This window comes from Aethalodelphis obliquidens, unplaced genomic scaffold (genome assembly GCF_003676395.1).
Source record: "Aethalodelphis obliquidens isolate GAN/ISIS:26980383/991018 unplaced genomic scaffold, ASM367639v1 scaffold38, whole genome shotgun sequence".
Lineage (NCBI taxonomy): Eukaryota > Metazoa > Chordata > Mammalia > Artiodactyla > Delphinidae > Aethalodelphis > Aethalodelphis obliquidens.
Window position 1 is genome coordinate 16,304,590 of NW_020837982.1, and position 71,410 is coordinate 16,375,999.

The 71,410-nt window shown below is 48.0% G+C and overlaps 2 protein-coding genes across 5 annotated transcripts in view; both read right to left on the minus strand.

The window, feature by feature from the left end:
* Nucleotides 1-9,948: 9,948 nt before the first annotated feature.
* Nucleotides 9,949-38,768, minus strand: PMP22 (peripheral myelin protein 22). 2 transcript variants are annotated; one of them, XM_027131098.1, is made up of 5 exons: nt 38,545-38,768; nt 34,328-34,439; nt 32,998-33,097; nt 19,190-19,330; nt 9,949-11,252 (listed from the first exon to the last, which is right to left on the minus strand). In XM_027131098.1, the coding sequence occupies exons 2-5, from the start codon at nt 34,403-34,405 to the stop codon at nt 11,089-11,091; spliced, it is 483 nt and encodes a 160-aa protein (XP_026986899.1). In that variant the 5' UTR covers nt 34,406-34,439; nt 38,545-38,768; the 3' UTR covers nt 9,949-11,088. The 2 variants fall into 2 exon arrangements, with proteins under 2 accessions (XP_026986899.1, XP_026986898.1); XM_027131097.1 differs by lacking the exon at nt 38,545-38,768 and adding an exon at nt 35,978-36,640.
* Nucleotides 38,769-70,077: 31,309 nt separating this feature from the next.
* Nucleotides 70,078-71,410, minus strand: part of TEKT3 (tektin 3) — a 33,804-nt gene continuing 32,471 nt past the window's right edge. For 2 of the 3 annotated variants that reach the window (XM_027130283.1, XM_027130281.1), the window contains one exon: nt 70,086-70,423. In XM_027130283.1, coding sequence (XP_026986084.1) covers nt 70,207-70,423 — 217 coding nt within the window. In that variant the 3' untranslated portion in view covers nt 70,086-70,206. Of the gene's footprint in view, nt 70,424-71,410 lie in introns of all 3 variants that reach the window. The other variant, XM_027130280.1, reaches the window with a different exon arrangement.

The following is a 71,410-nucleotide window of genomic DNA, read 5'->3' on the forward strand; positions in this document are numbered from 1 at the left end:
TACCCTCTCACTCTTCCTTTCTTGCCGATGGTTGAGATCTCTCCTTGTCCTGGCAGGGGAGAGCGTCTTACTTCAGCTCCAATTCTTCTCGTGCTCCGAGAGATGATATATACTTCACGTCTGATTCTTCCGCTTAGAGCCAAGTTTCTGAAAAATCAAAGCTTTATTCTCTCTACTCACAGAAGAGCGGTGGCTTTTAATTCTCTATTTGGGCTACAGATTTCTGAAGGTCTGCTTCAGAGCTCAAAAGGCAATGAATTTTTTTTGTTGCTCTCTCTGATTCTTCCCTGCTCAGAGGGCGATTTATAGAGAGTCCCACTGGCTATACGACTGCTTGGTGGTGATGACAGAGCAGTGTCTACAGAAAGAAGGATTAGAGGTAAATGGTGTTGGCATTTTTTTTTTAACTTTTTTTTAACTTTTGTAACTGAGCTATAATCGACACATAGCATTGTGTAAGTCTGATGCATTTATATTTTGTCAGCAACATTAGCTAACACTCTTATCGTGTCTTGTAACTACCATTTCTTTTCTGTGTTGAGAACAGTTCAGATCTAGTCTCTTAGCAACTTTGAAGTTTATAATGCAGTATTTTTCACTATCATCGCTATGTTGTGCATTAAATCTCCAAAACTTATTTCTCTACCAGTTGCAATTTGTACCCTTAAATAACATCTCCCCAAATCCTCCACCCCCAGCCCCTGGGGACCACCAATCCAGTCTCTTGTTACAAGTTCACGGTTTTTTTTTTAAGTTTCCACATATAAGTGAGATCATATAGTATTTGCTTAAAGACTCGTCTCACTGAGCATAATGCCTTCAAGGTCCATCCATGTTGTTGCAAACGGCAGGATTTCCTTCTTTCTCGTGGCTCAATACTATTCCATTTCATGTATACAGACCACATCTTATATATGCATTCATCAGTTGACAGACCTTAGCTTGTTTCCATGTCTTCACTGTTTTGACTGATGCTGCAATGAACGTGGGTCTGCAGATATCTCTTCAAGATAATGATTTCGTTTCCTTGAGATATACACTCAGAAGTGGGAATGCTGGATCATATGGTAGTTCAATTTTTAATGTTTTAAGGAACCTCCATACTGTTTTCTATCATGGCTGCACAAACTTCCATTCCCGTCAACAGTGTAGGAGGAGGGTTCCCTTTTCTCCACACCCTTGACGTTAGCACTTTTTAAAGGCCAGTAAATTAACACTGTTCATTCTCCTCCAAAGTGCAGAATGAATAAAAAGATAGAGGAATCAGATGGAGATAAATGTTAGCTTGATTACTGATAAAAACTGGATTGGATGACACGGTCTAGATGCACAGCTAAATGGTCTTGCTAATTTTTTGCCCTTGAATTCAGTAAATTTCCCCCCTGGTCACTGGCCCAGCTTAAAGCCCAGAGGTCTTCCCTGTAATGCTACTCCATGGAGAAGCAGAGGAGGCTTACATTCCATGGAGAAACTCATTCCAAAACAGACCCATCAGGCCCCGTGTCCTCTTCAACACTCATCAATTAAGTAAGTCATTTCTCCTCCCTTGGGAAGGAGAGAATAAGGAAGGAAAGAGTGGGGATTTTCCTTGAAACATGAAGAATCAAAAACAAAGTGTTCTAAAAATATACATATATGAAATTAGAATAACAGCCAACCCAACTCTAAAGCATTATTTGCTAATAGTATCATTATAAAGTTCTGAATTCAATTTGCTTGTATTTCATTTCAATATTTTTGCATCTCTATTTAGAGGCTAGGTTGTTCTCCACTTGTGTTCTTTGTGCAGTGCTTTTCAGGTTGCCCTCAAGGTATTGCAGTACTATGGTGTGTGACAGGACTTCCGTTGGCCCCTCTAGGGCCACCTCCACCTTCCTCCACCTGCTGTCTGCCCTAGGAGGCTGACCCACAGGGACCACATCGATGGACTCCATTGACCTATGGCTTCCAGTTGGGTTTGGCCAATGAGGAACCAGGAAGGAAATCGGAGGGTGGGAGAAGAAGGGGGTGAGGGCATCTATTCTCCCAGGCCTTCCCTGCAAGTTCATGGGAGGCTGACTGGGTCCAAGGAGCAAAGATCACAACTGCTGCCAGGCCCTCCTGGGAGGTTCTGATAAGACCCTCTCCCCGCCCCTTCAAGCCAAGGGTGGTGAACAGGACTGCACTACCATCTGGTACTTCTGCATCCTTCCCACACCTTAACTGAGCTCTCTTCAAATTAGTCAATGTGAGTGTGAGATCTGTTTCCTGCTGGGAAGCTGATTGATACGTGTGGTTAGGCTCACTTAGTAAAACGAACTGGAAACCCTTCTATTTTTATCTATGCTCTGGAACACATTAAATAGTGCAAGAATTTTCTAGCCTTTGAAGGTCAAAAAGCTGCTTTTTAGTGCCCTCTTGGCCTCGTATTTTTGGGATGGGATAGTCCTTTAACAAATGTTTAAACATTTTCTCACGGTGATTGCTTTATTTAGGTCTCTTCCTTGTGTCAAGTTTTGAATTTCCTAGAAAAGCATCCATTTCCGTAACAATTTGAAATGTATTCACATGGAATTGTTTCCAGAATCATCTTTTTATTGTTTTAATCCACCTAGAATCTGTGGTCACCTTCCCCGTCTCGCTTCTACTGTGCTGTATTTGTTTTCCCTTATTTGGGTTAAGTTTATCTGGTTGTGTGTGTGTGTGTGATTTGCCCCAGGTCACACTGGGCATCAAAAGCAGAATCCGTTTTCTGGTATCAAGCCAAAATATTTTGCCTGCAAATGAGAGTTTTTCCTGAGCCTCTGCCTGCCAGTCGTCCGGGCAAAGAATCAAAAGGAGCCCCAGATCAACCAGGGTCAATCCCAAAGTGAGAATTTCAGGAATCGAAGGAAGAAGCAAGTGAGTTCTTTCACAGTTCTGCGTCCTTAAAGCCGATTCGTACCTTGATAGAGCCTGTGCCGTAGGTGTTGACTCTCAGCCAGATCAGCAGGCACATAAGAGAGAGGGCAGGAGAACTCCCCACTCTGATCTTCTGGGTGATAATACTTTTAATTTTCGTCAGCGCAAGACACTGTCCGAAACCAGAAGGGGTTTGCCTAATTCATCATGGTCCCTGGCCACACAATGGGACCCCTGACAAGCAGAACATTGGAGAGTGAGAGAAATGGACATCACGAACGCTCATGAATTGCAAATGTGTCTTCATTAGAGGATGCTCTCCTACTTGGGACCATCTGCTTGATGTAACGGGGCCCAGGTCCTCAGGCTAGAAACATCTGTCACTTTAATCATTTTACCTCTTAATTAAAGCGCAACCAAAAGGAGGCCAAACATCGCTATGACCCTGAACAGGTCAGACCTTAGCCATACAGACTGGAGAACGCATCTGCCTGGATAAAGCATGAGTGAGAGCACATAGGTGTGCGGTTCACCCGATGTATGTGCTCCCCACTGAGATCAAACAAATTTGGGCAAATGAATCCCCTTTCCCCATTAACTTCGCGTATCATTTCAAAGACACTCTGTCTTCAAATTGAATTGATCTTCCACCGGTAAGGCCACCTGACCAGTTGTCTGTGAGCTGCTCTGCCCTGCGGCATCTCTGTCAGTTAATGATCTATAAATAAACACGTTAATACGCAGGGGAGATGCTATTTAAAGGAACCCCATGCTAATACTTTTGTACCACAAAGAATTCTTTTATAATGCAAATAGTCACCCTTTAATTGAGCTATCTTGTAAGTTCAGATTTTCATATGCATTTTCCATGAGTGATCAAAGAAACAATGCGTGGAAACACTCCAGTTCATGCCCAGTAAAGCACTTCATAAGTGGTAGGTGACACCATTATTTCTCACTTTGGGATGTACCCATATTGTTTTGAGCTTAGGTCAAATTGTAAGCACGCCACCGAGATTCTGGGTATACATGTATCTAACCCGCCTCACTAGTCTGTAGTCTCTCTAAGATTCTAGACGTTTATATTTCTTTTATTTTGTTTCTCATAGAGCTGTCTTGTGCTGAGTTCTGTACCAGTGAAATGTTGATATCAGTTGATACCAGCAAAAAAGTCATATATGCATCTTTTAATACTAAAAATCCTTCCAAAATGCTAAAAAAAATACCTATATATATAGTTTTTGGATATATAGTCAAAAACACTGGAAACAACCTAAGTGTCCATCATCGGATGAATGGATAAAGAAGATGTGGCACATATATACAGTGGAATATTACTCAGCCATAAAAAGAAACGAAATTGAGTTATTTGTAGTGAGGTGGATGGACCTAGAGTCTGTCATACAGAGTGAAGTAAGTCAGAAAGAGAAAGACAAATACCGTATGCTAACACATATATATGGAATCTAAGAAAAAAAAATGTCATGAAGAACCTAGGGGTAAGATGGGAATAAAGACACAGACCTACTGGAGAACAGACTTGAGGATATGGGGAGGGGGAAGGGTAAGCTGTGACAAAGTGAGAGAGTGACATGGACATACATACACTACCAAACATAAAATAGATAGCTAGTGGGAAGCAGCCGCATAGCACAGGGAGATCAGCTCGGTGGTTTGTGACCACCTAGAGGGGTGGGATAGGGAGGGTGGGAGGGAGGGAGATGCAAGAGGGAAGAGATATGGGAACATATGTATATGTATAACTGATTCACTTTGTTATAAAGCAGAAACTAACACACCATTGTAAAGCAATTATACTCCAATAGAGATGTTAAAAAAAAAAAGAGAGAGAGACATGTACCACCATGTTCATTGCAGCACTATTTACAATGGCCAGGACATGGAAGTAAGTGTCCATCGACAGATGAATGGATAAAGAAGATGTGGCACATATATGCAATGGCATATTACTCAGCCATAATAGAAACAGTCCTTTGGTTCATTTCTGCCAAAAAAATTCTTGTGCTTAGTACACAAATAGAGCTGGAGTGGTGTGGAAGTATAGCTCAGTGGTAGAGCATTTGACTGCAAATAGAGCTGGAGGTGGAAAAATTATGCAAATGAATCCTATTCAAAATCTTTAGTTTCTTAGTTTTAACGGAGGTAAAAGGAACATTCTATTACTCAAGCAGGGGCTCCCTCTGTGGAAATCTACTTTGGAACCCATACATTGTAACTGACTCCTTGAATTACCTACTTGGGAGTGGTGTGAGAAAAGCACCCATAATTTAAAGTTTCAAGACTGACATCCCCTGTCTACGTGGGTAATGAAAGCCTTTCCAGTACTTTTGAAGGTGCGTCACTGATTTCGTAACGTAAAAGAATATTCATCTCTTTTAGGATGAATAGTGCGAATCTAGTGCTCTTAGAGAATAGTCTTCTTGTTGTTCTTTTTAATTTGGCAAAGCCATAAAATTATCCTGGGAAATACCTAATGGAAACCAAAGGCGTACAAAGAGTAAAGGGAATGTTTTTTCACTCAATTAGGAAATGTTTCTTGTCTGCAGTCCTTCAGAGATGTGGACTCACCGTATATTTCTCAGAGATTTAGGTCCTGATAAACAGGGTAGGCGCCTCAAGGTGGTCCCATACCTCTCCCAATCTTAAACCTCCGTGCCTGCCGCATACGGATCGGCCCACTGAAGACTTTATATTCTAAATCCGAGTGCAGTAATAAAGCTTGGGCATTTTTAAATCTTATTTTTACCTTCTTCTTGGCTCCAGCTGGAATTCCAAAAAGAAAAGGATCAATATCAATCCCAGAGACGATCCACTGGAAATTCTCAATGTGTAGAGTTAAGTTTTAGAGTCCGCTGATTAGATTGTGAAGAGTCTAAACATCACGATCGATTATGTCAAATCAACAGGTCAATCGATTGTGAATTGTCTTACAATTCTCAGCAGTCAGTGCACAGAAGTGCACATGACTTGAAAACTGCCAAAAGTGTAGAAAATGAGTCCCCACACAGTCCCCCAACAAAACACGCTGATGTTTTCTGTGTACTAATACGGATGGAGTTCGTTCCACACTTCCATCCTCAACACACAACACACAGCCCTCAAAATCAATCTCATTAACACCAAAAATGCCTTAATAAAATACTAGCAAAAATAACCCAACAATATGTCAAAAGAATGCTGCTTTCCAAAAAGTGGACTTTACTCCATTAACAAAATCAATGAGTCAATATTAAGAAAACTATTGATAGGATTCACCTTTCTTTTTTAAGGTATAAAAAAATAAAGTCTTCTTGATAAAGATTGAAAAAATTTGGTAACATTTAATATAAATTCTTGGTTAAAATTCTTATTAAGTTGAGAATCAGAATTATGTACTTACTGAAATAAATTATTGTTAAATAATTATAAGCACTAACGTTCCTATTAAATTCAGAAAAAAACTGGAATGATGTCTACTCTCACAGCTATTATTTGGCATGTTCTAGAAGTTTTAGAAAATTAATAAAATTTTAAGAATTAAGAACTGTAAATACGGAAAAGGAAGAAAAGGCACATTATCTCTCTTTTTTTCTGTTCTTGCTATGCTGTGATTATCTCTGTGAAAAGCCAAGATAATTAACTAGAGAAATATTGAAAATAATGAAGCAATTCAGTAAAAGAAATGAGTATAAAACTTGAGAAAAATCAATGTTTCCAACATGCCCACAATAACTAGCAATAAAACACCATAGAATAAAAGAAATTCACAAAAGCCACAAAGCATGTAAATGCCTAGAAACAGAGTTAACGTAAAAGTATAGGACCTACATGATGAAAACAAAAAATGTTACTAAAGTGTAAACAAAGGGTGGAATCATTAGAGTTTATCCAGACTGTGTGCCTGCCCAGGACGTTATCAATGTTCCCCCCAATTGACACTTATACATTTAAATGAACTCTTTCAAAATAAATACTGAATTTTTGCTATCAAAATAAAAGGGTCTTCTTGTAGAATAGCTCATAGCAGCTTATAGAATAGATAACTTCTTCTGGCCAAGAACTACTAGAAAATCTGGATTCTAGTTTTTTCATCTGTTTGACAGCATCAAGAGATACCAAGACCTCCAGGACTCAGGCAGCAGATGTGAGAAGAAAACCCCAATGTCCTTTCCTAAATTTCTGTTTTAAAAATTTGCCAATTAATAAGCAACAGACTAAGAGATTGAAAAGCTGTCCTGAAGGCAGTTGCAAAGGGCAGGAAGGCTAACAGCGTTCTTAGCATCTCGAAAAGTTGGGGAGACAAAACTGAAGTTCAAGAGTCGCTAAGACATAAAGTGTTCAAGGTCCTGGAGAGAAGATAATTGCAAAGAAGCCAGCCTGACACCTCCCTGCATTTGCCATTTCATAAGCGGTACCCTCTTGAGTGCAAAACACAAAGCAGCTGCTAGGAGGGCAGTTTCGAACCAAAACTCCATTGCTACGAATTCCTAAGATTGCAGTATTTCTCAGAAGAGCTCAAGGATGGAAAATAAATGTCATCAAAACAACCCTCTGGGAAAACCCAAGATTCTGTGAGTGAAGAGCTATGTTAACCGTTCATCTCTAATATCCTGCTTTGCTTCGCTCAGAAGGAATAAGAATCTCATCCCTTTAAAATATACCTCTGAAAGCACAAAAAATAAAAGGTGACTACTTTCCAAACAGAAAGAACAGACCTTATGAGAAAATTAGCAAGGGCTAGAGCAAACAGCTGTCCCTTTTCTTTTCTTTTTTAGGAGCTTTATCGAGATATAATTCTCCTACTATCCAACTGACCCATTTAAAATATACAGTTCATTGGTTTTTAGTATATTCGCCTCTGTGAAAAGAGGTACAACCATCATCACAATGTTAGAGCATTTCATCACTCAAAAGGAAACATCCTACTTTTTAGCTATTACAGCCCTACATCCTCATCTGCCCTTTCCCAGCTCTAAACAAATCTGTCCCTATCCATTTCCCAGTTCTGGATTTTCATAGAAATTCAATCGTGTAATATGCAGTCTTTTATGACCAGATTCTTTCACTTAGCATAAGATTTCCCAGGTTCATCCATGTTGTCGCACGTAGCAGTACCTCATTACTTTTTATGGAGAAAGCATGTGGATAGACTACATTTTGTTAATTCATTCATCAGCTGATGAACTTTGGGGCTGTTTCCATCTTTTGACTGTTATAATTAATGCTGCCATAAACATCCACGTACAAGTTCCTGCTCAGACACATTTGTTCATGTCTCTTGCATAAATACCTAAAAGAGGAATTGCTGGGTCATAGGGTTGTTATGCTTAACCCTTTGAGGAACGGACAGTATTCTCCAAAGCTGCTGAACCATTTCCATTCCCACCAGCGGTGTATCTGGGCTCCAATCTCTCCACCTCCTCATTAACCTGTGTTATTATCAGACTTTTTGATTTGAGCTTACCTAGTGGGTATGAACTAGTATCTCACTGTGGTTTGTGTTTGCATTTCCCTGATGACCAAAGATGTTGAACATTTTTTCCAGTTGCTTACTGGCCATTTGCATATATACCTTGGACAAAAATCTATTCATGGTCTTCCCTGGTGGCACAGTGGTTGAGAGTCCGCCTGCCGATGCAGGGGACACGGGTTCGTGCCCCGGTCCGGGAAGATCCCACGTGCCGTGGAGCGGCTGGGCCCGTGAGCCATGGCCGCTGAGCCTGCGCATCCGGAGCCTGTGCTCCGCAGCGGGAGAGGCCACAACAGTGAGAGGCCCACGTACCGCAAAAAAAATAAAATAATAAAATAAAAAAATAAAAATCTATTCACGTCCTTTGCCCACATCTTAATTGGATTATTTGTCTTTTTAATATTGAGTGTTAGAGTTCTTTATGTATATTCTGAATACAAGTCCTTTTCCAGATATATGATCTGCAAGTATTTCCACATTTAGAAGAAACTACGGCAGACGGGTTCCCAGATCAGAAAGACTGGCCCGTGGATGGGAGATCCATCACAACCACTTGCAAAGGAGCTGGTAGCAAGTACCTGTTTCTACTCAAGATTTTTTAGTTTAACATGCCTCTGTTTGGGGCAGCCCCCGTGAGTTATGTGTAGAAAAAGAGCACAGAGTTGGTCCAATTTTTCTGGAGGCAAAGTTGGCCATACCTATTATACTTCTTAAAAATATGCATGCCCTTTGTCTTGGTAATATCCTTACCAGGAATTTAGCACTTGGATGTACTCTTAAAATGCACCAATATTCATGTGTAAGCATGTTCACTGAAGCATTTTGGGTAATAATAAAAACCAGGACACAATCAAAGTGTTTATCATTGAGGGACTGGTAAATAAATGTGCAGCTACACAGTGAAATACTATGCAGATCTGGAAAGACTGAAACAGAGCTCACTAAAAATAGAACAAGGTATATGTTCCTATAGAAAGATCTCCAATTTATATCCTTAGGTGAGAAGAACAGCATGGTGCAGAAGAACGTGAGTATTTTTCTCCATTTTGCGTAAATTTTACAAATACTTGAATGGATGTATCTGTGTGGGCACTGCATTTTTTCCTGGCAGAAATCATAAACTATGTCTTCTGGTTACCTTTGGCGAGAGACTATGGAAAAGAGGGGGAAAAGAGGCTTTCGCATGTCATGATCCTGGATGTATATTACTTTTTTTAATGCCAAAAGTGTTACCTAAATGGTGAGATTTGGGCCATTTCTGTTCTTCTTTGTTCTTAATTATTAATTTTTAGTTAAATGCTATAAAAGAAACCTTATGAAATAAACGTGCATTTTCAAAGTTCAAGCACGTAAAGTGAAATTCCCAGTTTTTTCAATCACCTTGTGGCCATCTGTGCCACTTTACCCAATCTATCCGAGTCAAAAGAGAGAAAGCGGGTCTCTGCTGGAAACCTTGGAAGGGAGAAGCCCTTCCATCACGGATGTCCAAAGACGCCAGAGCAACCCAGGTCATCTGCCCAACAGCGGCTCCGTGACCCTCTTCCCTCTGCTCCGACACGCACCTCGCACCCTCACCCACAAAAACCCACAAGAGCTCAGTGAGTTACTCTGATGTTTATTTGAATGCATCTTAGTCCACACAGTTGGTATAAAATCAGAAAAAGCGAAGCAAAAAATATAAAAAAAAAAAAAAAAGGTCTGGAGTCTTAGCATCAGAAGGGCACCGTATATACATCTACAGTTGGTGGCCAGTACAAGTCATTGCCAGACAGTCCTTGGAGTCAGAGGACAGTCTAGACCATGCTGCATCCCAGGAACCACTGTCCCAGGGGGTCTAGAAGCTTGTCCTGATGCTCCGACCATAAGGAAAACGTGGGAGTGATAAAGGCGGTGGTTTGTTATTCATTATAGTAGTAACAGCAGCCTAGCTAGGTACAAATGTGGTTATAAACCATTTACCTTACACAGAATTATTCAGGTCTCCGTTCGACTTCATGCTGTCAAATTGTTAATTGAATTTCCAGTGAGGCGTTTAGACGATTAGTGATCACAAGGAATGGTAAATACATAGCACCACTTCGTAGGTTTGTTGTCCCCAATTTCTCACCTAGATGCGTGACCGGGACACCCCCCTTCAAGGGCAAGTATTCCAAAGCCACAAGCCGTGATTCTCCGAGGGCTCCAGTTTGGGGGTTCTGTCCGAGTGCAGGTAAGGCTGCACACAGAGGCGTGGGCAGTGCATGTCTGTGTGTGACACACTGGGTCACCCACAGTAAAAGGGCTTTGGGCCATTTGGGGTTTCTACCCACACTTTGGTTTTCTAAATGAGGTGGAGTGGGAGGGAGGCATCTTCTTTCAGACGAAAGGGAAGGGGCAAGATGGACTTATTTTATTTCTGGGCAAAACAAACAAAAACAAACAAACAAAAAAACCGAGCTTGATTATACGGTTAGGATGTCAAGTTCCTTAGCTACTTTAAGGTTCAACCCAAGGCTGATGGTCAACACATAAAGCAAACAATACTATGTACATATATGTAAAAAGTGTTATAAATAGGTTTTATAAACCGTCGATATTATATACATCTTCAATCAACACTAACCACCCCCCACACCTGCTCTCTGTTTGGTTTGGTTTGAGTTTGGGTTTTTTGGCTAGCTCCTTTTTTTTCCTGGCTTCTGGTTTACTTCCTCCCTCCCTGCGTGCGCTCAGACCCTCGGACGTCCTGTCCCGGTGCCTCATTCACGTTTCCGCAAGATCACATAGATGACGCCGCTGAGGAGGGCCAGTGGGAAGGCCACCCAAGCCAGGATGTAGGCAAAGCCGTAGGAGTTCTCCGAGTTGAGATGCCATTCCGGGTGCCTGACCGTGTAGATGGATGCTGCGCTCATCACACACAGACCTGGGAAGGAGAGGGACCAGCTGGGGGCAGGAGGGGTCATGGAGCGGGGACCCTGCACCACCCCCAAACCAGACTCCATGGGACCCGGAGCACCTGCCCCACCCACCCTGCTCTCCTCCCAGACTCGACCCACCTCACACACACACACACACACACACACACACACACACACACACACACACACACACACCAGGGCACCCTTCTCTCTTTCTTAGGGAGAAGGATACGGGCTGCAGGAAGAGAGGGCACGTCCATCTCAGGCAGGAATCTGCCACCAGATCCAGAACTGGCAGGAGGGGCTCAAAGGTACAGGAACCCAGGAAACGATCTGCTCTCTGCGTCCAATCTATGTGACCCAGACCATGGCTTCCAAGGTCTCCCCTCCTCTTTCCTCCTCATTTCCTTTAACCGTCACCCATTGCCAGTCGACACGAGGGGCCCAGCGAGAATTCGGGTGGCAAGAGAAGCCCACCTATGTCTTTGCAAGGATGGCTGGGTGTGGGAGCCCCTGGAAGCCGGTAAACCACTCCACAGATGGGTGGCGGCATCCTCTGAAATCAGGGAAAGGGACACCTCACCGTTATCTGAGCGGCACTCACACGGAGCACAGGGGCGGAACGCCATGCTGACCTCCTTAGCAGGATCGCTACATCAGAGACCAAGCAAGCAATGCCCACGGGCCCCACTAGGCAGACAGAAGAACACGTGGAGAGGAAAGGGGGGAAGGACGCTGCAGAGAGAGGAGGTGGTCACGGGCAAGCTGCGTGGTGCCTGGTCCCTTTCAACTGTTCTTGGTTCCCCAAGGTTGGTCTAAAGCCCAAACAAAGGTGAAAGGGTATCAGATCCACAGGCAGGTCAGGCAACCCCTTCCTTGTCTACCACAGAGCCTTGGTGGAGGGACAAGAAAATCCTCCACCTGAGACCCCACAAAGCAGGCAAGTTCAAGCGTGACGGTCCATGCCCACGGTGACGGTCAGCATCCCTGCAGGGAGGAGTCCAGTGACGTGAGCGCCCCAGCCCAGAGCGGCACAAAGCCTGCTCTGTCCGCTCCTGAACACAGGGGCTTTGACAGGCTCTGACTGACTCTATTATAAGTCCAGAACGCATGTGGGATGCCTGTGGGTCCAGAGCCCCCCAAGGCCCGGACCACCTACATCTAACCTCACTGCTATTTGGGTTATTTAACTGGACACTGCGACTCTGTTTGAACAAAGTGCAGAAGTGGGACTGTGTAACATTCACTGCCCCGATAAGATTGTCCTTCTGCAAGTCAGAGAGAGAAAACACCCACTCCATTGGCCCCCGTCGAGAGAGCCACACAACAGTCTTGGGACCACAGGGGCATCAGCTCCAGGACCTGCCACCTACAGATAGCCCGGGGGACGGGAAGACATCTGTTTCCGTGGGGAAGTCATAGCTGGCCAATGGTCACAGGAGGGAAACTGCAGTTTCGATCTGCTGGACCTCAAGGTCTATAGCTCACCTCTCCAAAGTGCTAATTCTTGCCTGTCTCTTAGGCTATATCTGACCTACCTAATGATGGCAGAGCCTCAAAGGCGAGGCAAGAGCAAGGGAGAGAGTGAGATGTAAGCAGAGCATCTGAAGGGCAAGACAGTGTCCATCATCTTCCAAATGGGGCGCGTGTCTAGCCAGCAACAGCATGAGAAATGTAGTGATAGCTGCGTGGACCAGCTGTGTCCAGATTTCCCCAGCAAAGAGAAAATAGCAAAGAAAAAACACTTTGTCTATGACCTGGGGGGAGCGAGAGAGACAGGACACACAAGTGCAGTGACTAACTCAGTGGCTTAATTATATGACATTCGCCCTGGGAGAATCTCAGAAGTAAAGGGATTTATGCTTCGCGTCAAGAATCCACACGCTTGTACACTTGCAAAGTCAACAAGAGGATACACACTTCATAATTACTGTTGTCGGGAGACTGATGCTTTAGGGAATGTATCATTACAAGGCTGTCTGTATGCAAAGCAACAGACGTGCCCCGGAATACAGAGCAGGTAGTGAGTCCCGAAAAGTCAAACTCTTCTCCCAATAAAGGGACTGTGATTCGCGTTCTTGGCCACCAGTAGGTGGGGATGCGTTTTTGAAGGTCTCCGTGGAGAAGGTAAGTGAGGCCACCGACTACACGCAGGTGTGCTGCCCTCCCCAGAGATGAGCAGGGAGGGGCCTGCGTCTGGGAGCAAAGGTCAGCTGTACGTGGAAAGGCACTGACCCTGTCCAGACAAGACAGAAATGCTGGCCACTCAAGACTTCCCAAGAGTTCCCCCCTGCCTCAGCATGGTTGGGTCTGCATCACTAGACATGCTCCCCCAAGACCAGGCCTCGAGCCCCCTGTAATGGTGACAGCAGCCACAGGTGAACAATCAGAACCCGGCATCTTTAGAAGGGAGTCCCCAAGAGACCAAAGGCAGAGGAAGGAAGGGAGGGGGTCCTCTAGGCTTCCTCATCTCCATTCTGTTCGGTTCAGTCAACGTGGAATGAGCACCTGGCATGTGCGGGTACCATTCTGGACGCTGAGTGCACCGAGATCCACAAGACGTGGTCCCCACCTTCAAGGTGAGTGTCATCCGGAAACAGACACAGCAGTAGAGACTTCCAAGAGAGTAGGATGTGATTCCAAGGAAAGGAGAGAGAAACACACCGGATGCCCTGAGAGCACAGATCGATCAGGGGCCTGGGGAATCCTGAAAGGGGACACGGGGCTTGACCGGGGTCTGAAGGATGTGGAAGAGGTGGCCAGGTGCTGAAAGGTGTGAAGGAAATCCCAGGTAGAAGGGAGACCACGAGCGCGGCAAGGAGGACGGAGGGCCCCGTGGACACCACCAGCGGGTCCCACTCAAGAGTCTCTGTGATGGAGGCTGGAAGAGAGGGCCACCAGGGCACTTGACGAGGTTGTGGAGGGAAGCACAGCTTTTGTGGAGGAGAAACACGATCAGAGGCGTGTCCAGAAAGACCGCCCCAGATTTAGAGGTGGGGACAAGATCGGGGACAGGAAGGTGCGTGAGTTGGTTTTTGCCCAGCAATGGTGTTTGCAAGTAAAAGAAAAGAAATGAGCACAATATCTAGGTGTGACGCCACACGACGGAGGAGCCGGTGGTGGACTGGGGTGGGGGTGGGCGGCTCTGGCATGACTGCCTGGTGGGTTAACTTAGGGAACTTGGGGAAATGGTCTTGCAAGCTGAGGAAGTACAGTTTCAAGGAGAGAGATGGCAACAGTATCGAAAGCAGGGGAGGGAGTCAGCAAATGGCCATCCGTGTACATCCGTGACCTCTGCCGAAGCAGCTCAGAGCCTGGAGCGAAGCCAGGAGCCTGGGTGGGGCTGGCTAGGGAGTGAGCACTGGGGGAGACCACCGAGATGGGCAGCGGGAGCGCCTCCCTGGAGCTCGTTTCGTGAGCGAGGCCCCTGTCTCTCCCCACCTCGCCCTTCAGGCCACGAGGTAGAGAAGGAAGAGGCTGGAAGGTCCATTACCCGGAGAGCACTGGGCTCTCTGTCCCACCCACACCGAGCCTCCTCTGTGCCGCCAGCCCCCTTTCCATTCTCAGCCTCCGTGTGATTCCTGCAGCCTTGCAAATCGCCCACCGCATTACTAGATGCCCATCTGGGCCCAGCCAGGGCAACATCTGGGATGATTCGCCCAGAACTGGTGTTTCTTAACGTGGTCTCCGACTTAAGGTGTCTTGAAACCACTCAGAACAGGGAGAGCACTGGGCTTTTATTCCTCCCCCAGATTTTCATTCTAAATGCTCTCTACCCACCTCAATGTGTATGAAAGAAAAGGAACAAAACAAACAGAAAAAGTAAAAGTCACTTTAAAAGGAGTTTCCTACCATCCTTGCTGTTCCTCGTAATCGCAATAAACACAATCACAGAAACTACACAGGTGGCCTGAGTTTAATTCTGCCAAGGGAACACATTACCCAGTCACCCAACAAGTGGGACATTCAGGGCGTTCTAGGAGGTGTGCGTGGAGCTCGCCGCTGGGTGTGACTCGTGAAATAAATCAAAACATAGTCTGTATCTCCGTGATGCTTTCCCATCCTGTGCCACTCAACCCAACAGAGCCGGGGCCAGGGTAAGCACTGTCTGGGAACAGATGGCTGCAGGTCCTGAGAATAAGAATGACTCCAAAATCCAGATACAGGATCAGGACGGTCCTTCTCTAAGAAGAGGGTTTAGAAGAATTGATGGCTCGTGGATAGGATGAGCTCTGTAAATCATCCTAGAAGAACTTACAGTGGGATTAGGGCAGGTTAATGGCTGCAACAGTGGTGCCCAACTCTGGATGGACATCAGAGTCACCAGGGAGCAGCCCTGCCCAAGAACTCTTTTTTTTTTTTTTTCTTTTGCGGTACGCGGGCCTCTCACTGTTGTGGCCTCTCCCGTGGCGGAGCACAGGCTCCGGACGTGCAGGCTCAGCGGCCATGGCTCACGGGCCCAGCCGCTCCGCAGCATGTGGGATCTTCCTGGACCGGGGCACGAACCCGTATCCCCTGCATCGGCAGGCGGACTCTCAACCACTGCGCCACCAGGGAAGCCCCCAAGAACTCTTAAATGAGACTCTCTGGGGATGAAGCCTGAGCACCAGCGTTTTTTAAAAGCACCCCCTTTCTCACAAAAGGTGATTATGGTCTGCAGCTGAGATTGAGGAGCACCCAACTAGATGACGGAGCCTCTTAAAATGTCTTCAAGAAGCAGCCAACCTGGGCTTCCCTTGTGGCGCAGTGGCTGAATGTCCACCTGCTGATGCAGGGGACGCGGGTTCGTGCCCCGGTCCGGGAAGATCCCACATGCCGCAGAGCGGCTGGGCCCGTAAGCCACAACTACTGAGCCTGCACGTCCGGAGCCTGTGCTCCGCCACGGGAGAGGCCGCAGCAGTGAGAGGCCCGCGTACCGCAAAAAAAAAAAAAAAAAAAGCAGCAGCCAACCTAAGAAATATGTAATCAAGGAAAGGCAGTTCTTAAAGGTGAGACTCGCAGCTTATTATAAGTGGAGAAGAGATGATGCAGTGAGACAGGCAGCCCCACAAGCACAGGCAAGTCAGTCATCTAGAGCCAGGCAGAGACGGCTCCCAAGTCTGCAATCAGCCAAAGAGCCCCACACACCTTTCACCTGCCCTTCCTGCATGCTCACGCGTGTGTTTAAAAAGTCCACAGCAGGGCCCTCCAGAAGGAAGCTACGCAGAGACGATCCGGCCCTGACAGCCCCTGGGACACTCAGCATAGTTTGGAGGCTTCCACACAACAGGCTTCAGTGCTTCAAGAAGCATCTGCCCTGCGTGGATCGCAGCTACGGTGGCCACAACCCACTTGTAGATCGCACATCCCATGATGGAAGGGCTCCTCCCTTCCTTCCTTCCTTCCTTCTTTCCTCCCTCCCTCCCTCCCTCCTTTCTACTCTCCTTTTTGTTTTCGGATTGTTTTTGCTTTTCTGATTTGTTCCTTGATATTAAGGGGTAATTTCTCATCCCCAACAACCCTTCCCTAACTGTCTCTCTAGTTACTGAATCCTTCATAGGCCGTGAGATAGGAAACACACATGACCAGGGTTGTCAGACACTGAAGTCTGGAAATCTCTAAGGGAAGTCCCCACTCTCTTAAATCCCAAGTTTAGTAGGAAGACCCTACAGCAAGTTCAAACACAACATTCTAGAGAGCTGAGGTTTCTAGAAGACTAGCTCTCTCAGGTCCTTTTGACCGGACGGAACAAGCACAGAACATTCTTAGGACGTACAAAGTACAACCGCTACTCTGGATCAACACTTCAACCTCCAGACAACTTCCTATTCACAGATGGACGGCTAAACTGACAAACCGATAACCGAAAACTAGGTCTCGGGAGAGATAAGAAGCTAGATTTGAAGGGGATAACGCAAGAACAAACCATGTGCTTCTATATCCGGAGGTTTTCATGGCAGAGTTCTAGAAGGCTTGGACTGAGTTTGGAGAAGAATCCAAACAGTGAAACGAGGAGGAATGAGTAAACAAACTTTGGAAGATGAGCAAAATCTCAGTACCTAAGAGCGTTTGGGTTGAACGAAGTACTTATCTCTGGACTTTGGTTTTTGACCGAAAATGACCTTGCTAAAAAGACAGTGTTAGAGAATTTTAAGCTAAAATATCTCAGTTGGAAAAATGAAGATGAGGCACTCCCTGCCCTGAGATGTCCCTTCAAAAGTAAGTTCGCTCTGTCCAATGTTTCCAGTCTGACTAGTCCTGGTGGTGTAGACTCATTCATCACAGATGTTTGGGAACTTGAGAATCATAAATGGGGTAGATTTGAACTCATCTTCCACGGTCAGTCAGGTTCAATGAAAGATCATATCAAAAGCAGAGTTTCTGCCTTGGATGTGGCGTTCCTTAAAAACTCGGGTGGATTCTGAATCTCTAAATATATTCAGTCCACGTGGGATGGGAAGAAATGGGGGCATCCGGTGTCCTTGCATGAGCTGCGTGTTCATTTAGCCCTCCCAGTCTCAGTTTCTTTATCAGTAAAATAACGAGTGCGTATAGATCAAATATAAGTATTTTATGTCACTTTTTCTTGAGGATATAATCATTGATACCATGGACAGGATCACCATTGATATCAAACTGCAAACAGGGAGCCTAAAAGGAAATCCCAGAATATATTCTAGTTTTCTGTGCTACTTCTGGAAATGGGGTGAATAATGATCACTGCTCCTAATGTACCCAGAAATGACATCTCACTGAAGAACTGGTAATTTAGCAAAGCTGGCAACACTCCCAGAAGCTTGGCTGATATAATAAAACCTTGATAAAATCAAGTAGCAAAGCACTGTTTGGTTTTGAAATTCCAAACTGTGCACATTGACATGTTGTATTTAGGAATTTGATGAGAAATGGTTCTCTAGTTTACTTACTTTTTCCAGTAAAGCGTAAGTCTCTGGCTTCTAGAAAAGGGTCATCGACATTCAACGTCAGGTTGTGTCTTGCCATACAAACCTATGTAAGCCATGAGCTCTGCCTGCCCATCCATCCACCCGTCTATCCATCCATCCATCCAGGACTTGTGCGCTGTTTTCAACCCTCCAATGACTGCTCACGAGTCATGGTGGTGCTTCAGCAACTAAACAAGAGATGCTACACCCCTGCCCACTCAGGGGCCAGAATTGAGAACATTTCACAGTCCCCAGACGTACTCTGGCACATACAGATTTTACGAGTTATTAGCCTGGACTGTAGAATCCACCACACCTGCTTCCTATGTCTCTCCAGTGCTCTGCTGACTCGGTCCACTGGCCATCAACGGACAGAAGGATAAAAGGAAACAAAGTGAGACAATGGCCAGAATCCAGAGACAAGAGCTGGAAGGCGTCACGTCTAGGACTCTGCACACGGTGCGTGTCGATAACCTGGAACTGATGGTGTGTTACACATGCCAAAAGGAAGACACCAGTAAGTCGGAGGCTGGTGGACTCCAGGGGCCAGAGTAAAGGAGAGTAAGAATTTGTCAGGTGACTCCATCACTGCTTAGAGGTAGGCGACAGGTACCTGAGAGCAACCTCGGCAGCAGATCGGGGCCATTTCTGTGCTTAAGCAGGGATGGTCCCGGGGCATAATGTGAGCTACAGAAATCCACCCTCAAGACTGGCCTGTGCTCTACCGACATCCTCAGCATTCACCTCTGATGCTATGTCCAAACTGTAGCTCCGCCCCAGTTTAGGGACCCTCCTTCCAGAACCCCTAGCCCCGTTTCCTATGCACCCCGTTCCATGGAGAAGTGGAGAGTTCCCAGATTCACACACACACACACACACACACACACCTGTGCTGTATGATATCCATCCACGGGGAGGACTCCTGCACGCCAGTCATTCTGAGCCACGCCCTTCTGACGGATCGTGCTGCAGTCTGGGGGTGCCCGGCCCCCTCATGGACTCAGTCATCTCCGACTTACCAGCAAGGATCTGGAAGACTCCGGTGATGTAAAACCGGCCCCCCTTGGTGAGGGTGAAGAGCTGGCAGAAGAACAGGAACAGGGACAGAACGCTGAAGATGATGGACAGGATCATGGTGGCCTGGACAGACTGCAGCCATTCTGAGGGAGGAGACACTGGGTTAGGAAAAGCCCGGGCGCGGGGCGCTGGGCGCGGGGAGGCGGGGCTCTGCCGCGGGGGGCGGGGCCCGGGGCACCAGGACAGCTGAAAGCCACTCCCCACCCACCCCCCGTCCCCCGCCCCGGGCAGCAGCCGCATCCCTCCTGTGAACAGAAGTCGGACTATTCACCTTCCCGCTCTTAAAAGTCACTTTATTTCCTGCTTTCTTTTGGAGGGAAAACAAAAGGTATTAAAACGTGTTTAATTGTAGACGTTTTAAGAAAAGGCTCTAAGACACTACCTAGTCCCACCGCAAGGAGTTAAACTCCAGTTAAAATACATTGAACTCCCTTCCAGTCTTCTAGCCAAATGTGTTACTTACACAGATGTGCGTGCGTTCAAGGGGCTCTGAGCCCCGCCCTCTGCCTCCTCCCTCCCTGCCCTCGGGGGTTCGAAGGGCTTCTTGGAGTCCCTGGATTCTGAGAATAGTTCCAAACCACTGTTCAAAATATTAGCATCCCCCAAGGAGACAGAGAGACCGTGGGGATGGCTGGGAAGACGCAAATGCTATTGGAGCCAAGACTAATTCTGTAGAAAGTCGCAAGAAAATGCTGATGGGAAGAGCATGCTTTATTTAGCTATGAACGCCTCTGCTCTCCCTCAGTCACGCTGATCTCAGAGCAGTGGGTGCTCAGTCCGACCATCAGATAGCACCACGGATGACCCTTCCTCATCTTTGCTGAACCCCCAGCCTTAGATCAAATCTCCAGGCACCCAACTGAAATTCAGGCAAGGAAGGGAACTCTGTAGTTCACCATCTACTGCAAATGAAGGTCATTTCAGGTAGGAACGGACAAGAGGCAACAACCTGGGCTTAACACCAGAGAGGGGAACTTGCAGTGTGCCCCCAGGAGACCTCCAGGGGCCCTGCCAACCTGTCGCCTGCATCCTTCCTTCCAAGCACCTGAGAATCGCTGGGGCGGGCGCTGCTCTCAACAAGAAAGATCAATTAGAGAAGACCCAGGTTTGATCCTCTCCACTCAGTAATGGATTAATGGGCCCTGGCTTAGAAAAACACACACCAGTGCTCAACACAGTAGGAAAAGCTGTGAAATCGCGATGGTTTATCATCAGTAACTCGCGAAGATGTTCCCTTTTTTTTTTTTTTTTCTTTTTGGCCACACCACGCAGCACGCGGGATCTTAGCTCCCCATTCAGGGATCGAACCCAGGCCCCCGCAGTGGAAGCACAGAGTCTTAACCACTGGGCTGCCAGGGAAGTCCAATAACTCACAGAGGTGAACGTGGTTTGAGCTGCGAGTGGCTCAGGGCAGAATTTTAAGGGTACTGGTTAGGGTAACTGTGACTCGAGTCTCACAGACACAGACATTTTTCCAGACTGAAACCGGAAGCATTTTAGAGTTGGAAGAAGCCTGAGGGATCAACTAACCCACCCCTTTGTACTGACCGAGATTTCCAGAGATGTCTGGATGAGCCCCACTGGCACAGCCAAAGCTGGGAGGCCCCTGATTCTAGTCTAGTGTTCTTTCCACCGTGACGGACTATACGCTGCTTTTATCTTTGCAATTTCTTTGTCAATTAAGGTTCGAAAAGGATGTCTAATGCGTTGTGACCATCCCAACTTCATTTTTATATCTCTACTTGAACCACTATGCCCAGCGTAGCACTTCTTCTGGAGGAGTGGTCTGCAACAAAGCCAGTGCTGCCATAATGTCATTTTTTTGTAATAAAGCAATTATCCAGCACTTTGGTAGGTGAAGCTGGAAACAAAGAAATCTGAGCCCCAAATCTAGAACTAAAACAGTGATTCTATTTTGCTGCGGAGTGGCCTTCAAAGCACACCCTCAGAAGGGGCACAGCTGGTGCAGGTGACATCCTAGATTTCCCTGTCTGATTCTGAGATCTTTTCCTAAAGTCTTTACCTATCATTAACAACAGGAAACTTCCGCCAGACCTCATATTTAGAGAAAACTCAAAATCATACATGTTAAGCCTACATCAATAGGAGAAGTCCCTTAGATTTAATAACGTAATGAAATTCTTCTCGAAACTCTTTCACCAGGAACTTGAATTTTAGTGCCAAGCTCATTACAATTGAGTTAGCTTTCCGTAAGCTGTTTCTCACATCAGATCCCAATCAGGAAGTCAAGGAAGTTTTTATTCAATGGGTCTTGGCTGTACACCTTCTGTTTTGAGCCAAGCTCTCTGGTTTGTTCTGGGGATACAGAGTTGAAGAAGCAAGTTTTCAACCTTAAGCACAATAAGTAACACACATACACGCTGAGAGCAAGTCCAACTATATCAATCACAGCATGTGTGGATGGGTTCAGGTCACTCATTATAAGATGTGGAACTCCATCTTGAATGACGTCATTTGTATCTGTAGCCTGATACGAGAGATATACCTAAAACCAACAACAGTTGAAAATCAAAAGATTTTGAAAAGAGACACCAGGCAAATATTAACCAAAACGTACAGTAATAATAGCATCAGGCGGACGGGATTCAAATTGAAAAAGAGGAAAATGGCCAGTGAGGGAAGATCCAGTTTACCATGAAGAAATAAAAGTCATAAATTTCTAGGCATATAATACCATGGCCTGGAAAAAAAATAAAGCAAAAAATAACTGAAATGTGAGAAGAAATTGATAAAGCTAACAATCATAGTGGAAGATTTAAGCACAGCTCTCTCAGAATAGATACATCAAGTAGGTCAAAATACGGTAAGATAGAGATTATTTGTATTACAGCGTTAACCGATTCAGTTTAATAGCTATGTAGATCACGTGTGTCCCTTTAACAAAGACTACAAATTATTTTCAAACACACGTGGGACAGTCTTGCAAACTGCAGCAGGCAACAACCAAAAAATCTCAATAAATCTCAAAAAAAAGCAGACATGATGTAAACACAACTAAAGGCAAACAGAAAGTAGAAATTCAAAACAAACCAGCCAAAGTAAATTGGGACATTTTAAAATAGTATCCCAGATAATCCCTTGGATAAAGAAATCATGATGAGAAGGAAAGATTTCTTCAGCAAGGAGTGATATTGACAGTATGTGTGTTAAACCCACAGGCTGTGGTCCCAGCCGTGCTCAGGCCACGCCCTCCATCAGAACAGGCCTGGGTACCCCCGGCTTAACCGGCTACTTGCATATTTTTGCCCCCGAATCCCTCTCCTGTAACAAGTGGGATTAACTATCTCAGAGGATTGTTGTAACGATCAAATAAAAGTGTTGATATAAAAGCTCTGTACAATACAAATAACCCCGTGAAAAGGCTGAGCTGAGGGGCAGGGTAAATGAGCACCTACAGACTGTTCCAGGATGGTACCTGGGGCATCTCCACCTGGGCCGCACCAAGTACATGTATAACGGGGACAACCGTGTCCACATAAGCCATGTTATTATAAGGTGCCAACAGGAACACCAAAAAGTATTTTAATACAACTCTGCTATCATTTCATACGGGATCTTCAGCACAGAGGTTGGCAAATTATCTGTGACGAGTCAGGTTGTAAATAGTTTAGGCTTCGCAGGCCGTATGGTCTCCGTGGCAACTACTCAAGTTTGCCACCTTAGCAGAAAATCAGCCTTAGTCGATATGTAAATGAGTGGGTGTGGCCTGTTCACCTAATAAAATCTTATTTACAGAATCAGGCCGTGGACCCGACTGGACCTGCAGGCTATCGTTTGCCAGCCTCTGCTACAGACAAGCACATCCGACGTACAGAAAACAATTGTTAGAGTGGAGAGACCTGGACGGAAGGGAAAGCCCTGTCCACTGCAGTCCTGTTTCATACAGATCAACCTTCATGTGAGACCACCGTGCCCAGTGGTGAGTCTGAACTTCTACCCAAGCCCCAAGGCAGTGATACTCTTTTCTCCCAAACCACAAGCTCAGGGTCGTTAGCAGAGCCCATGACCAGCACCCGAGAACTATTCGTGGAATCCCCGGGGGGAAGCGTTGTAACCTCCAACGTTGGTGCCAAGCACAGGAATTAAAAGCCTTTCGCAGACCTGCTGTTCTCATGCGCATGCCAGGTAATAGGGCTGCTGACAGCTCTCTGACGTGGGCCAGGCCGTGGCTGCCAGCACACCCACTCCCCCCGCAGAAGGGAAAGCTGGAGATTCCCAATGACCAAAGGTCAGATTCCTGCCCCAGCGGCAGCTAAGCAATGAAGGAAATACATCTGCCCCCTCAGCTGTATTCTTAGCCCAGGGCCTAGATCTGGTGAGCTAAGAGCTCAGAAGGGATACAGCCCTCGTCAGTGCACCAGCCCCGCTGCGTTCCTTTGCCTCTTTCACTCCCAGCCTGGAGCCACGCCCCTGGCAGCCCCTCCCCACCTTGCATTCCACTCGGGCAGTTCATAAAAGCTCTCTGACTCCATAGAGAGAACAGGGTTTCCGGAAGTGAACGGAAGGACGGTGGCCGTTGAGTCAGAGGATAAACTGGCGGTAGCCAAGCCAGGAGGAAAGAGGCCGTGGGGGTGAGTCACCACTGCAGGAGTAAGTGCCGCCCATTTGCATAATGTCGTGCTGCTTCCCAAAGCCCGCGACCCGCCAGGCCTCGATCCCCGCCGATCTCCACCCTCAAACCTGGCTACCCTACCCACTGCCATCCCACAAACCACCGCTCTCCTTCCTCCTCGAGATGAATGTCATCCCAGAGACGGCTGACTTGCCCAGCGGCCTGCCTCCTATCCAGGTGGCCTTGGCTGTCAAGCTTCGCTCACCGGTGCCAGCCTATACGGGGCCCCGCGTGGTCCTCGCCCAGGGCTCCAGCTTCTTCCCATCCAGTCCAGCTGGGAGCTTTGAAATCGGGCCCAGGGCTCAGGCTGACTTTGCCCGTGACCCACGCAGGATGCTTGCCAGAGGGGAAAGCTACACAGGGGCTTTCAGCTCCCTCTGGCCAGGAGCTCACGCGGAAGAGGAAGGCCACGGGGGAGGCTCTTTCAACTCACAATCACGAGGGCATTTCAACTGCAGCAGAACCTCCGGCTGATGACTAGTGAATAGAAGTTCAAGGCGCTCTGGCTGCACCTGACACCGTCACTCAGTTAACTGCCCTCCTAACCAAGAGGCTTCCTGATGGGCACAGGAGCTAGTTTTCCAGAGTCTAATTTATATGTGTGGTTTGATACCACAAGTCTTATTCTCACTAGTCTTTAGACTTGAACAGGGAATATAATACAGCCATTGAGGTTCTGAGGTTACTGAAAATATACAGCTGTTTCAGGCTTCCTCTATTCCCTGGTTGGAAAACTCTAGTAACAGGAGGGCCAGGTTAGGCTGTGTTTCCCAAAGACTTGTTGCTGATTAAACAGACAAACAGAGGGAGTGGCTTCCATGGTCAAGTATATTAACCTCCCTCCTCGGACACTGCAACGTACAACGACATACTCAAGGCTCTGAGAAGTCTTACCATTAAAAAAATAGCCTGGGTAACTTTTAAATGGTGTTTTCCAAATTGACTTATTGGAGAACCATTTTTGTTGGTGTTGTTAAGAACAGGCCACCTGGACATGCGGGTTTTGGCCACAGACAATGACAGTGGAAAGGAGAAAGGCATTTTAACTGCCCGATCACAAGCTGTGCTGATGGAAATGTACAGGGAAGGAGGGTATGCCTGGGGGAGGGGGCTCACGATCTTTGCCTTTAAAAGGCATTCTCCATATAAAAATAATCAGAGGTCCCCTCTCCTTTTTAATCCTAAAATATAAAAAGGAAGCCAAGCATCATGGAAATTAAGAGCCCCCAGCCCACCAGTCGTAGGAAAGCACCCATGCTTCTCTCCTCCCCATGCCTGCTGAAGTTCTACCCCATTTCCCAGGCCCGGCTCAAAGGTTCCCCTCCCCGCACCCGCCGTCACAATTATATCCTGAACAGGAAGAGGCTCCAGGACACATGGGATGCGACGGGTGCCTACTCAAGGTCCCACCTCCACGCTCACCCTATTAGGCCACCGGGCACCTGCCCCAGGTAACCAGCTCGTAAGAGGCAGACCCAGTGCAGAAAAGCAGGGACTCCAGGTACCCATCCACTGGGGTGCTGAGGAGTTGAAAAGCATGTTTGAAATCTAACAAATTAAAGGATCCTGCTGCCCTTCTTTAGGTTTGGCATCCACAGAACATAGGGAGGAAGGAGGAAGAATGGGACAGCAAAGGGAGAGAGTTCCCCCTTCTCTGCTCGTCCACCTGCCAAGCCAAACCACGAGCCATCTGCAGAGAAGCAGAAAGGGGCCGATGCTTGCCGTCCAGAGGCAGCACGTTAGCCAGCTGGGACAGCCAAGGACTGTCACCAGCACCAGAAAAGCCACTGCAAGAAGAAGGCATCACAGAGAAAGGAAGACCCTGGGGAGATAAAGCCGCAGCCTCCAAATATTTGAAGTCAGTCTGGGGACACGATGGGCGTTTAAACTCCTTGAGGACAAGTTTGCAACCCGTAAAACCCAGGTCCAGCCCCCCAGGCATGAATGAAGACATCCAGAAACGACTGGAAATTCAGAGGACAGTCGTGGTCTCAGCTATGTAATTTGTTAATGACAGCATCCCAGGGCATTTCCCCCGCATCACCGGCCCCTCCTCCCCAACCTCTCTGCCAGCTCCCTCCTGTACCCATCCGGCTGCCGGAGTGTCACAGAACTCACTCTGGACACCTCTGCTCCTCTGCCTCTCCTCTCATCAACTCCCCGGCACCAGGACGTCAAATACCCTCCGTAGACACGGATGACTCCAAATCTGAATTTCCAGCCCAGACCTCTGCCCTGAGCCACAGATTCCCAAATCCAAGTGCTTTGCTGACATTCTACATTCTCAGTGTTAACGGCCAGGATGAACTTTCAAAACACAAGTCAGGTCACGCCACTCTTCTGCTCCAAACCCTTCAGTGTGGCTGGGCTGTCCTTCTCAGCATCATGGCCCGAGCCGTTGGCCCGTCCTCTCCTGCCTGTAGCACACTCAGACACGCCAGCCTGGCACCGGTGGACACACCAAACTCTTCCTGCCTCAGGGTCCTGGCCCTTCCATCACCTTCTGGAATTCTCTTCCTGCAGTTCTGCACACAGCTGGTCTCTCCCATCTTATAAGCCTCCATCCACGGGACTCTGGCAGGAAGAGGCCTGCCATGACCAGCTGCTTCCTCCCCAGTGGTGACTTGCTATTCCATCGCTCTCTCTGTCTCCTACAGAGCGCTGCCCGCTGCCCACAATGACTCATTCATTGTCTATCCTCCGTCTCCCCTGCGTAACTGTGAGCTCCATCCGCCGGGGCAGGGGCTGGTCTTTCTTGTTGAGCTCTGTCTGCCCAGCACCTAGGATGCGCTCCATATATTTGAAGAATGGATGAATGGACCACGCTGGCAGCTCTGAAAATGAAAGACGTTCTCTTGAAAGGTGGTGAGTTCCCCATCACTGGTAGGATGTGCACATGGTGGGCACATTGCAGACAGTCCGAAGCTAGTGGGATGGGAAGGGGGATGAATCTGATGACCTCCCAGGTCCCCGCCAAGGTCAGAGTCTACGTGTGTGCTGATGACCACATACTCAGAAGCCTTCATGCCAGACTTCCTCTTCTCAGGCACCAAAGACCAAATCCACACCCTCAGGCCACCCCACGGCCAATCCCTGCTCCTAAACTACAAGGGATGCTTTCTTGACTCTGGTAAAATCCTGGGAATGCAATTTAAATTTTTTTTTTTTTTTTTTTTGCAGCACGCGGGCCTCTCACCGCCGTGGCCTCTCCCGTTGCGGAGCACAGGCTTCGGACGCACAGGCTCAGCGGCCATGGCTCACCGGCCCAGCCGCTCCGCGGCATGTGGGATCTTCCCAGGCCGGGGCAAGAACCTGCGTCCCCTGCATCGGCAGGCAGACTCCCAACCACTGCGCCACCAGGGAAGCCCAATTTAAGTTTTTTAAAAAGCAAAGCCTGAGCTTCAAGGGCCATATGGTACAGACACAGGTCTCCACAAGCGTTCTGAATTAACTCATGGATGCTGGCATCTGACGAGAGACTCCAAGGGTTGAAACATCATCATTAGGACGCCACGTCCCACTCCCTGCACCTCCCTCGCCTGCCAGGACCTCCTCATCCCACGAGGGCCTGTTAAATCAACAGTCATTACTGGGTCAGAGCTTGCGGGTTGGCCCAGGGAGCCACAGAGATTTTAAATTGCAAAACATGAACCCATAAGTGCTGAGGGCCTCCTGTGTTTTCTAAATTCTGACCAAAAGCTGAGCCTCAGATGAAGAAATGGTATGATGTCCTTGCAGAAATGACAATGCCACCAAGTGGATAAACGAGATAAATCTGAGATCACAGAAGACACAGACACAGGAGACCACCGAGGGCTCAAGTCGGGGGCTCCTGAGATTGGCAAGACTTTTTTTTTTCTAATTTTCAATCCGAAGCATTGGTCTAATGCTGCCCACAACCTAACGGCCACGAGGTCGCTGCTGCTGGAAATAGATAGGTGCATTTCTACTTTGTAAGATTTCTGATGTATTCTGCCTTATAAACGCACAAGACTTTTACTCCATCTTGGAATAAAACAGCTGAGAAACGCATATAAGACAGAGCAGGTCTAAATGAAATCATAAAAATTAGAAACCATCCATCTGCACCAAACTCCTTTCTGGGGTCTAGAAGGCTCTACAGGCTGGCTGCTGCTCCATCTCCTGTGCTCTCTGTTCCTCAACTCTGCCAGGCTCCTTCCCACCCCAGAGATCTTGTCCTTGGGAGGTCCCGCTGTCTAGAACCTGCCCCAGACGTCTCTGTGGCTGACTCCTTCCTGGTCATCCTCAGGCCGTCATTTCTCCAAGAGGACAGCCTTCCTCACCCAAGTCCCTCATTACACATCACCCTGCTTTATTCTCTTTGTCTTTCCTATCACTGCCCCCTGACTATCCACGTTTCTTGACTGTTCCGCCCGGTAAGACGGAAACTCTTGTCCACTCTTGCAGCCTTGGTGTCTGCGGTGGAATCTCCTACGGGGCAGGTGTTCAGTGAATAGTCCTGCATGAAAGAACAGAGGGAGGGGGGAAAGGAGGGCAGGGGGAGTCCTGAGGTGGGAAGTTCAGGATCAAGGAAGTGAGAGAAGGCTGAAATTCCAAGATGAAGGGGAGGAGAGATGGGACGTGAGGCTTAATGGGAAACAAGAACAGATCATTCAGGTATGGACCTTAGCAAAGATGTTCATCTGAAGATGCAGACCAGTAAAGGACCTCTGAGAGGTTTTAAACTGAGAGTAATACAATGAGGTTTGTATTTTTAAACATCATCCTTGATTCAATATGCAAAACGAAAGGAAGGAAGAAAGGTCAGGAGTTAGGAGGCTGCAGCAGCGGCCCTGACAGTAACTGCAGGCATGGTGACGGGCGTGGAGATGAAGAGCAACCAGTGGGACCTAGGGTGCTTCTGAGAGGGGAGAGAAGGAAACACATCCAGGCAGACTCTGAGCGTGAAGCTCACTGGATGGTGAAGCGGCATCCACTAAAACACTAGAGACCATCAAAGAGGGAGATCGGGCGGAGGGGGGCAAAGTCTGGCCGGTTTGGAGATGCCTCTGGACATCCCAGCCAAACTGTCAGGTAGGCAGCTGTATATGCTCATCTGGGGGTCAGAAGAGAGGTCTGGACAGGAAGGAAACAAGGATTCAAGAGACATCATGAAACAGTAAGACTTGTTAATGACTTGGGAGGTGGAAAGAAAGAGAGGCAAGTCGAAGGAATCTCCAGTTTCCAATAGGGGTCACTGTCTTGCTGATGGCGTCCAGGACACAGCAGAGATGGGCTATTTGGAGAATCCTAAAGTAATTGGGCTCTGCTCTGAAACTGCACAGGACACAGCAGAGATGGGCTATTTGGAGAATCCTAAAGTAATTGGGCTCTGCTCTGAAACTGCATAGGACACAGCAGAGCTCTCGTGAAAGAGTACGATTGGTATGGAGCGGGGTAGTCAAAGCCCTGAAGGGAAGAGTCTCAAGCCAGGCTTACTGGGAGGTGCTCGCTATTAAATTTCTATGAATCGAGAAGCCATGCTTCCCATGAAGCCAAATGACTCCATTCTCAGCCTCCCTTGTCACTAGGTGTGGTTCTGTGATGAACTTCCAGGAAAAGATAAAAGCAGAAGTGTGTGGTCTATCCGGGGACGTTTCATTAAAAGGGAGGGGGACACATTCTTCTCCTCCTCCTTTCTCTACCCTTGCTTGAAGGGTAGAGAAATGGCTGGTGCTCTAGCAGCCTTTGGGTCCATGAGGATGAGGACCAAATCTGAGAGATGGCAAAGAAATAAGCTAGAAAGTGCCTGGGGCTCTGACAATTTCCTGGAACAGCCATACCTATCTCAGGCTGCCTACTTCCACACTTCTTTTGAAAGAGAGAGAAATAAACTATCTTATTTAGGCCACTACCATCTAAAGATGTACTGTTTTATGCAGTCAGTCTTAATCCCAATCGGAACGCTAGCCAACTTGTCTAATGTGTCCTTCCATTGCCTTCCCCTTGCTTTAGGTCATCATTGCCTCAGTAGGGAATCGCCTCCTCCTTGCCTGCATTTATTTAAATCCTGCCCATCCTTTGGAGGATGGATCAAATCCCCCCTCCCACATGAGACCTGCCTTCCACTTCCTCCCCTGAACTCTGGCGCTGCCCGCCTGTCCCCACTCCTTGGGTATCTGGCCTATGCTGCCTGCACAGTGATTCATCCCCCTGCACAGAGCTCAGGACTGTCAAGGCCAACGTGCACATTCTCCAAGTCCTTATATCCCTCAGGCCGAAAGGCATTCAAAACAAAGTCATGATAAATATTCCCCCACTAAGCCTCCTTCACCTCTACCTGCAGACAGGATCAGGATGGGGCCAGAGGGTGTGTAAATACATTTAGAAAATGGAAAAGCAGACAGAGTTGAGGGCATTTAGTGAGGAATCTAAAACTACTCTAATATCAAGAAAGAGTCTGAGGGAAAAAAATCTAATCTGTTTCCTTCCAACCGTATAACATAGACGTTTGACTGTTGTGCAGTTAATGTGGCACAACCACCATCCGTATAAGAAAAACAAGGGAATGACGCCCTGCAGAGGTGCACGGCCCCAGCCCCGCACGTGCAAAAACAAGCCCTTTCAGCAGAAATAGCAAGTCTCGTAAACCAACGCGTTTTCACATAACATGCTTGCAACATATTCTTCACAAATTGGTATCTGTAACGAATTACTTTCAGTTACTAAAATAAAAAGTATGTTTGAAACATTCTAAGAGCAAATACGGACCAAGGTGACTGGTTTACAACTAGCAGAGTTCATCTGTAAAGGCAGTCTAATTGTTTTTAATTCTGTATTTTTTTCACCTCTTGTTTGGCACAGAAATGGTTAAACCCAATCGAAAAGGCAAAGGAGTCCCAGAGGCTTCACCCCCATCAGAGCTGAGGTTGTAACACAAGCTGACCCATCAGAAGATGAGAACAGAGATAGCGACCACTGGGGAAGCTTAAATGGGAAGTTCTGACTTAGCATCAGCCCAAGTGCAAACAAACCCAGCTTGTCCAGAGTTCCTCAGAACGCCCTTACTGGGAGAGCCGAGAAGGCAGATGCGGAGTAGAAGCACGATTTGGGACACACACACACCCCCACCCCCCGCCCAGGGAAGCAACCACGCGGATTTGGATAAAGACCCGCGATGCACACCCCAAAGTCACTGTCAACGAACCCAGGAAGGTGAGCTTGTACACGAAGAGCCAGCTGAGCGATAGGAATAACGCTGGTGCCTCTTTGAGAGCTGCTGCGAGGGCGGAACAGCAGCCACTCCCGACCGCAGAAGATGCAGGAGGCAGGTCCGCAGCAGGCAAACATCACGGTCCAGCAGGTCGGACAATTTAGATCCCTGCGCCTCTGCCGACTCATCCCTCTTGAAACCCAGCCGGGTTGGAGTATGCCTGCCAAAACTGCTCCTTCCGGGATTGAGTCGAGAAACCCCTGCCAACCCCACGTGGCCAAATGCCAGTTGGGCAACGTCCAGGTGGACACCTCGGGGTGGGGGGGGTGGGGGGGTCTCAGGGAAAGCCGGCCCTTGTGGGCGGAGTCACCACTCGTGGCCACCAGGTGTCAGTAGCGAGCAGGGAGCCTCCCATCCTGAGCTTCAAGGAACTCCAGCCAAACCCTGCCCCGGAGACCGGATGCTGTGGCTTTGGGGCCAAGCAGTGCTGTGGCCACATGCGCAGACGCTCCGAGTGTTTCAGTTATTTGATTGCCAACTCACAATGCAACCTCTAGGGTGGTTTAAATTCAATATCCTTCACAGACTCCGAGAAAAGTTTAAGGACTGCTTCCTTCAACAAAGACTGGTGTCTTGTCTTTTCTTCCCCCAGGAAAGTGGAAACATAAAGCAGGGTCTTCTAGTCCTTGCCTATCCTCCCCACATAAACTACAGTAGTTCGAGCAGTTTCTCTTTATACTGAGGTTGGAGATATTTCGTTGGTGATACTTCAGGGACAGCTTGAGTACTGCTGGGTGCAGAGCCCTGAGGGGAAAAGTCCCGCAAAGAAATTGGACCGTGCACATACAGAACGAAGGGCCACTGCCCTTCCTGCTTTGTTGAGCTGCGTCTGAACTGGTTTCTCTCACTGAGCGTAACATCTTCAACAGAAATACTTGATCTAGGGGCGGCTGCAGCCTCATCAAAACGTGTACTTTGCTGGTCTTTAAACCCAAGATGTCAGGAAAGTTCTGTCACATCTATAGGTACTTCCCTCTCCAGGCTAAGGACATGTCCTTTGGAACACGAGACCATGCAGAGCCTGGCCCACCGTGTCCTCAATGCCGGGCACTGTGGCCCCTGCCGAGGTCCACGCTGCCACCAGACACCTCCCAGTCACCAAAAAGAATGCATCCTGTTTCTCTCTGCCTCTCCACATCCAAAGACACCAGGTCCCCGCTGAGCCCTCCTTCCCTCTGGGTGCTGGAAGTAGCTGGTGAGTGCTTCCATGGCCAATTAACCCCTTAACCTGAACCCAGGAAAGCCTGGTTTCCAATATCTCACAGAAAAGATGCTAAGGACAGAGCAGAAATACTCCCGGGCTAAGCTTGGGGTTGTGCAAATAGCGTCAATGCCCCATCTTGCAACGAGGAATCGCTCAACAGCTATGATGCTAAATGGTACCCCTGAGGCCCAAGATGCAGAGAGGAAATCCTATAACTGGAGACCAAAAGCTGGCCCGTCTATCCTCAGGACAGCCCCCCCATCACTGCACCAGGAAGACACAGGACATTCCTGGATATCCTGCCACCAAACCAAAGACGCTAACTGGACTGAAACTCCCAGTGGGGTCTGCCTAAGGTTTTGCATCATCACTGCTTATGTGTGTCCACATTTCTAGGTTCACAAGAAGCCTTACACAAGTGATGGGAAGCAGGGGGTGGGGTGCTCTAGGGCTTCTCTGTAGGTAGAGAGAACGCACAAAGACTCCCCAGGATCTCAGTGTAGCCAGTGAAGCGACCGCCCCTCCCTTTTTGTCTTGGGACGTCTTGGCCATGTCCCACCCCACCCTGGCAACAACTCTCTAGCTTATGTCTTCCAAGAACAAGTGCTTCCAGGTCTGGACAGAGAAACATGCCGCGGACAGATCAGGACGAACCTGTGGAGCAAAAAACCATTCTCACCGTTTGCTGACGATGTGAAACAGTGTTGGACGTTGCCCAGTGAAGAGGTGCTACAGTTTTGCCAGAGGTCGGTCGCGTGTCCATTGCCCACCATCCATTGCTGGAGAGAACCAGACGTGGTAAATCAGGGGAGTCCGTGAGGAGTGACGGAAAGGGGGAGGGAGAAGACCAAGGGTAGGCAAAGAGCAACCTCCTCAACCTGTCTACGGGGCCTGCCCCTGCCCTGCCCCGGGGCTGCCTAGCCAGAGTCCAGGGTCGTGCTTGAGAAAGGGGAGATGTGGTGGTCTGGCCCAGACAGCCAGAGGGGAGAGCCGGGGCTTTGCTAGTGAAAAGCACTCTGTAAGTGTAAAAGTACCACACACACACATAAGTTGCTCTGTGCCGAGGTGTGTGCTGTAGTAGAAGGAGCCGTGGACTCAACCCAGGACACCTGCATCCAAGCTCCCCCCACCCCCCATCTCCTGGGTACCATTCCCAAAGCCGCAGCCACTCTGAGCCCATTTCCTTACTTACAATTCCTATCAACCTGACAAGATCGCCATAAGGCACACTTAAGATGTTGGCAGGATGCTGGTAAACGATGGACCAACTCACCAATCCCCAACATAATTATTTCTCAACCTTTGAACCAGGCCAGAACATCACGCCTGGGACTTGCTGTATATACAGAAGTTAAGGCCACGGTCGCATAACTGCCCGAGTCTGGGCTTAGCTTCAAGAAAATAAGTTGAAAAGCTAATGAGCTTGACGTCTGATGGTTTTGCAACACAAGTTATCCCAGTGACCTGTTTGTACTGGAGGAGGCTTTTCTAAGAAGGTACCATGTCCACAGCGCAAAGCAGACCTGGGGCTGTGAACTCTTAGGGAAAAGCCAGTTTGAACTTTCCAATTTCAGGTCCTAAAGGCTGTTTTATGAACTAAACCGCCCATCTGACGGATGCCATTTGGAGAAAAAACAAACCTTCCTAAATACTCCACTTCCTTCCTCAACGACCCTGCATTAAGGAAAATGCTACACAAGCTTATCAAATGAAGGGCCGGGGTTGGGGGGGGGACCCCTGGATCTGTACCTAAATTCTCTGGCTTAAAGAGAGGCCTGCGTGGCTTCACCTAGCCCCGCGCTCGCTTCCTTCCTCCCGCTGAATCTGCTCTGGTTTTCGCAAAACTACTTTTGAAAAGGCGCGGATTGCCAGAAACTGCAAAGGGCCCTGGGATGTCTGAGACGCTTTGTCTGCAAACTGGAGGGGACACAGTTGGAACCGCCATCCGGAGGCCGAGCTCGGGGTGAGCCCCGGGCGCCCCTCCCGCCCGCCGCCCGCCCGAGACTCACGCTGACGATCGTGGAGACGAACAGCAGCACAAGCACCGCGACGTGGAGGACGATGATACCCAGCAGCAGGAGAAGCATTCTGGCGGCGAGTTCTGCTCAGCGGAGTCTCTGCCTGGCCGGAGAGAGGGCCGAACTGGACGTGAGGCCGAGCGAACCGGCCTGACCGAGCGAGCGAGGGAGGAAAGGAAGGAGGGAGGAAAGAAGGGAGGGAGGGACGCGGAGGGAGGGTCCTGCGCTCGGAAGGCCCGGGCCTGGCGCCGCGCCCGCCCGCCCACCCCGCCCGGCGACCGCCGAGAGAGGGCAGCAGCCGACCGCGGCATCCCCGCCCCACAGTCCGTCGAGCCCGCCCGCGACCGAACATCTTCTGCTTTTGGAACAAAACAAGTGGTACGCACGACGCACGTCGAAGTCACCCCGGGAGGCGAGGTTTTTCCAGAGTGCCAAGCAGAGGCCGCAGCGCGCCTCCACCCACCTGGGGGTTCCGGGGGCAGCCCAACGAGGAGAAGGGGGGCGGAGGGCGAGAGGTCGCGTTCCCCCGTGGGGTGGAGCTGGGGGTGAGCGGAAGGGGCCCAGATTTCTGCGAGAGGCCCGGGGACACCAGCGGCGAGCTGGGAGGGAGAGCGCGCGGCGGGAAGCCGGGTTCCCAGACCCCAGGGCGCTCCGCATTCCGCTAGGCTCCCAAGTTTCCACCCAGTTCCTCCCGCGCAGGGGAGCCGTCCCGGCCCCAGCACAGCTTGGCATTGACACCAGCGGCCCCGGAGAGAAGGCGCAGAGCTGGATAGAGCGGAGAGGAAAGAACGGCCGGAGAGAACTGCTGGGGCCGGCGCCTCCTGCCCACCGCGCGCGCTTCCCCCGGCAGCCCTGCGGGCCGGGCCGTTGCGCTCCCGGGACAGGGGCCCAGGAGCCTGGATGGAGGGGAGCCAGTGTCCGGTGGGAAGGAGAGGCGGAAGTAATGGGTTGGGTCCCAGGAGAAGCGCAGCCGGACGGAGCCGGCAGGACATCTTCTCTCCGCCACGGCGTGGTCCTAGCCCCACATTTTGCAGACCTTAGGGACTGAGATCCGCCGACCTGTGGGAGGATTTGCACGTCTGCGAAGATGAGCTGCGTTTGGGGGGCTACTTCAGGACAGAATCTTGGGCCAGAGACATCGTTTCAATAACTCGGTTTTTAAAATACCCAATCGCAAACCTCTCCGTTCCTCCCCTTAAGCAACACGTTCAGTGAAACTCTGGAATGTGCAAGAGGAAATAAGCACAATTTTCTGATGTCTCCCGGAAGGTTTAAATTAAATCCAGTGACTCCTAATGCCGAGGGCAGGGGGTGGGGGTGGGGGGCACGGGGGTCCTGTACCCCGGAGATGTCCACCGCAGGGACCGCTTTGCCAGTGAGTCCAGCGAGGCGAAAAGTGCTCCGCCCCTGCCCCATACCCGGACACCAGCACCCGCGTCCCCGGCGGTTTACAGACCACCAGGCACCCCGCAATGGGTCCCTACAAGCCCCGTAGGAAGGACGCGAGACAGGCGGTGGTCTACCCGCGATCGGGGACCGCGCCAGCCCGAGGCCCCCTGCTCCGCGCGTTCTGTCACCGTCTACGAAAGATGCCCACGTTCCTCTTCCATCTCCTCCACTTTCCCTGCCAAAAGCACTTACAGCCCAAAGGGATAGCTGTCCCCGATCCTCGGAGATCCTCAGAGTGGCCTCGGGCACAGACCGCGTGCGTCCGCTCGGCGGCTGGCGTCCGGAAAGACAGCTGCTCTGCGGGGCTGCGTGCGCCGAGCTAGGGGCCGGAGGGAGGATCCCGGCGTTCCCCTTTAACGGGAACAACGCCCTGTCTGCGTCGCTGCAGTAGGGTGTGTCCCCGGGTCAGCGTGTGCAGGGGGGCGGGACCCGGGGAGGGGAGAGGGCAGTGAGGAGGGAGGCAGGGCAGGAGCCAGTTCCTCGGCCTTCACTGCGCCCCAGGAGAAAGTCGATGACTCCAAAACAGCGGTGGCTTGTCCTCGAAACTAGGAGGCAGCGGGCTTTCTCACCTCCGCTTCCCTGGCTCCGCGGAGGTCACGGAGACCAAGAGTTGACCGATATACTGGCCCTTCTGCCCACGTGGGAAAGCCCGCCAGAGGTCGCCTCCGTGGGTGACCAGCGCGGGGCTCTGGGGCGCACGCAGTCGGACCGCGCCCGCGGGGAGAGCCAGCCTGGATGCCCCTGCCACGGGTAGGGGGAGATGGCACTTAAGCGCTGGCAGACCTCCCTTCCCTCGGGTCCTGGCGTCCCTGGCCTGCCCTACAGTCCTAGCGGGGCGCACCCGCGCCAAGCCCGCCTGCGCGATCAGCGCCGGGTGCCTCGGATTCCCGGGACCGATCTAGCGGGTCTGCTCGGGTGAGGGTTGGGGGAGGAGGGAGAGGCCTGCCCACTGCAGGACAGCGCGCCCTGGGGTCGCTGGGGAAATCCAGACCACAACCCGGAACGCTCCCGGCGAGTTTGCCTGGCTTGGCGCCCGGCCTCGGCTCGCGTCCCCGGCCACAGGGTGGGGAGCTGGCCATTTGAGGTGGGGGAAGCGCAGCCAGGGAAATCAGCTGATTCACAGCCGCCTGAACGGGGTCCGCCCAGCGTCACGGGGAGAGAGGATAGCCCTTCCGGGCGCACGACAGGCGCGCCCCAACAAGACGCTCTGGGGGTCCAGCCTTGAGGCAGGAACCCGGAGCCGGAAGGTGGGTATTAAACGTCTGCCGGCTAATGCAGCAGGTCGTACACAAGACACCTACACCTGCCAGCGTTTGTGTCACAAAACATCATCGCTCTGAACGAGTCAAATACTCCCATGCTACTTATTTTACTATATGAAAGTAGCTGCTTATTGTAGCTAATTGTACATTCTTCAGGTAAAAATAATTTGAAAAAAACTTCCAACAATGGGCTTTCAAAAATCCTTAGATTAAAAAGAAGACTCCTTGTAAAGTTTTCGCTCAGTGCGCATGACACACTCTGTGAGAGGTGGTGTGGTCCAATGGTTAGGCACGTTGCCACTGGGTTTAGACGAACGCGATTACCCTGCTTACTCAGGGTTGTGGATTTGGGCAGTTAGCTGAAGTTTGGGGTGCTTCGGTTTTCTCATCTGGAAACAGGACTGAGAATGGCCATTTTAAAGGGTTATGGTGTTGATTAAAAGAGTGTGTGAAGCAATTAGCATAGCGTCTGGAAAAGAATAAAGGATCAGTACCCAGTAAATTGTCACTATTATTATTATTATTAATTATTTCACATTTAATCCTCACAACAACCTTTTAAGGAAAGCCTGACCCCCTAAACTAAAATTGCTTATCAATCCCATAGATTGAAAGCACATATGTAGGTAGAAGGACTACCTTCTGCCTACCAATGGGAGTGGCCTCTCGCCTCCTGGGTCATGGTCTAGCGGGTTTGCCCTGGGAGTTATTGCCCCTCTTCATATGCCATTCAGACATTTTTATTTATCTAGCCAATGGTCACATGATCACCATGTACCCGGGACTGTTCTAAGCACTTTATAAATATTAGCATATCTAACTCAGGAGTTTCTTTCCCTTCCTTTCTTTTGTTCCAACTAAACTTTTAAATGAAGTATATACATTTAGAAAAGTGCACACGTGGTCAGACATAGCTCATCTCTTCCTTTCTTTTGAATCCAATGTTTTTATCAATAACCAGGTCACACCACACTGTGGGACACCTGAACCCACCCGTCCCTGGTGGTCACCTCACTGCCCCTCGCCTGCGTCCCGCCTACTCAGCCCCGAGGGGTGGAAGACAGGATACCACCCAGTGTGGCTGGTGTCACCAGCTCGGCCACACCCAGAGCCCAGCCAGGGCTCCGCTACAGGTGGAGCAGAGGTTAGGTTTCTCCCTAACCTGCTTACCAATCCAAGGCCACCTGCCAGCTGTGTGTGCAGAGCTGTTTCCCATCAGGGAAGGCGCATCTGGTCCCCTTTCTCCCTTCCACTCTGGGTACACTGAGGTTTCTAGATGCTCCCAGAGGGTCCTTCTCGCCTCCCCAGCCAGAGTATACATCCAGCTCTTAACCAAGGATTTTAGAAATCCTCTGACTCTCCGGTGAATTCCAACACACACGTGCCACCTCCCCTGCAACGCTTTCCATTTGTGGTTGGCAGGACGCAGGGCTGGGCAGCTCTCTGCAAAGCATAAGCACACACCATCCAGAGGCAGAGTTTGCCAAGACAACTCACCAGGCCAAACGGTGTAACCCCTTCCTCCCCGCGGCTTTCTTTGCAGTCAAACGTGACGGAGGCCCAGGCGAGGCCCCCCCGGAACAGGGCGGTGGAAAGACCGGCAGCTGGCAGATCTAGCCCCGCTGCTTCCAGCCAGGCTTCTCGAGATGTGCCCTGGTGGTGCTCCCTGTAACTGAAGCCAGACCGGGCGTCCACCCAGTTTATTCAGGGGCTGGTCCAATGCTGGGATATGTCATGGTGGCCTGAGAGCCTCTCAGCCTCTACTATTTAAAGAGACAGCGCCCAGCTTTGCGTATTTGAGAGTAAACACAATGATCCCAAGAGGCCCTGGGGGGTGTGGAGAGCCTGGACTCGGCCAGGAGAGGAGCTCTGGGTGTGCCCGTTCTCACCGCAAGTGGCAGCCTGTGTGAGAACAAAGAGGTCCCCCAGTCCTCGGTCCCATCCCCCTCCCCTCCCAGTGGAGTCTGCAAAGATGAAATACACTGTGTGTACAACACGTGTGTGCAGGTAGGTTCCATCCTTTATCAACAACATAATTTTAAGGGGCTCAGACATTGCACAGGTCATCTCTTCACAGCATCTCTGCAGGGAACCAAATCACGTCCACGGTCCCAGCCCCCAACAGCAGAAGGGCCCTGCTACCTGCCCTGTCTATCTAGACCCCTCTGTGCTCTACCACATGGGCGGGTACTGGAACACAGCTCCAAGAAATGGGTTCTTTCAGCTCTGTCTTCCATGGGCCTTCAATCGAGTCGTGATTAAATGTTGACCTTCATGAGATAATTCAAATAAGCAAAGCTCTGTTGAGAACATTCTAACCTGTGGGGCAGGACAGGCTGGAAGGACAATTGAAGAGCTGCTGCGGAGAGGTAGACAAATGAAAGCAGGTGTTCCTCGGGCTCTCTGCAACTTGTCCCCCTTCGAGCTCGGAAAGCATCCTCCATCTCTAGCAAGTCCTCTTGGGTGGAAGCTTCAAGACAAGGGGACTTGGTTTCACTGAATGAGTTTCCTGGATTTCTGGCAGTTTCTCCCCACCTTATGTCGAGGGTCCCCCATCTGGAGCGCCCATGCATGCGGGGACGTCCCTCTCTGCCACAGACGCTTTGCGTTCTGTTGGCCTCCGCAGTCAGGAGGTGGCCTGCTGGCCTTCCCCCGTCCTACCCCCAGCCAGCATCTTTCCAGGCCCAGTGAAACCATTTAGCCTCTTTTCATAGCTCAGATCTCACCCTCAGCTGTTCCTCAGAATCCCCCGAGAGCCTGGGAATATCCTCGCCCGGGCCCAGAGCCGTGGACGCGGTGGCCTGGGAGGGGGCTCAGGTGTGGGTCATTTCTAACGACCCCGGATGTTCCAGCATCCAGCCAGCTTGTCGTAGGGTGTCAGGCAGTCCCCGGTTGCCTTCCAGCCGCCTTCTCTTGTGGAACCCAAATCGAGGTAAGTCCTAGTGTTACACACGCTGTGTTCAGAGTCAGCCAGGCAAAGCAGGGGCGTGTGTGTATATTTGGGGTGTGTGTGTGTGTGTGTGTGCGTGCGTGCGTGTGAGACAGACACAGACAGAGGAGATTCCCACAATCCACGGTGCTGATGGGGACCGATAAGCATGATTTCCCGGCCTCCCCAGACAGCCCTCTTCCTGGCTGCCCCCATGATCCGACTCTGAGGCCTGCATGACAGAGGCCACTGCCCCTCAGGCCAGGACTCAGCCTGGAGACGTCTGAGAAGATCTTCCTGCTCCAAGCCCTAAGGATTCAGAGGAAGGAAGCTCGGGTAGGGTGGGCTGTGGGGAATAGATCTTGCTTCTGGCTGGATTGAGCCAGTCTCATCAGCCCGCCATCCTGGCATGAGCTCCGCAGCCGGGACCTGCTCTCCCAGCCCTGTGCCTCCTTCCACGTGGCCCCCTGCAGCCAGGCCCTGAGGGCCCGCTGGCTTTGGCTGTGACCTGTTTGACACGCTTCTGGAGGCTTCGAGGCGTGGGAGCCAGTCACCGCCATGCTCTGCTGGCCCCTTCGTGGGTCGCAACACGCTGTCCCACCAACCTGGGCCAGCGTCTCTGCCTCCCCACGGTCAGCCGAGGAAAAGGCCTGCCGAGACCTCTCTCCAGCTTCTGGAGGCCCCTCTTCAGCCAGATGGGACCCCACTCCAGGCATCTGTGCTGAGCAACGTATCCTGAGGACCACGGAGAGTATCCGCTGGGCTACTTGCCATGATAATTAATAGAATAGTCACCAGACCCCATTTATTATTATTATTATTAAATTATCTCCTCCCATCTTCTAGCTAGGGAAAATGAGAATTGGGCAAACTCCCTGAGGAAAGAAAGTGAAGACACATCAGACTAGCTCATCCCGACTGGCTGCACTGTGCTACCTCAGCTCACTAGAGATAAGTCATCCACAAGTCACTCACCAACGTGATAACAACAAGAATAGCTCCTATTTGCCTGGTGCTTCCTGCGTGTGCGGCATCCTTCTGAACATTTTGTGTGAATCAGATCATTTTATCTTTACAGCAGTCTTTGGAAACAAGCACCCCATCAGCCTCTTTTTTACAATGGGGAAACCAAGACACAGTAAGACACTGAGTGATTTTCTCAAGACACCCCGTGAAGAAATGGCAGAGGCCACATTCAAACCAGGCACGTGGCAGCAGAGCCCATGCTCGGTACCCAGTGCTGTTTGGAGTCTCTTATTGGCGCCCGACGCTCATAGCACATCGGTACCTTTTCCGTGGCGCTTCCATAGACGTTATATAATCTAATTCCCTTTTCTCACCAAAGATACTGACACGCTTTATCCATTTACACACCCAGGTTTCTTTTCTCATTAAAAAAGGAAGAGAATGTCCTAAAGCCTCCACCAACTGCCCCAGTCCTGTGCGTCCCCCTTTCCAGCGCCCTGACTTACCCTGCCTCGGAGGTGTCACCGGGTGGAATTAGCACGTGGCTGACAGTTTGATTTCAGAAGACCATCACTGTTCTCTACGGGGAGGAGAATCCGAGCAGATTCTGAAAGGGAGAGGCAGCCCTTATTTTCTGCACTTACGGTGGCGAAAATGCAGTTTCATATAGTCTCTTACCTGAAGGGGAATCATGACCGTTTTTCTAGCTGGAAACTGAGGCTTGGAGAATTGACAGTGTTTCCTCCAGGGGCCAGCGAGTACCTGCTGGGGCTGGGACTTGCAACCAGCTCCTCCGATTTCCAAACCTGTGATTTTTTTTTTTCCATTATGCAGATTTCCCAAAGGAAAAACAGAGGTGAGTCTCAACTGGGCATTTGTCCAGTGGATGAAGTTGTTGTTGGAGCATCGGCCCCTCACCAGGCGCTCGGTCAATATCTGGGGAGTGTTTTACTCGACCAGGGAGGACTTTCCTGTTTCATGGCAGCCAGCAGCCTGCGTGGGCGTTCCTGGCAAGGCCCGGACTCAGCTGGACTGAAAGGGTCCTCCAAAGGCCGGCTACTGCCCCATCCAGACTCTTCTGAGCAGCTTATTATTAAGAGAGCTAGCAAAGGAGGGGAAAGAAAGCAGAGCAGAGGGAAGGAAGGAAGGGGAGGGGGGAGGAGAGAGGAAGGAACGAAGCCGGTGTGACTTCCGTGAGCAGATCCCGCTAGAACTGGATGTGTCTGAAACTATGTCATCTCCAAGTCCCTGGAAGACGTTCTCAATGAGCAACAGAGAAGCAGGTGGAAAGCAGCCTATGAGACACAAACTCTGGTTGGCCCAAGGCTGTTCCCTAAGTTACACAAATATACAATGTATCATGGGATAAACTGTACCTTTAGCTCCGTCACCTGTGGGAGAGAGAAAGCACAGACTGATCACGTGGAACCAATGGCATGATACAAAATACAAAGAATTCTTTGTTCCCAAATGCACTGTTGCTTAGGAAGGCCAGATTCCATAGATGCGAGCGGAGGGGGGAAGGCAGTCTTTTCTCTGACATCTCACGAGCTGGCAGAGCCAGGATGCAGAAGCAACTCAAGCAAGAGAGGGTCTGGATGGATTTGTACCTGGGATTGAAAACTCTGAAGCTTTCCTAAAAACTTTTACTCCTAGGGACATTTTTCTGCTCTGGGTGGGGAGAGGCTCCCGGAGGTGGGGAAGGGGACAATCTTGCCACATAAGGATGATGGGCTAGGAGAGGCGTGGATGGAGTTTCCAAGCCCCGTGGAGACCAGGTGCGACAATGCCAATGTTGGTAGTTGTTGAGGGAGGTGGACGGGAAAGTCCACTAAAAGCCGAGGGAATGCTTGATTCAGGCAGATGGGACCACACCAGGCTGTGGGGCATTCATCACCAGCAAAACACAAAAAAAGCAAAACAAAGCAAAAAAAGTACACCTGAAACTAACACAGTACTGTAAGTTAACTATACTCCAATAAAAATTTTTTTTTAAAGAAAGGGTGCACGCAGACCATCCCGCAGGGGACCTGGGGGGTGGGGGTGGGGCACACCCGCGAAGCCTCGTTGCCTCCACGATGCTTGCTTCTGTCCCATGAGCGCCTCTGAGCTGGAGGAACGAGGTTGCACTTCAAGTGAACTTGAGAGTAGAAGTTTTCCTCCTCACAGACTCCTCAAACCACTTACCCAGCGTGAAACCTCAGCGGAAGCCAAGGATGTTCACAGATCGAGGTCAAAACCTTTGCAGAGGTTCAAGGCAGGACTGAGCAAAGCTTCAAGTATTTTTACTCTTCATTGTTAAAGAGTAGGAAATTTCTCTCCAGGGGACGTGGGTGATAAGGCCTGGGCTTCATGCGGCAATTACCTCAGAATTCTGATCCAGAAATTAAAATGCTAGAAATGTGGATGTGCTAAACAAAAACTGCAGCTATACGTTTCAGCACTTTTATAACGAAGGAAAACATGAACATCCTAAACCTCGAACAATAGGGGAGGGACTGGACAAAAGTCGCTACAGTCCTCGGATGAAATGCTGTGTAGATATTAAACATAACGTTGAGGACGATGATTTAATGAAATGAGGAAAGGTCACCAACGCGTGGTTGGAGGGGGGAGTTACAAAATACCATCCCTATAATTGATCGGCACTCCCCAGGTGCTGTGCTATAACCTCGCATTTAATACCTACAAAAATCCCAGGGTGGGTGGACCGCTGTGACCCCTGCAGCCCCACGAGGCTAACCGAGTGTCCAAGGGCACACAGCTGGCAGATGGTGGAGCCCAAGTGTAAACTTGGACCATACGTCACTAAATTCCATCAAATGTACCATCTTAGACTCATCCCAGGTTCCACAGCGACAAAAATGAAAGACTGCAAATCTTGGAGAATGACAGCTAACGTCTGTGTTTCCAACTTGTAACATAAAATGGGAAAAATAAGGTTGCATGCAACGGAACATATCACAGGGTTATTCATGATTAATAATCACAGATCTTAGCCTCGTGCCTCCGTCGCGATGAGCCTCTGACTTTTCTGGTGTCAGTGGAGGAATTTGCACTCGGCCCACCCCAGGGAGGGGTCAGCAGGGCCTCAGGCCAGGCCTCGCATCATCTTTTGTGCTGTCTCCAGATGGGACTCACACACCCAGGCACGGAGGTGGTAGGACACCGCTGAATTACAAATGAAATACGATGTGTATCTTACGATGTTGATGGTCAAATGTAAGCGTCTACGTGGACCGTGAGTTTGGCAACCTTATGCTGTTCGTGTTTAAATACATCAGGAGACTCAGAGAAAAAGCGGGGGGGGGGGGGTGGCCTGGACTTTGGTTGTTCTTTAGGAACCCTGAATAAGCCAACAGTTCTTTAGTTTAGTATGTGACTTTGAATCTGAGATTCCCTGCAACCCTCAGCAAAAGCAAGGTCAGACATGGTTCAGATGAAAACTGTGGTTCATTCGACCAAGGGGATTAAAGTGACCCCCTTGTCTTACTAGCTTATTTCTCAGAACCTCTCTCTCTCTCCCCCTCCCTCCCTCCTTCCCTCTCTCTCTCTCTCTCTCTCTCTCCCTCCCTCCCTCCCTCTCTCTCTCTCTCTCTCTCTCTCCCTTCCTCGCTCCCTCTCTCTCTTTCTCTCTCTCTCTCTCCCTCTCTCTCTCGCCTCATCTGTCCTTTATGCCGTGCAACCATAATGAACTCAAAATACCCTTAATATCTGAATTTCAGTACCTTGTAGTTCCTAAATCCTTGGAAGACCTCAGGGCCGTTTTGAATTTTCCTCCCAAGTGAATATCTTCAAGAGTCTCCCCAAAGGATGCTCTACCTGACATACTCACTCCTCTATAGTCTTGGATCCTTGAACTTACAATCGTGCCTTGGGAATCCCTAGGAGGGAACTAGGTGATGAAGCATTTTCTAAATGTATGGTACCAGGGAACGTTTGTTCCCAGATTTCTTCCCGAGACTTAGATTCCCTGGAGCTCACTACTGGAAACACTGGGCTACGTGACCCTCCCCGGCCCTGATGTTCTAGCCTCAACCAGTGGAGACAAATGGAAGAGATGGCATTTCCTCAGACTGGCTCCAGTCACATCAGGAAATGAAGAGGCGATGTGTAGGTAGCAGGCATCGGCTAAGGCCCGCAGGCCAGCTAACCTCCCCCCAGCAGGGAAGAGACAGCTTCCACAGGGGCTGTGATCCTGAGTAAGGAATCGGCTGGATGTGGTCTGAGGTCATCGGAGCAACGTGGTTCCCAGTCGCCACTCAGGCTCTCCCCTGTCATACGTTTATTCTCCTTTTAGGGGGACCACAGCATCTTAACTCGGGGTGGTCTCATCCTGGCCTTCAGAAGAACACCCCAGAACCCAGTTATGGGGTTATAGGAGTGATCCGAAGATGGCCTCTGGGTATTGGCCCCTCAGTGGTTTATATCTTGAGCATAAGCTGAGACCCATTACCTGAAGGCTTGCTGGCATCTAACGCCAGTTTTTACACAGCCAATCAGTTTAAAATAGCCGGAATGAGTAAAGTTTTAGTTATTTAGAAGCTGCCTGCCTTGCATACCCCATGAAACCTCACCTCACATCTGCAGGCTACTGATGAGAGCCTTGTGGTTGTAAGACCCCCAAACCGCTTCGGTCCTTCAGTCCTCTGACCCAGAGACGTCCCACCGGGCAGCTGGGCAGCCTCAATGGGACACCCCCCCTCCTGAGGAGTTCCTTTCTTCTTCCCTTTCTGGATGGTGGTCCCTATGCAGGGTCTCATGCGGTGACAGACCTTGTCTCTCGTGCAACCCTGTCCAAGAGCCTAATGAAGCTTGCTGTGTGTTACAGCTTCCTGTGATCATATCATTTTTTCCTAGATCAGCCCCAGGCCCCTCTGACGCACCCCAACATATAGAGAGAGGTGATGCGTGGAGGAATATTGGAGCTGGTGCACAGAAACCCAGCGATGGCCGTAGGATGCAGGCTGCAGGGGAGGGCAGGAAATCCTCCAGAGAAACAGAAGCATCCTGGTCGTATCATCATGCAGAACACCCCAGCTTCCTCAAATGACCCAGCTGAAGAGCTTCTTCCAGAGAGTCCAGGGTGAGAGTGGTTGGCATGGGTTGTCAGTGATGGGCCCCCAAATGGAAGACCTGACAAAGAAGCTTCACTCGATCCAGCTGAGGCAAAAGACCTGTTATGGGGCTGGATGCCTGGACCACTTAGCTATGGAGCTACGTAAAGGAAGAACCTGGTCCATGAACCTGTCCGTAAGCCTGGTGGCACCAGAGCCCCACTCTCTGCACGCCAGTGGGTGTGCGTCCACTCAGATGACTGCTGGGGCCATTTTCCTTATTTTTTTTTTTTTTCTGGAAACGTGAGGTTTATTAGAAAAGGCAAGAAAACTTTTTCTGCAAGCTCAAGTTTCTCTATTCATTTTTTTCTGTTTTTTTATTTTTATTTTTTATTTTTTTTGCTGTACGCGGGCCTCTCACTGCTGTGGCCTCTCCCGTTGCGGAGCACAGGCTCCAGACGCGCAGGCTCAGAGGCCATGGCTCACGGGCCCAGCCGCTCCGTGGCATGTGGGATCTTCCCGGACCGGGGCACGAACCCGTGTCCCCTGCATCAGCAGGCGGACTCTCAACCACTGCGCCACCAGGGAAGCCCTTCTGTTTTTTTAAATTGAGGCATAGTTGATTTACAATGCTGTGTTAGTTTGAGGTGTGCAGCACAGTGATTGTGAAAAATCTTTTTCAGATTTCTTTTCCTTTCTAGGTTATTACAGAATATTGAGTACAGTTCCATGTGCTATACAGTAGGTCCTTGTTGTTTATCTATTTTATATATAGCAGTGCGTATCTGTTAATCCCAAATTCCTAATTTATCCTCCCCCCACCATGTTTCCCCTTTGGGAACTATAAGTTTGTTTTCTATGTCTGTGGGTCTATTTCTGTTTTGTAAATAAGTTCATTTGTATCATTTTTTTAGATTCCACATATAAGTGATATCCTATGATATTTGTCTTTCTCTGTCTGACTTACTTCACTCAGTATGACGATCTCTAGGTCCATCCATGCTGCTGCAAGTGGCACTATTTCATTCCTTTTTATGGCTGAGTAGTATTCCATTGTATATATGCACCACATCTTCCTTATCCATTCATCTGTTGATGGACACTTAGGTTGCTTCCATGTCTCGTCTATTGTGAATAGTGCTGCTATGAACACTGGGGTGCGTGTATCTTTTCGAATTAGAGTTTTCTCCAGATATATGCCTGATGGAGCCATTTTTCGCCCAACAATTTCACCAGCTGATCCCTACTCCCTATTCTTTATGCACAATGTTATGTGTGAATACCTGTGTGAATAGCTGAAACCAGTTGGTGTTGTCTTAACAACCACACAATGAATGAAGATCGAGTTCCCAGTCTACACCAGTGGTTGCTTCTATATGGGAAACAAAAGCCATACAGTTCCTCTTACTAAGGTCACTGGACTTTACTGGCTTCTTCCATGATGACAGAGTAAACAGATGACTAAGCGTTTTTGGCATCCAAGGCCATCGACAGTCAGAACCAGACTCTGGGAGCAGTGTACTTTGAACATCTTAACCTCAAATATGTGAAGAGGAGGAAAACTGAAGGCCTCTTAAAAGCATATTCATTCACGGCTTCCCTGGTGGCGCCGTGGTTGAGAGTCCGCCTGCCGACGCAGGGGACGCAGGTTCGTGCCCCGGTCCGGGAGAATCCCATGTGCCGCAGAGCGGCTGGGCTTGTGAGCCATGGCTGCTAAGCCTGCGCGTCCGGAGCCTGTGCTCCGCAACGGGAGAGGCCACAACAGTGAGAAGCCCGCATACCGCAAAAAAAAAAAGTAAACATATTCATTCAGTAGCTCTTTAGTGAGCAGTTACTATGGGCCAGGAGCAAACAATGTCACTTGGTCTCTTCAATCTTGATTAGATGCAAAGATAGCCGGGAAATCTTCCCGTCCCTGTATGCCCGCCTCTCTGCAATGTAGCTTTTCTGTTCCCTCCATGAAGAGGTACAGTCTGTTTCTCCACTGTTTGAATCTGGAGTTGACCACATGACCTGCTTTGGCCAATGGGACATTAGCAGGATGACATCAGCAGAGGCTTAACCCCCACTTGCCCATTGGGGGTTACTCTCCTGCTGCTGGGCACTGTTCCCCATCATCCCAATAAGCCCAGGGAGGCCTGCTGGGTATCGAGAGACCATACGGAGCATGAGCTCAACCATCCCGGCCAACACAGCAAAGGCCCCAGACATGTGAGCCACCCCAGGAAAGAACAGCTGATGCTGGCCCAGACCAGAAGGGATGCCAAACAAAACCCAGCCAGCTCCCAGCATTGTGAAAACCAATAATGTGTCATTTTAAGCCACTGAGTTGGGATGATTTCTTACACAGCAGAAGCTAACTGATACATGAAGAATCACAGGGATGGGGTTTGGTACCACACAGGTTGTATTCAGAAGCAGGACTCTCTGCCAGCAGAGCAGAGGCAGTGTCCTCGGGGGCAGTGGATAGACTTGGTGGCGCTCTTGGTGCTCTGGGGCCTGGAAAACGGGCTTTCATTGCTGCCTCAGCTGTGTCCGTGAAGAAGGAGCGTGGTAAGGTCAGAGAGACTGAGAAGACTCCTGAGCCTCTGTAGGATCCTATAGACATGCCAGATGGACGTGTCCCCTGGTCACGCACTGGATGTCATGCCACATAAAACTGCTCTGAAACCTTCTAAATTCTCACTCTCAACTTCTCCTTACTCACAGCAGCCCAGTACTAGTTTTTGAGCCGGCACCGGTCCCATGTGTGCACAATACTTCCAGCAGCATCGCTGTGGAGAAGGCTGAGCCCAGCCCTGCCATTGGTACAATCCCTGGCCTGGAACCGCGAACTCTCATCTGTGGCATAAGCTTGACTATTAAAATGTTTTCTTTGAACACCGAAACAAATGGTACTTTTTCAATCCCCAACGCAAGGCCTATGGAAAATCAAAAAACAGGAAAGTTTTTATGAAGGACAGAACCCTTACTTGGGAAGAGCGCTGAATAATGAAAACAATAACTCTCAACGTTCAGCACTTCCTTGGCTAGAAAAAGTAGTTGTACTGGGAAGCATTGTTCTACCACCTGTGGGTCACGGTTTTGATGGCAACGCTGATCTGAGTGCCGGCCCTGCCCCGAGCGCTGGTACAAGCACTGCCCAGCGAGGATCAGCTCTCAGGGCTGCAGGAACTGCACTCCAGCCCGCGGAAGGATGCAGCCTGCTCTCTGAGCCGCCACTCCCCTCCACAGAGCTACCACTTTCTTAACAACCTGCAGACACCAGGACCATGAAGGGTGTCATTTCCAGAGAAATGTGCAAAGCACTTTAAAGAGTGTCCCTTGAAGCATCTTCCTGAGGGAGGGTCTTGAAGCCTTAAGATTTTCCCTTCATGGGTGGAAACAAAGCTTGACATATGTTGAGCTGTCCTTTGGAAGGGGGAAGATAAGACTTGTCAAAGGGTCGGGGCTGCTGCGGCTCCTTGGCAACAAAACTGCATGGAGTCCCAGGACATTCTAGAGCCAGCTTTCCTCCATCTGGAGAGGATGGTTATCTCTCAAAGGTACCAGCATCCGTCCACTGCCAAGACCAGAAGCTGCAGCAGCATCCCAGCCTCTTCCCCTTCTCTCAACACCAGTTACCCACTGGCCACCAAGTGTTAGCAGCTGCACCTTGGAAATGTTTCCACCACCTTCATTCTCACGGCCAACTACTCTATTTTAGGCCCTGGTTTAATTTCTCTGAATTACTGCCAAAGCCAAAGGCTCTGTCCGCCTCCATTTTGCCACTATCTATTTACCATTAATAATAACAATCATCACCAACTTATTCTGTTCTGGACACTGTGCTAAGTACTGAAAATTTGACCTGAGAAATAGTTACTATTCCTTTTCACCAACATTTTATTATGCAAAAAATTACCAAAAAATTCGAAAGAGTGACCCAGTGTACACCCAAATTCCTGCTCCCTTTTAGTGGCATTTGCTTTATCACAGAACTATCCATCTACCAACCCATTTAACTTTTATTCATTTAAAAGTAAGTTGCAGATGCCAGGGTATTTTTCACTCTTAAATAACATGGCATGAAAATCATTAAAGTGCAATACATGTTTAACTTTTCTGAGGTAAGATTTACATACAGTACAGTGTGCACATCTCAAGGGCACCACGGGTGGAACTTGATAATTGCATCCACCTGAGTAATACAGAACGTTACTGTCAACCCAGAAAATTCCATCAAGCCCCTTGCCAGTCCATCCCCAGCCCCCAGGGGCAACCACTGTTGACAACTATTATTTTTGGAACTATTATTTGTGGTGGTGTTTTTTTAACCAATGAGGGAAACAAAGCTAGAAAAAGGGAACAATTTGTTCATAGAATCAGTCAAAAAACCTGGGTCTTTCGATCTCCAGAGACCACTTTCTCAGCCCCGTTTTGTCCACGGAGCTTCAGCCAGGTGCCTCTACCGAGGTAGCACTGCCCACTAAGGGCTCCATGGAGCACGCTAAATATTTCTTGGGAAAAAAGTCCATTGGAGGATTTCCTGATGGACATGAGCATCTAGAAGAATTCTAAAGGTTCTGAGAAGTCCTGCAATAAAAAAAAAATCAAAACAGAGCAAAACGAAAACCTGGTTATAGCCTATTTATTAGCTGACTTATATCCTTTTCTCCTGTAACAAAACTTGCTGTGATGGTGCTTTGAAATATCCCCGACATATTCCGTCCCAGGTGACAGGTGGGCTGCACTTTGCAGCGCCTCTAACGAACATGTGTGTTCTGTCCTGTCTTCCAAGCCCTGCCCTACCCCTTCTCACCGCCTGGAATTCTCTTGACCTCCTTCTCCTCTCTGACTTGTGCTCATCCCCCAGCTCTCAGCTTATTATTTCTTGGAAAGTTCCCAAACGCCCTGAAAGGACCGGTTAGGAATCCATCCCCTGTGTTGCTACGGTCCCCACTTCACCACCCCCGCATCCCGCCCAAATAGCACTCCTCTCCGTTGCCTTGGAGATTGTCTTCTGCACTGTCTCCGAGTTGGGCCAAAGCACCATTTCTGACTCACAGCAGGTGCTCCGTGGATGACTGTGAATTTTAACCTTGCAGCTTGGAGCAGGGCTGACCTTGTTGGTGAGTCCCTAGTATATCACAGAAATGAATCTGTGACAAAGTGCTGTTGGTCGGGCTCCTGTCCCACAAAACCACAAATGTCACAATCCTGCCACCAGCACCCCGGGGACTGTGCACAGAGGTAGTCGCGGACTGTAATGGGGGCACCCAGGCTGGCTGTTGACCCCTGTCACATCTGGCCCTGGAGGATGGGAAGTGAGTGAGATGGAGGGGCCATCGAGTCCCTGAGGCTGCCCGGAACCCTGGTCAGCTTTGATTTCAGTTCAAGTTCTCATATGTTCGTACAAGCAGCTCCTTTTTCTTCCTCTGTCTCTATTTCTGACAACCAGAATAACTACCTGCACAGCAAGATTTTTAACACCTCTTGATTTCATTGCTGGAGGGTCCTTTTAGGTTAGGAATGTTGAAACATGCATCAGTTTTGTATCAGATGCTTCCAAGTGATGGAGGTGGAATCTACTCCCTGGAGAGGACCCCGTGGACCAGAGAAGGACCAGTTCTGGGAGGAGGCATCGCCCAGGGAAGCGGGGAGGTGCAGGCTACTGAAGGGCGTCCGGACAGAGGAGAGCATCGGGCAGCAGGTGCTTGGACCCGGGGTCCCAGGAGCGTGTGGAAGGCAGGTGCTAAGGACTTTTGGTGAGCACCAAAATGCACCAGGCTTAAGTGCCTAACACACTACTTCTGTGTTCTTCAGAGCAACCCTATCATCCCAAGCCAACTGAGGCTCAGAGAAACTAAACGAGATTCCCAAAGTCACACAGTTACCATGTGCTTACAAAGAACTACGATCTCTACTACGTGAGCCCCCAACAAAATCACTCTTTTCCATTCCCTAATGATGCAGTTCTAGAGAATTCTTTTCCTTAGATCTTTTTACGCCTAACGTGGGCCGTATCCATGCTGTGCCCCAATACCCTCACATCCCATTTTAGCATTTCTCTGCACCTGCGCCCCCAACTGCCCCCATCACTGCGTTTCCAATGGCGAGTACCTGCAGGTCTTTTTTGAAGGGCTGCCCTTGGGCTCCTGGACCACTCTACCTGCAGGCTCGGAGAGCTGGTGGTGCCTGGTGTTCACATACCTGCCTTGCATCCCCACTTTGGTCATTAGCCAGACTGTCCGGTTGAGGAGAATGAAAGCACAGACCCCTTGCTTTGGGTCGGGACAACTCGGAGGTGTAACTAGCCCTCCAAGCTTCCCCATAGGGTCAGGACAAGTTCCCTTCTGCAGGATGTTGCCTGAGATGGTGGCATCTTTGCTTGGCTCCTCCCCTTTCGCTCCCTGCTTTCTCCATCCCTAACCAACCTGCCCTGAGAGCATCTGCTTAGCAAAATCACTTGCTCTTGAAGCCCCATCTCAGCATCTGCTTCTGGAGAACCTGACCTAAGGCACGCCTCACATCCTTTTTGGAAGGTGGTGGGAAGGGCAGGGAAGAGAGGAGGGGAGAGAGAAGAAGCAGAAGAACTTCCTCTTTGGGTTACCTTCCTTGGCTATGACCTCGTACGTTTTAGCTTGAAGTTTCTGAGACATTTATTTCCCCGCCACTGATCCCCGTAATTGTTGCCTTTAAGTCTGAAATTAGAATGGTAACAGGACATTCAGTTTGTAAAATACTTAAATAGGCTGGAGGGACCTCAGAGATTGGAAACTGGCCCCTGATAAGCTGAACTCAGCCCACCGACATGTTTGGTCTACAAAGCGTAGAACCATGGTGTTTTCAAGTTGAATATGTCGCCAGCATTTCAAACCCGGAGTCACACGAAAATGTCCATTTCTGGCTTGTTTTGAAAAACTGGGATATTAGGCAACACCAATCCTGCATTACGTATGGCAGCAACCATCTGGCTCAGACTTAAATAGTATATTAGTCAAGACAGAATGGGCTCTGATGACATAACAAATAAAACAAAAAAAAAGCTTAGCAGCTTAACCCAACGAAAGATTACTGTTCATTCACTCAAAGTCCACTGAGGGTTGGTGAGGGCTCTGCTCCAAGCAGCAACTCAGGGATCCAGGCTTCCTCCTTCCTGTGACCCATCATATAAATTAGTAGCATCCAAGATTACTGGGGGGAGGAAGGAGAGGTGGAGGAAGCACCTTGGCTGTTGACCACCCAGCTTGACATTTCGCTTCAGAATCCATTGACCAAAACTTATCAGGTGGACCCAACTCAGCTACAAGGGAGACGGGGCAATGTAAGAGCCGACAGAATACCCGGTGAGTATTTTCTCTGCCACACAGGAATATGTGTTCTCTGTTTTGCTAAATGTCCACAGACCCTATTACCTGCTGAACATTGATATTTATTTGCCATTTATCATCTCCCACCACTCCTTTCACTCATTACATTACCTGGGTTAAAAGGAGCTGTATCAAGCTGGAGAGCCTCTGGGTCCATAAGAATTCCCCAGTTACCCTTTCAGGGCAGCCCAGAGCCTCGGACAGCCCTCCCCACGGAGGAGCGAGCCCTCAATGCTTAGACAAGACCTTCATCCACTGACCAAAAGACGCCTAACTGTTCCCAGAGGCCAGACCTGTCACCCACACCTCTCCATTTCCATTTCAGCAGGCACCTGGCAGCAGGTAAAAGGGCTTTTGGAATAAACATGGTTTCTTTGCTCTTGTCTCCCAAAATCTCCTCCAGGAAAACAATGTTAAAGTGGGGACTGTGTCTTCAAACCAGGCCACAAAACCTACTTAACAGAGAACGTAGTTGAAATTCCGTCATGTGCAGGAAACAAGCTTTTGTGGGTTAGCCAGGAATGAAAGTGCCACTTAAAACTGATGCTATTGGAAACGATATTTCAAGGGCAAACAACCAGCTTATGACCTTTTCCTGCCATGATCACTTTTGTTTGTTTCTGGTCAGCGGTTAAATCCCTATCACCCTCCTTGGCCAGCAACAGAAGTCCCTTTGTTTGATTTTTGACCAGTATTTTCCAAACAGGCGAGGGTCTTTCTCTTCTTTTGATTTTAGTCACATGGTCAGTACATGACTTATCTTCCAAGAACCTGCCCCAAGATCACTCCCTTCATGAAGCTTAACCTGACAATTTCCCGCTACCACTACGCACTTTGTATAGAATAGAGCCTTTCTATTCATGAGGAATACATCCTGAGCACTTCATGAGTTCCTGCATCGGGGCCCACCAGTAAAGCACCCTTATTCTCTCTAAATGCTCTGTTTTCTGGACAAGAACAGTCATGTCCTTGGAGGTCTTTCATTTCTCCTCTTTTCTATCATTGTCACTAGCAACTGGATTTTTCTCAAGGTTGTTTCTCACTATACTGAGAGAGTTTTTTATGACACTGTGAAAGTAACTGTGCCAGTCCCCCCATCACTGCCCCAGAAGCCAGCATCTGTTGGTGGGAAGTCAGCTGGTGTCCTCATTAATTTGGCAATTTGTTCTTGTCCATACACTTCACACTGTGCCCTCAGCCAACTGGGTCATACTGCACCCAGCAAAATTAAAATCACTGCATGTGTGATTAAACTACGGTACACCCCAACAACGGAATATTATTGAACACACACAATGAGCGATCCAGCCATGAAATGACGTGGAGGAAATATACATGCATATGACTTAGTGAAAGAAGCCAATCTGAAAAGTCTACACACCGTTTGACTTCAACGCTATGACATTCTGGAAAATGCAAAACTATGGAGTCAGTAAAAAGATCAGTGGTTGCCAGGAATTTGGGGAGCAGTTAGGAATGAATAAGCAAAGCACAGAAGCTCTTTAGGGCAGTGAAAATACTCCGTATGATATAATGATGGGTAGATGTCATTATACATTTGTCCAAACCCATAGCATGTACAACACCAAGTGAACCCTAAGGTAAACCATGGGCTTGGGATGATGACGCTGTGTCCGTGTAGATTCATCAGGTGTAAAAACTGTACCACTCTGGTGAGATTCGTTGATAATGGGGGAGGCTGTGTATGTGTGGGGCAGAGGCTATATGGGAAATCCCTGTACCTTTCTCTCAATTTTTGCTGTAAACCTAAAACTTCTCTTTAAAAATAGTCTTTTAAAAAATCAATGTAAAGGGCTTCCCTGGTGGTGCAGTGGTTGAGCGTCCGCCTGCCGATGCAGGGGACACGGGTTCGTGCCCCGGTCCGGGAGGATCTCACGTGCCGCGGAGCGGCTGGGCCCGTGAGCCATGGCCGCTGAGCCTATGTGTCTGGAGCCTGTGCTCCGCGACGGGAGAGGCCACAACAGTGAGAGGCCCACGTACCGCAAAAAAAAAAAAAAAAGAAAAATCAACGTATGGCATAGACCTATGTAAGTACTCAGAGACTGCTGACACCATGAATACCAAGTCCATTTGTTGAGAATCTAATTATACTTCATTGCATTTCTTCATTTATTTCCTTAGTGGAGTCTTCCTTCTAGGCTATAAGGCTTGGAAGGCTGGGACTTGTCTTACCATTTTCTGATTCCTATGGCTAACTACAGTCCCTGGCATAACACAGGCACTTTATTAATATTTGTTGAATGCATGCATGAAAGAGTTGTTGGAGAAACACACAAATCTCCACACTTCCATGTATTACTAGAAAGCCTGCACGTGAACATGGGGACCCCATGTTTATATAGGCACCACACTTTGTTAAATATTGCTTTGAGTTGTTTTACAACTCATTTATTGATGTTACTTCAAGCATTTTAAATTTCCAACCTAATGATTCATCGACTATCCATTCTGTCACTTGGACTTCAAGACAGGTTTAAGGAAAATAGAATGTGGTACAGTAGAATCATAGGATGTCACAAGAATGCCTAGGGCAGTGATAAACGCTTCTTTGAAGGTCTTTATCATCTCACCATCATTCTCTATGACGCTTCCTGAATGCTAATGTGTACAGGAACTTTGAGAGCTTTCCTACAATAAAGTAGGAACCCTCTTTGCTTTTTAATCTGATTAAAAACTTAGAGCATGTGGGCTTCCCTGGTGGCGCAGTGGTTAAGAATCCGCCTGCCAATGCAGCGGACAAGGGTTCGAGCCCTGGTCCGGGAAGATCCCACATGCCGCGGAGCAGCTAAGCCCGTGCGCCACAACTACTGAGCCCGCCCGCCCTAGAGCCCGTGCTCCACAGTAAGAGAAGCCACCGCAATGAGATGCCTGCACACCACAGCCAAGAGTAGTCCCCGCTCACCACAACTAGAGAAAGCCCACGCACAGCAACGAAGACCCAATGCAGCCAAAAATAAATAAATAAAATGTTTTTTAAAACACGTTATGAAAAACAAACTTAGCGCATGTATGTGAAGACACACTATTATTATTATTCCCATTTTAAACATGAGGAAAATGGGGTTCCAAGTATAGAGAAACAGTTCTAAGGCTGCTGGAGTTGGACTCTTCTGCCACCAGCTTGATCTCAAACTTCAACTTTCTCCGGGGCTCACTATCTCCAAGGATAAATACCTCACGGCGTTGGGTGGCTCTAACGGCGGATCTGATAACTCTTGACGAGCCGCTGCCTGGAACAGGCTTAGGATTTTATGTGAACTATTTAGGGGCCTCTGATGAAAGGCTGTGTGGTATGAACACTCAGTCATGGTCAAAACATCTGAGGGACGGAGCTATGTTTATCCAGACCTGGCAGATCTTACGTTCAGAACTATTTTCCTGGAGCACGCTGGAGGGGCTTGTCTTTGCCAGAGAATGTTCCTATATCGTTTCTCTCGAGTGAGAGGAGAGCATCGCCCCTGCTGTGCACGGCAGGGATGCAGCTGCCTGCTCTGCGGCCCTCCCAGGGGTGTGGGAACACAGTTTTCATCAGATGCTTATAAACACTTTGTTCATTACACAGCCCTCTCAGCGCATGTGTGCGGACACCACGGCCAGACAGATATGTGGGACGTCCACGCCAGCTTGTAGACAAGCCCGGGGGTTGTGACGCCAGGTTCTTTTCTTGGCCACGAACTCCAGCCTCAGGCCACTTGTGGTCTGAGTCCTAACCCTGCTCTCAGCACGTGTGACCACATGGCTGCGGGACAAAATGACACAGCTGTGCTGTTGGGGATCCCCCTCTGGAGGCAGGAGATGGCAGTAGGACCCAAAGGCATCATCAATCCCTGGACAGACCCTTTTGTGAATGGGATGATTCGTGAGCATCTTTAAAAGCAAGCCATTTCTTACAAGCTTGATGACCTAGTTTTACCTTAGTTTGGGAGTATGGTTCCTTTTTGCTGTCTCCCAAACTTTACAGAAGCCTGCCTTAAATGCCTCCTCTCAGCGGGGCTCTAAGACATCAAAGGAAGTCACTTTCCACCCCCACTGTATTAGTTAGCCAGGGTGGCCCCAACAAATTGCCCAGAGAAGACGGCCAACTTCTCCCTGTGTCTTCACCTGGCTTTCCCTCTGTGTGGGTCGGTGTCTAAGTACCCTCCTCTTGTAAGGATCCCAGTCCTAGTGGATTAAGGCCCACCCACACGACCTCATTCTAACTTACCTCTTTAAGGACCCTGTCTCTAAATGCGTCACATTCTGAGGTACTGAGGTTTAGAACTTGAACATAGGAATTTTAGGGGGACACACATAACACGTAACACATCCCTACAGAGAACAGTATGGTGGAGCCTTGGCGATTAATGAGGGATTCTTCAAAGGGAAGACAAATTTGAGAGGAGAGAACTGGAGCATCACGCCTGAACTCCCTTCTCCCCAGAAAAGAGCAGACTTGGAGTTTCTGGGTTTCTTCCTTTCTTTCTTCCTTTCTTTCTTTCCTTTCCTTTCTTTTTTTCTTTCTTTTTAAATTTTATTGGATTAGAGCTGATTTCCAATGTTGGGTTAGTTTCAGGTGTACAGCAAAGTGGTTCAGTTACACATATACATATATCCACTCTTTTTTAGATTCTTTCCCCATACAGGTTATTACAGAGTATTGAGCAGAGTTCTCTGTGCTAAGTAGGTCCTTATTAGTTATCTATTTTATATATAGTAGTGTGTATATGTCAATCCCAATCTTCCAATTTATCCCACTCTCCCTTGCCCCCTTGGTAACCGTAAGTTTGTTCTCTACATCTGTGACTCTATTTCTGCTTTGCAAATAAGTTTCATCTGTACCATTTTTCTAGATTCCACATATAAGCGATATTATACGATATTTGTTTTTCTCTTTCTGACTTACCTCACTCTGTATGACAATCTCTAGGTCCATCTACGTCTCTGCAAATGGCACTATTTCATTCCTTTTTACGTCTGAGTAGTATTCCATTGTGTACATGTACCACATCTTCTTTATCCATTCCTCCGTCAGTGGACAGTTAGGTTGCTTCCATGACCTGGCTATTGTAAATAGTGTTGCAAAGAACATCAGGGTGCATGCATCCTTTCAAATTCTGGGTTTTTTCTGGATACATGCCCAGGAGTGGGATTGCTAGATCATAGGTAGCTCTATTTTTAGTTTTTTAAGGAACCTCCATACTGTTCTCCATAGTGGCTGCACCAATTTACATTCCCGCCAACAGCGCAGGAGGGTTCCCTCTTCTCCACACCCTCTCCAGCATTTACTGTTTGCAGATTTTTTGATGATAGCCATTCCGACCGGTGTGAGGTGATACCTCATTGTAGTCTGGATTTGCATTTCTCTAAGGATTAGTGATGTTGAGCATCTTTTCATCTGTCTCCCACTTTAAATCTCACCCCCTGTATTAAGCTTTCCCAGATCCTAAAAAGAGCCCCCACCTCCATCCTTACCTCCTTACACCACTTCCTTCATGTTTCTTGAATGGCGCTTATCCTACCTTGTCTTCCAAGAACTGCCCCCCATGACCCTGCAAGCACAAGGGCAGACCTGTCTCCTCTTCACTTCACTGTGAAGTGCCCCTGCGTCACCCGACCTTTGAGGATCCCACACAAGTTTAACTGGATAGAGTTACCACCCCTCCTACGTGAGCCTTGACACCACGTTCAAGTTCTTTATTGCTACCATTATCTTCTGAGTCAATGTCTTAGTCCGTTCAGGCTGGTATAACAAAATACTGCAGACTGGGGAGCTTATGTACAACAGAAATTTACTTCTCACAGTTTTAGAGGCTGGAAGTCCAAGATCAAGGTGCCAGCAGATCTGGTGTCTGGTGAGAGCCCGCTTCCTGGTTCACACACGGCCATCCTTTTGCTGTGTCCTCACATGGTGGAAGGGCAGGGGAGCCCTCTGAGGCCACTTTCATAAAGACAAGAAGCCCATTCATGAGGGCTCCGCCTCCCAAAGGCCCCACCTCCTAATACCATCACCTGGTGTGTGTTGGGGGGGGTAGGTTTCAACCCGTGAATTTTAGGGGGACACACGTTCAAACCATCGCAGCCAATGAACACTAGTGCCTGAGGGAAGGAACATCTTCCTTTTCATATTTTGGTTCACAGAAGAATGGACTTTCTCTCCCCTCCTTATGGAACACTTTTGAAGGGAGCATGACTGGCCTTTCTCTACCCCCTTCCAGGGCCCTTCCCCAGGAAAGACTGGGGATCACTGACTCACTGCACCGTGAAAATCATCACAGCACTGGGGCCACTAGGTCAAGCCCCTGCTCAAGGGCCCGACACTCTTTTGGGTTTTACTAGCGACGTAAAGCCAGCTAGTTATCTTCACTCTTGTGCGACAGTCAGTAGCTGAGTCAGGAATTCTCTTGGGGCCCGATCTCTCTCTCTCCATTGCCATCTGAGAATGTGGTCCCCAGATTTCAATTCCGGGGTAAGAGCCAGGAAATAAGAGGCTCCCGTCTTGTCCCAAACTTGAAAACCCTCTTCTAATTTCCCACACTTTGCACTGGGATGTTGGGCTCTGAATTGGTAGACCCAATATCCCATTAAAAAGGAAGCACGCAAATGAAAATGCCTCTCTGTTGCTTAGTGAGACCCGTGTTTATAATCAAACAGCAGGAGGAGAGAATGTCCTTCTAAACCTCTATTCACACCGTGGCAATTAGTCAGAAGGTTAAAGGGGGATCAATTAAATAACTGGGGCATCTCTTGCGATAAGGGGAAAACAATAAACCCCATACTTGGTTGAGGGTATTTAGAGGAACATTGTCTGATAGAATGGGGGGATCACATTCTCGGGGGAATCACACACTTTGAACTTTTCAGATGATTCCCATTTCCTGAAAACCAAAGACGGAAGGTTTTCTACATTACCTGTCCCTAGGGATACTGAGTTTTGCTTATACTGTTTTCACAAGCCAACTTTTACTGAATATATATCCATCCTGTACAAGGACATCTATCTAATTCATTTAAGCACTTCGTTTTATTTTCTTTTTAAATTATCCTTTTTTTTTAAATTTGTCATTTTTTGGTGGTGTCACTCTCTGTTGTTTTAAATCCCCAGTTCGCAGAAAAGAATCAATGGCTCAAAAGTGATTTGTTAAGAGTAAGAGTGTAATGAAAATAGTAATACAAATACTAGAGCTCAAAATAACATCATAAATATAAATAGGAAAGAGGAATTCAGTCTAGTTCAAATATAGACTATGAATCTGCATGTGCTAGAACAGTGATAGGCAAGCAGATTTCCCGCAAACAACTCCAACTGGAGAGTTGAATGAAAAGTCTGACAAATGAATTTTTAAACTGGATATCACGGTACTTAGGAATTTCTTTCTTTCTACTTCAAACTGATTTGTCTTGTTCGGAAGCTTTGTTAAGTAGGAGTATGAAGATTTTGCATCATTTTCCAACGGTGACCTTTTCTAAATAAACCCACTGAGTATTTTTTTTCTAAAACAAGCTCAAAATATTGCTTTCCAGTCTTCAATGGAATATCTTCCTCTAAGGAGTCTAAAACTTCAAAGCCAACATTCAAAGACTTCTCCAAAGCATAAACAGGTTTGAGTCAAAATATTTTCCCGAAGTTTTGCAAAACCAGTTTCATAGCTCTTGACACATTTATGCTCAGAGAAGAAGTCGAATGAGCATGTGGAAATCATTAGGACCATTCCCTACCTATTTCCAGTTCTCTGCCTTCCGTGTGCCTGACAGCACTGCATCTCTTTGAAATCAGGCAGGGCCATGTGACCTGCGTCAGTCTGAGAAATGAGGGTGGATAAACAACTTTCAGAGCGCTCTCTCCCCCGCTGCCATGACAACTTGTCCATGTTCCAACAGTGGCTTTTCCACAAGTCTGGATCCCAGAGTGAGGATGATGTGCAGCAGAGCCTTCAACTGTCCTGTGCTGGACATGAACTTTGCTGGGCTAGATCTGGGGGCCATTTGTTACTGAAGCATAACTTAGCCCAACCTGACTGATACATAGTGATGGAATTTATGACGCAGAGTACTAACAGCATATAATGTGGAAGAACAACGTCATGAGGGGTGGTGGTAAGGCTTGTGTTTGTTTTCGGTTTGCGGTTGGGTCAAACCACTGATGTACCAACTTTTGAACTCACTTGGAATATGAGTGACATATATTCAAAGAAGAAAAGGCTGGCCACTTTTTTCTGTTGGAAACTTACAGTACAGAAGAAGAGGTATTTATTTTAGTGAGCAATTATTGTGTGAGTCATGGTGAGGATTGGAAAATGTGCGTAGGGAACACTAGCTAAGTAGGCACTGGGGGAGGAGCTGCCGTGAAAATAAACATCGGTCTTCTCAGGATCACCACTGTGCGTGTTAATTGTGATGCAGTAAAGCAGGAAAGATGCTCAAACTGTAAATTACAACCGAGTGGTGTCCATTTGGCATATGTTTTTTCAACACATGGTGTGAAAGTACCTGCAGGAAGCGTAAGATTTTATTCTCTACACAGACTGTATTGGGTAAAAGGCACTCAAATGAGCATTTGAATTTAAGAATGAATGAGTTTGGGTTTTTTTTAAAGCATTACTTGGCGGCACTGATAATATCACTTAAAGCCATTTCAGTGATGTTCAGTGCTTTGTGTGTGTGGAATACCTTAACTATATATTGGGCAATTTATGAAGATTCTTCAAGAGATGGACACTTGGTACAAATGACTTAATAGCAAAGTATTTGACTCTTTCCTGACACTTTATGATTTTTTTTCCATTATCAGAAGAAGAGATAGATGACATTAAGGGGTAGACAGTGTTTTAAAACTAGCCAAATGATGCCACAGAATTTGAAAAATTCAAAAGCTCAATGCAATCAAAAAGTGAGTGAGGAAATGTTCACTGCTCCTTCCCAGCTTTTAACTTTCACATACTTCAACTGTTCTTCCTGATGTTTGACTAGACACAGAGAGTATGTACTTTCATGATTTTTAAAAATCTGTAATCTGTAGAGATTACAGATAATTTTAAAATACTGCTTCTGGAACAATAAGTAAGAATGGCTGAAAGATTTTTAAGGATATTGAGAGAAGTTTTACCTTACAGTAACATTAAAATTGTTATCAAGTAATTCATCTCTTTGGAAGATAATACATGCAGTCTCATTCTTCCAATACATTTAATTTCTCACTCTTTTCACTGGCTTCTTTCCCTATACTTGCAAACATGAACAAGTTTTTGCGATCTCAAAGAAACTTGTATGGACTGCCTTGTGTTTTTCTGGGTGTTGCATTTCTGCCCTTCCTCTCACTGCTGGCCAATTCCTGTTCCCCATGGAACACAGCCCTGTTTCCCTTAAATTCCTGTGTTATCTGGTTACACTGTCCTCCCCAAAGAGAACTATTAAAAGTTATCAGTGATCTCCTTCATGCCCTTCAAGTCTTCTGATCTTCGACCTTCTGTGACCCTTTACACGATGCCACACTGGTCCCCACGCTGCCTGGACCCATCTCTGCTCTCTCTCCACTGCCCTATTCTGGACGTCCTCTGACTCTGCTGGAGGCAACTTCTCTGCCTGCACCCCCTACCCCCCATCTTCTTAACTCCCAGAACAGTCCCTCTCCTTGACGTTCCAATGCCACCATTGTTCCCAGCGCCTCTGGACATCTGGGTGTGGGAGAAATGAGCCCCTAAGGGAAGAAACCTCGACACGTGGTTTTCCTTGAAGCCCTTCCATCTTCCTGCTCTGGCCACCACGAGTCTATCCTTCCTACTTCCTTGGTAGCTTCCACTGAGAAGTTCATTAAAAGCTTCTCTGGCTTCTTGCTGCCAATAGGTCAAATCTAAGTCCCTCAGCCTGGCACTCAGGACCACCAGTGTCAGTGCACAAACTTAGTTTGCAGCATCCACACCCACTGCTACCCTAATTAACACTCGGGCCGAAAGAATCTGGATTTCAACCTGGACTCGGACTCTTAGTGGCTGTGTGGGCTTGGGCAGGTTACGTAGCCTCAGTCTCTGCAAACCCAAAGACCAGGGAGTGGCATAGGCAGTGGGGTTTACCACACGCAGCCTGTGTGTGTCAGGCACTAAAGAACCTGCAGGGTTCAGGACCCTTTGCCTCGAGCACAGACGCAGAACATGGCCCATTTGTATAACAGATGGCAACACCGCTGGACCTCTGGAGGTGAACACTTGGGCCCTCCCTTTCTCTTATTTGCCCTTAGAGGTCAACCAGGTGATTCTCTTTTCTCATTGCTCACCCTTTTTTGACCCAATGGAACTATTTTATTTCTTGTCATCCCCCGCGATACTCATGACATTTCATAGATGCTCTATAAAGCTTTGCAAATAAATGGTTGTTTGAGACCGCCGGGTTCTAGCATAGAGAAAAGATCCCTGAGAGTCACAAGATCTGAGCTTCTGTCTGGATTTGCCCTATTCTGATTCTGTGACACTGAACGACCTAATAGCTTTCCTGAGCTTTAGTGCCCTAAGTTTTCATGTGGAACCCTGCTAATTTGCAGTGTTTAATAGACACATGTGGCAGGTCGCTACCATTCTGGACAGAGAGGATGCAGAACACTTCCATCATTGCAGAAAGTTCTATTGGACAGCGCCGAGAGCTAAAACAGCACAAGAGGATGATGACGTGGCTGGCAATAATGTCATAAAATAGTCTTTATGGGAAATGCCTAGAACAGAAGCTTCACTGACAGCAGAAACACAGCCGCCTTAAGTGGAAGAGACAGCCAGTGTCTGTGGGATGTACTCCAGGGCATCGAAGGAATTAGATTAGCAGAGATTCAGACAGGCAACTGAAAAGCCTCATCGTAATCATCTGGGTGTTATCTGAGCTCTCTGCGTCATAGGAAGGAAGCGGGGGAAGCAGCCCTACTTTATGTGAGTCTCCAGCATTGAGCTAAAGCTACGAGGCAATTCCCAAAAACACTGCGAAGCTTCAAACGGGAAACAGTGCTTTTCAGATCTTTAAGCTTCTTAATCGCTTAAAGAAACTGAGCTTGAGTTGAAGAAGCAACACGATGGTATTTAGCTCAGAGAAGAGAAGGCTGGGAGGACCCATGGAAGAGGTGGTACCTTTCCCAACCCGGAAATTTCACCTGATAACTCTCTGCTCAGTTCTCAGGATCTTCTTCAATATATTCCTATAATGTGTAACTTCCTATAATGTGTAACCTTTAAGAACACCCCTTGGCCAGGTTTTGCTGTACCTGCTGTACTATAAGGTCCTAAAGGGCGGTGGCCATATCGCTCCTTCCACGCTTCACATCACAACCAGAGCATCTTTTAGGAATTGAGAGGATGTCTCTCCTTGCATCAAGCCCTCCAATGGCTACATAGCACAAGTAGGACCAAGATCAAACTTCCACAGCCAGGACCACCTACATACTCTGAGGGACTCAGTGCAAAATGAAAACGCAGGCCTCCTTGTTCAAAAGTTATTAAGAATTTCAAGGGGGTAACAGCAGAGCACTGAACCAAGCACGAGCTCCCCTGAGCCCAAGGCTCTGAGTGACTGCACAGGTCTCATGTCCGCGAAGCCAGTCCTGCCTGTATGTAACTCCTGTTTGTAGCTCCTCACATGTTCAGGGTCTTTGAAAATGTGATTCTCTCCACCTAGAACACCTTTGCAGGCTCTCCCACCCCCAGCACGTTGCACATTGATTTTCTTACCATTCAGACAGTTGCTTAAGCGTCACAACTTCAAGAGAGCCTTCCAAGATGCAATCCCGCTCATAAATGCTCATAATTAGCTTAGCTCTTTGTGTGATTATTTGTCAGTAGAATCCACTGGACTGCAAGCTCCGTGAGGGCAGAGACCGTGTCGATCTCGTCTGTTGTATTATCTCCAGAGTCCAATACAGCACAAACACATGGAAGGGACTCAGTAAAAATCTACTGATTGAGTCAGTGAATAAAGAACGAATTGCAATTTTCCACATACTATATCTTCAAAGAATTGGCTGGTGGGGACAGGTGGAGGGTGACGCTGGAGGACAAGATATCAGTCCAGACCCCAGTTCCTAGCACGGTTTCGCTCCGTACACCTTGCTCTGCTCTCCTCCAGGGATTCAACCAACCAGCGAACAGGCAGACAGAACGAAGCTGAGGTTTGGATTACTTACTACTGAACCATCCTGCCATTCCTACTGGGCCACAATATATCCTCTTGCTTGCCACTGGATTTGATCTTCTATCGTGAAACTGACCAAGAGTGATGGTCATTATTTCACCACTGGGGATAAGGTCTTTCTGCGTTATCCCCGAACATTTGAGCTTTCCCCTCCCTAAGAGATAAACAGCATCATCGTCTTCTTGAAGCTTGAACAATAAACACATCTCAGAACTTCTCTACGAAGGTAATTATCCAGCAAACCAGAACTCAGATGACTCTTGAAATTCTCCCTAGATAGCTCTACGTCTGTAGATTTGGGGTTTTCATTGACTCTTCATCTCTAAATTTCATAATTAGACTCCTTTCAACATTTCCTAACACTGTTACTCCACAATGCCTAGTACTCATTTTACTAATACATTCCTGTGTATCCTGAGTTCCGTGCGAGCAAAGAAATGTGACCGAAGCTAAGGGTCTTAAAATCCACAAGATAAGATGAACAGAATCCAAACCAAGGTAAGAAAAGGAGGCACCTAGTTCTAAATTCCTTTTTCTCTCTAGAGGAAGTCAGCTATTTCTGTAGCTATAACTCCAGCTCAGAGGCAACCCAGAATGCGCACAAACGGGAAAGAACCTATTTTGGTTAACTCGCACCAAAATGCCGGTAAGTGACACAAAACGCAATGGCTCCCCATTTGGGACTGAATGCTCCTTAGGAGAAATACGGTTCCAAAGACCCAGGCACATGGAGAGCAGTCCTACAGTCCATCAGTACCAACGGTTATTGCCAAGAGGATGCCGGAAGAGGTTGATTTCTAGAATTGCGTACATTCTGTCAAATCGGAGATTTTGTTCTTCTATCTGACGATACAGAGTATACACGCAGATATTATCCTTAAATGCTATTTAAAGATAGAATCAAAGACGTTGAGATCTAGGACTTGGCAATACTTTGGTAAAATTAATTCATTGTGTTGATGAGATTGATTGTTCGAAATATTATACCCTCATGGATGTCTCTTGGGAAAAATAACACTTTAGTTTTCAAATAATTTTCTTTAAAAAACCACAAACTTTGATAGCGTCTAATTTATTCTTTTTTTTTTTTTTTTTTTTTTTTTTTTGCCATGCCACAGGGCATGTGGGATCTTAGTTCCCTGACCGGTGACCGAACCCACGCCCCCTGCACTGGGAGCGCAGAGTCTTAACCGTTGGACTGCCAGGGACATCCCATGATAACGTCTGATTTATTCTGTACAGTTAGATCTCTACCATGATGCCACCAGAGTTGCTTTTTGGTCATGGTGAGCTCTTTAGAAGCTCCTTGCTAAAAGGAAAAAGTTGGCAGCAGAAAGGGTCTCCCCGTAGCTCCCAGCAGGGAATGAGCCATTAATCACAAAACAGAACGCTTCTGATGTTGGAAGGGAAAGATCTGGGCTGAGGGGGAATATAGAACTGTTTAGAGCAGAGATCGCAATATTTGTGCTGCTTCTTCTCCATCCTGGACCCCTGCAGGTTAGATTAGCCTTCCGACGTCTAGATTCTTACCTGTGTGAACTCACACATGTCCTCAGACTCCTTCTCAACATTCCAAATAAGCACTGCTATGGTCTAGAACTGGTCCTCAAGGTAAAACAGATTTTCCATCCTTGGAGAAGACATTAAGTATTGTCTCTGTTCTCCACGAATGCCTGACTATAACAGGGTTCAGAAAATATCATCATGGCATCCCGCCTAGAAGGCTGGTCTTGGCAATCCCACCAATGGTGGGTCCAGCACTGCCGGGAACAGTTGAAGGGCCAGGGCTAGAAGAGTGGAGACTGACAGGGAAAACTGGGGATACGTCCATGAGAACCAATTCCCCCTTCTCCTGAACTGGGTCAGCCCTGCACACAAAAGGAAGGACTCCATTCCCGTTTTCAGTGCAAAAATTATAACCAAGAACCGGACCCCACCTCAGCTATTTCCAGCATGAACTCAGGACTCAAAAGTGCCCTGCGAGGTGTTTATGACAACACTCTCCAGGGATGTAAATGGAAATTGCTAAAATTATAGGTGACCTGGTTATTTAGGGGCAGTTACACACATGTCTAAATCTGAATGATGCTTGGGTGCGTGGAAGCCTTTGACATTCCAGCAGCCCTTCTTAAAGCCACGTAATATTAAAGATAGCTTGAGCCTGAATAGATAAAGCCAGATCACGTGTTGATATTTGCGGACCTGTGATTCTGACGCAAGATCACACTCTGAGTCTTGGCTGCTCGTGGATCCCAGCGTTTGAATATCTGCCCTCGGAAGTAGCTGTGACATTTTAGACCAGAAACCGAATGTTTATTTGTGGAATTTCGCTTTGCCCACAGTTTACCAAAATAACAAGAAAAGTAGCCTTTTCCTCTGTCTGAACTATGTCTTCTTCCCATCACATTCTTGTAATGCTGGGAACACATGTTTAAGTAAAAGGACTCCACACTCACATATTCCTCAGAAAAAATTATAATTCGTGGAAAAAGTCAGCAAGATTTTCCCTGAAACATGTAACAAATAGGAGACGTGGAATTTATGTTTATTCTAACTATTGTCTAAAACTGATGGCCACCAACACTTGATTACTCTAATTGCCAAGTGTCTTAGTGGCACTTAAATATCTTTGTTTCCATTAGAAGCAAAGGGAGAATGACAAAACCTACAATTTGATGTCTAAAATGATACACTGAGACCACAAAAATAACCCTAGTACAAGCTTATCATGTTTATGTCAACCCTACTAGCATTTTGAGATGTTTTGTGAAGTTGACTGACCAAGATGTGCTGAAAAATAACTTTTAAGAAACAGAAAGAGAGAGAGATGGATTTGGCATTAATAGACAGTGGTTAGGACAGAGCAAAGAGAACACAGGCAGAAAAAAGATGTTTATAAGAGAAAGAGGAGAGAAATAGGAGAGAAAAGAGAGAAACCCTTCCCTCCGGTAACTCATCTTCCCATTTCAGTATTTCCAGATCAAAGGATTCAAAGCTAGCATGCTCTCTACATCATATCAAATTGAATTCCAGATGGTTAAGGGTAATTTAAGAAGTCATGAATGGAATCAGAGGAAATTATAGGCAAATAATCTTGGAATGAAGAAGAGCTTTTCTGGTGTAACTCCAAAGAAATAAATCATCACGGAAGTATTTACACATTTCAGCCTCTGAACATTGAAAACCATGAGCAAAATGTAAAGGCAGGTGGCATACAAAGAATGTATGCTCAGTTCATGGGCTGAAAGTGTCACATGACTGATACACAGAGAACTCTAAAAAACAAATGAAAAAAAGAGAAATACTCAGGGGAAACAGGTAAATAACAAGGACTAGCAACTGACAGAAGAAATTCAAGGGTCCAGTGAACAATGTTCTGTCTACATCACTATTTGCTAAAGATGAGCTGGTGAAGAAAGATAACACAGGATTATCAAGATGCAGAAAGACAGGCCCTCTTACAGGCTGGTGGTGGAATGCTGAGTGACATAAAGTTTCAGGAGGTCAGTTTGATAATACACTGCAAAAGCCTTTCTCAATGTGCGCCTGACTTCTGATGTAACGACTCCAGATCTAGGAACCTTCCTTAAGCAAAATATTAAAGTTGTTTGCACACATTTCACTAGCAAGATTATGTATTTAAATATAAGCATTACATATGATACATATGTGTAAATAAACACTGCATATGGAAATAAATTTTAGAGACACATATACTGTCACAGAAAAAGGACTGAAAGCATATACCATAAAATGCTGACCAACTTCAGTGATGATTTCTGGGCGCTGTGATAGCAAGTAATTTACAAGGAGTTCTGGGTGTGTCTTTTCCCTATTTTCCAAAACAGGTATCAGCAAATGTTTTTCATTTGTAATAAAGTTATTTTAAAAAAATAAGCAACCCCTGAGATAAGACAGGACCTCCTAGAATGTAAGCAATGTCCCATTTTTCGGCCCACCCAAAGTCAGCAACCTTTTGTCACCCTGGGCCCTCAGGGCTCACTCGCCTGTGAGGTTAGCGAGTTCTGCTGATTTGTTGTAACATGCTTTGTGCTTCTCCCCTCTTGGTTTCCACGGCCATCTCTCTAATTCAAACTTTCCTTACCCGGTCACTGCTTTCACAAGGCCATGTCCCTGCACAGAGCTGTCCATCACTCCCCCTACCCTTGAACCCACCCCCCGCAACTTTCCAGGGGTCTCAGCCATCCTGTTTCTTCATACACACCCTACGTTATGAATCACAGCCAAACTGGTCTACTTACTATTGTCCAAATGCACTATTTTTCCACCTTCGATTCTGCTCAAACTATCCCCGACTACTACCTTCCAGAGACCTCTCCCGTTCTCTCAGAACCCACCTGCTGGGATACCTGCCTCCACGGCCTCAGAAAAGAATACATTGCTCCTTTCCAGCCCATTCATGTTACACAGAGAATACAAGAGTAATACAAATAAGGGTTCTTACCTTGTCCATTACATCGATTGTTTTTCTCTGGCCCAGAGGCCTAGTAAATCGTCGGCAACTAAGGTTTGGAGGCAAACGAAAGGTTTTACGAGACAGGACCGCGGCACATGTCTATAAATACGATCCTTTAATAAGTGAATATAGATTGGCCCTCGTGTAAGTGCGTGAGCGCGCGGCGCCCTGGTTCCGCCTTACCTGGGGAGCATCACACCTAGTCCAGGGGAGGGGGCCCTAGCAGAAGCCCACCAGCCGCCGGGTGCTGGGGAAGCTCCTGCGCATGCTCATGCACTTCTCCTGGTCGATGTACAGGGAGTTGGCTTTGACCGCCAGGTCGTGCTCCAGGGTGGCCTTGGTGTGGACCAGCGACTGCAGGGTGTCCTGCGCGTCCCTCAGGCGCTGCTGCAGGGTCTGGATGGTGTCGTCCACCTCGTACACCTCGTTAACCAGGCTGCGTGGGGAAGAGGCACCTGTTAGGTTAGCAGAAGTCACGCTGGTTATCAGCTCCACCGACGCCGAGTGTGGTTACTGAATTCCCACCGGTCCCATCAACCTCAGAACTACTTCACGCTGCAAAGCCGCGAAGCAAACAGGACGATCCAAAAGGCACACCAAGGATATTCGGGGGGACACCAGCAAGTTTTCATACATGCATTGCGCATACACGCGAATATTAAACCTCATAATATTTAAAAAGGTAAACTTTTAAACATTTGATTTTTTTTAATAGTAAAGATGGGGAAAATGGAAACAGCTCAATTTTCACGCATTTACTTTATCATTGAAAGCTGTTTATATAGTGAGGAAGAGGGGAACACCCAGCTTTATTCAGCGGCTAGAATTCAGCCCAACCTGTTAACTACGGTGGGGGAGGGGTTAGTTAATGGGCGCTCCTCCAATTATAATGCCCCTCCCCCCAGCAATGCCCCAAGGTTCCAGAGTAAATATCGAAACGTCAAAAACCTAATGGGACATGAAAATGATAATTCATGAAATCAGCTACGTAAACCATGAAACAAGCTGCCGTTCTGATTGTGCTGATGATGAAAAACATGACACATTTTTCAAGACAGAAAGGAAAAAAGGCATCATTTCATGTAAAAAATCTAGCATCTCCTCCTCAAATTATTTTAACTGATATCATTTTCATTTTCATTTCTTTGATTATTAGTGAAACTTTCCTAAATGTCTATTGGGCATTTTGCAATTTTTCCGTGAATTGCCTCTTCCTGTCTTTTGCTCATTTTTCTACTGGGGTATTACTAATTATCTTAAACTTTGGCAAAAAGTTCTTCAAGTTTTAGGCATATTACATTTTTTTTTTTTTGGTCTGTTAAGCTTGTGGCAAATGTTTTCTCTCATTTGTTTTTTACCTTTTAATTTAGCTTATATTTCGTTACACATAAGATTTCAATTTTTAGTTAGCTAAATCTTTCTT

Bases quoted from the DNA above. Each gene is read 5' to 3' on its own strand.
- PMP22 (XM_027131098.1), bottom strand. From the start codon at position 34,405: ATGCTTCTCCTGCTGCTGGGTATCATCGTCCTCCACGTCGCGGTGCTT. The intron at 33,098-34,327 runs GTGAGTCTCGGG...GGTTCTCTCCAG, and splicing joins TCGTCTCCACGATCGTCAGC to CAATGGATGGTGGGCAATGG. The intron at 11,253-19,189 runs GTAAGTCGGAGA...TCTCCTTCCCAG, and splicing joins AGTCTTCCAGATCCTTGCTG to GTCTGTGTGTGATGAGCGCA.